This window comes from Ctenocephalides felis, unplaced genomic scaffold (genome assembly GCF_003426905.1).
Source record: "Ctenocephalides felis isolate EL2017-DRISC unplaced genomic scaffold, ASM342690v1 CF-g0.4_SCAFFOLD_03572, whole genome shotgun sequence".
NCBI lineage: Eukaryota > Metazoa > Arthropoda > Insecta > Siphonaptera > Pulicidae > Ctenocephalides > Ctenocephalides felis.
The window spans coordinates 40,014,937-40,077,672 of NW_020539726.1; the positions used below are offsets into that span (position 1 = coordinate 40,014,937).

The 62,736-nt window shown below is 30.0% G+C and overlaps 2 protein-coding genes across 3 annotated transcripts in view; both read right to left on the reverse strand.

Annotated features, from left to right (window-relative positions):
- Window positions 1–5,505: 5,505 nt before the first annotated feature.
- On the reverse strand, window positions 5,506–44,691 carry LOC113387673 (putative helicase mov-10-B.2). 2 transcript variants are annotated; one of them, XM_026625031.1, is made up of 20 exons: window positions 44,491–44,691; window positions 44,257–44,416; window positions 38,285–38,384; window positions 37,508–37,700; window positions 37,280–37,404; window positions 35,221–35,336; window positions 30,961–31,080; window positions 28,150–28,255; window positions 24,789–25,021; window positions 21,469–21,636; window positions 20,954–21,028; window positions 20,531–20,656; window positions 17,252–17,536; window positions 15,307–15,465; window positions 14,945–15,141; window positions 12,604–12,764; window positions 12,416–12,546; window positions 9,511–9,646; window positions 9,063–9,245; window positions 5,506–5,802 (listed from the first exon to the last, which is right to left on the reverse strand). In XM_026625031.1, exons 2-20 carry the CDS (start codon window positions 44,382–44,384, stop codon window positions 5,527–5,529), a joined length of 3,018 nt encoding a protein of 1,005 aa, XP_026480816.1. In that variant the 5' UTR covers window positions 44,385–44,416; window positions 44,491–44,691; the 3' UTR covers window positions 5,506–5,526. The 2 variants fall into 2 exon arrangements, with proteins under 2 accessions (XP_026480816.1, XP_026480817.1); XM_026625032.1 differs by having other exon boundaries at window positions 44,487–44,691.
- Window positions 44,692–53,226: 8,535 nt separating this feature from the next.
- Window positions 53,227–62,736, reverse strand: part of LOC113388476 (dynein heavy chain 8, axonemal) — a 291,892-nt gene continuing 282,382 nt past the window's right edge. Inside the window, 6 exon segments of the mRNA XM_026625851.1 lie at window positions 53,227–53,352; window positions 55,152–55,313; window positions 56,952–57,073; window positions 57,190–57,379; window positions 58,625–58,766; window positions 59,746–59,906. Of these exon segments, the coding sequence (XP_026481636.1) occupies window positions 53,227–53,352; window positions 55,152–55,313; window positions 56,952–57,073; window positions 57,190–57,379; window positions 58,625–58,766; window positions 59,746–59,906 (903 nt within the window).

Below are 62,736 nucleotides of genomic sequence, written 5' to 3' on the forward strand. Positions count from 1 at the left end.
ATTAAGACAAATTGCTGGAACTTTCCGTATTGTAATGAAATATTTGAGGAATTTTAAATGTTTTCAAATAGATTTTTATAAAACCTGTAACTTTTACTATTCTTATTAATTTACTTATCTATGATTCTTATTTTATAGACGAAACATAAGAGCTTATAAATGAGATGATAACAATAAGTTGACATTAAAGGTAAATAAACAGAACTTAATCAATCAGAGTTAGAATGAAGGACCTTATCTCATATTTCTAATAATTATATAAAATGATTCTTTAAAGCCAGCAAGGGTAATAGACTGAGAGCTGTCAACTGCAAAGGCGTGAAGTTAGACGCAGCAAGGGGTAGATTTGTGCCGCAATTTTCAAATTTGAAATATTGACTTACAAAATATTTGATGCAAATATTACTTTTAATTACTAAAATTTATTAAAAAAACTAGTGGTGCTTTAGGGCAAATTGCTGGAACTTCCTGTACTTTAATGAAATATTCGAGAAATCTCAAATGTTTTCAAATATATTATTATAAATACTGTAACTTTCATTATGAGTATTTTATAGATGAAATATAAGAGATTGTAAATTAGGCGACGACGTTTATATATGTTTACATAAAAAGTGAATAAACAAAACCTAATCAAGCGGAGTTAGAATGAAGGACCTTATCTCATATTTCTAAGATTATATAAAATGATTCGTTAAAGACAGCGAGGGTAATGGACTCAGAGCTGTCAAGTGGATAGACGTGAAGTTAGATGAAAAAAGGGATGGATGTTCAAAGGATTCAAGGATTTTCAAATTTTAAATATTGGGTTATAAGAATATTTAAAGCAAATATTACTTTTGATTACTAAATTTATAAAATAAAACTAGTGGTGTATTGCATCGTGCATTAAGGCAAATTTCTGGAACTTCCCGTACCTTATTATACGAGGAATATTAAATGTTTTCAAATACTTGATTATTCGTATTTATTAGACAAAATATAATAGCTTATAAATTGTACGACGACGTTTATATATGTTATATTCGAAAAAGTAAATAAACAAAACTTAATCAAGCGGAGTTTGAATAAAGGACCTTATCTCATATTTCTAAGAATTATATAAAATGATTCTTTAAATACAGAGCGCGTAATGGACTGAATGCTGTCAACTGGATAGGCGTGAAGTTAGACGGAGAAGGAATTGATGTATGACGCCATTTTCAAATTTAAAATTACAAAATATTGCGAATATTGCTTTTGATTACTAAATTTATAAATGAACTAGTGGCGTATGGCATCGTGCCTCAAGGCAAATTGCTGGAAATTCCCGTATCGCAATGAAATATTCGAGAAATTTTAAACGTTTTCAATTATATTATTACAAATACTATAACTTTCATTATTTTTGCTATATTGTTATATCTGAGCATATCAAATGTAAATCATGAATCATAAATCAATTTATCTCCAGAACATTAACAATCGTCATTTCATTTCGAATTCAATTTAAAAAAAAAAATAGTTGCCTAAGTTACACAAAATTGAAAACTCATTTGCAAATAATTCTGTGCGACATTCTCACTTATACTGTGCTTAGATTGGCGGCATTTTCACATTTTTCAATAGTTTTCTTCTTTCACAAAATTGGAAGAGTACTCCAGTACATAAACAGTCTAAACGCACTTGGCTAAACATTTGTACCAGAGTGGCACTTAGACTGTGCTTAGCCTGGGTAATTTTTTGATTCCAAATTACAAAAATATTTTATGGAAAATAAAAAAAATATGTAATCATTTTTTATCCTCAAAAGCAATTGTTTTGTCAATACAAGCAGAAAGTTTTTTAGATCATTCAAATCCGATACTCCGTTCTCTCAAAAACTTGATTTGTATTTTTTGCACTCTTTGCTCCGTATCTCCGAAACGGCTGGACCTGCCTTTGCCAAAAACTAATCACCACTTCTTCCATCATTACAAATTAAATGTTTTTTGAATCATACAAATCGGTTCATCCATGCTCTCGGAATAGTGAACGAAAAATTGTATCTACACATACACATACACACACGTATATCTATTTTTTCTAGGGTATGCCAAAATGTTCAGAAACCTTTGAAACTTGAAGATATAAAAAAAGTTATCCTACAGGAACGTAAGTTAATTAAATTAAATTAAATTAATACAATCTTGCATTCACAATTCATAAAATATATTTCAACTCATTAACACAACATTTTAATAATAATAAAACATCATATTTCCTTTCTCATATTTTACACAACTTAATTTCAAATAATAACCAAAAATTCTAATCTCAAATTTCAAATACTTTATAATAATTATATAATAGTATCAATCAATCAATCAATGTAAAAGAAAACCAGAATTTTCATTACCATACTCTTCCTGTTTAATTATTTGTTTTTAACAAAATCAGCTCCAAAATTAAATGTTTCCTGATTTTTACCTGATGTTTCTAGAATCACAAGATAACTTATATACTGTACTTATACTTATACTTATAGTATAAAAATATCACTTCTTACAAAAGGTTACGTATAAATTGAAAAACCAATTCTCTGATAAAATAGAAATGTTACGGCAACTGGATAGTGAAAAGCTATGTATTTGTTATGCAATCAGGCTTTTTACACATAAAACCTAACCTACACTAGATTACACATATGTGAAGTTAGGTTTTGTGACAGTTTTTACTACCAATCCATACATTTCGTATTCATTATTAGTATCAGAGAATTGTTCCCTGAATAATGCTACGATATCACTTATAAAATTTCCAAAAATATATATCACACAACCTCTGGAATTGAAATACTATTTAATTGTCATGTATTCTATCTCAAAATTATTAATTGCTTATAGTTACATATTTATAGTTAATATATATATATATATATATATATATATATATATATTGTATGATTCTGAATTTGATGTTGACATATGTATTAACAAAGTCTATTAATCGGGCATAACATCAATAAAAAACATGAATTTCTTTCAAAAAATTATTTTAAATCCATACGTTTCGGCTATAATCCTAGCCTTCGTTCAGTGGAGACTAAAAATAAAATTACAAACTAAAACAATTGAATTGGAGTGAAAAGAAAAAATAAAAAGAGTAAATAGTACTTACAATTAGTTAATCTTAGTGTTAAATTGGAAAATTTTAATAATCCGTGGTATCAGGATATGGTAATGCACTACACTATGTATTATAAACGTTAAACTTGCAATTACACAATATTTTCACAAAATATTAATTTAAAAAATCACAATTGGATAATGTGTTGTTCGTAGACTGGTTGAAGATATAATGGAGAAAGGACTTTTTTAAAAACTATTTTTTACCAAGATTCTACACAATGACTAGTACTATTTTTACCAAAACAAAAACCCCTTTTAATATCGAACGACTTAGAAATTTCGTCTATCAAATTAATTGTCTAGATTGTTTTTTAATTTACATAGGAAAAACAAACCAGAACTTAATGAAACGTTTACAACAACATAAAAACAATTAAAAAAATCCGAGATAATTTAAAACTATGATTGCACAGCATATTTTTACTTTAAAACACAATATGGACTTTTATAACCCGACTGTACTACAATTCGAACAAAATTTATTCAAACGAATAATTATAGAAGGATCTTTTTTAACTATTTACAACAATAAAACAATAAATAAACGGAATGAACTTAACACGCTGTGCGAACAAATCTCTTTTATTTAGATAGTATTTCCAAATTTCTCACGAAATAATAAAAACGACGCGCAAAGGATTCGCAATTCGTTCCACACATGTGTAGAATCTTGGTAAAAAATATTTTTTAAAAAGTCTTTTCTCCATTATATCTTCACATCAACCAGTCTACGAACAACACATTATCCAATTGTGATTTTTTAAATTAATATTTTGTGAAAATATTGTGTAATTGCAAGTTTAACGTTTATAATACATAGTGTAGTGCATTACCATATCCTGATACCACGGATTATTAAAATTTTCCAATTTAACACTAAGATTAACTAATTGTAAGTACTATTTACTCTTTTTATTTTTTTTTTCCCTCCAATTCAATTGTTTTAGTTTTTAATTTTATTTTTAGTTTACACTGAATGAAGGTTAGGATTATAGCCGAAACGTATGGATTTAAAATAAATTTTTGAAAGACCTAATTATTTTTATAATTACCACCTGATAGTCCGGAATTTTCGATAGTCCGACACAGGTGTCTTTCTCGAACAAGCCGCACTAAAAGACTTCTACTTAGTGTTAGACATCATTGACCGAATTTTGTTAACGAAATGAATTATAAAAAAAAAACAAACAAATGAGTATAAAAGGTATAAATTTCCTTATTAAATATTTATACAATTTATAACAATTATAAATTTTATAAATTTTATATATATATATATATATATATATATATATATATATACAAAGTATAACTTAGCGACAAATGAATTAAAAGTGAAAATTCGGGTCATTTTTTATTGAAAATTCGACGTTCTGCTAAATTTTTGAAAATGAGTATAAAAGACCGAATTTTGTTAACGAAATGAATTATAAAAAAAAAACAAACAAATGAGTATAAAAGGTATAAATTTCCTTATTAAATATTTATACAATTTATAACAATTATAAATTTTATAAATTTTATATATATATATATATATATATATATACAAAGTATAACTTAGCGACAAATGAATTAAAAGTGAAAATTCGGGTCATTTTTTATTGAAAATTCGACGTTCTGCTAAATTTTTGAAAATGGGTATAAAAGGTATAAATTTCCTATTAAATATTTATATAATTTATAACAATTATAAATTTTTCATATATATATGATTATATATATATATATATATATATATATATATAAAGTATAACTTAGCGATAATTGAATTAAAAGTGAAAATTCGTGTCATTTTTTATTGAAAATTCGACGCTCATTTCCTTACGGAGTTTGATTGAATTGCGCTCTATGTAAAAGTTAATATTAAAAGCTAAAACTTGCAGAAAATTGTTTTTTATCAATTTGGAACGATTTAAGCCCTTGGGGGCAAGGAAATTCGAAAATGTCCATATTAAGGACCACCCTATACACAAGTCTATTATGTTTTTTTCATTTTTTTGCCATTTGACCCCAATTATAAATTTAGATTCGTGCTCAAACAGTAAAAAGTACGAATACAAATAACTTTTGTTTTGTGGACCTTTGTTATTAACCTAATTATTTTTATAATTACTGTCCGATAGTCCGGAATTATCGATAGTCCGACATGGTGATCGATTCTGAGAAATGCGGACTAAAAGACTTCTACTTAGTGTTAGACATCATTGACCGAATTTTGTCAACGAAATAGATTATAGAAAAACAACCAAATGTGTAGTATAAAAAGTATAAATTTCCTTATTAAATATTTATACAGTTTATAATAATTATAAATTTTTTACATATATATATATATATATATATATCTTTTATACTTATCAATCACAATTTTTTATCACTGGCCGTTGACCAAAGTGGCACCACCAGAACCACCAGCACCATCAGCAGCCGGTTGTTCGTGTATTTCTTCCCTGATTTTAATCTTTCGCAGATTCCTTTCAATGTAGTCCATAACAACCGAATTACGTTTTTCGTGTCGATAGCCCAAATATCTTTTCAAACTGTCGCACTCTGCGATGTACGAGAGCCAATATTCGTTGTAGGTTAGACACAGGGGATTACCCACGATTATCAGTTTGCTTTTGGCTCTTGTCAGTGCTACGTTGAATCTCTGAAAGGGTAAAAAGAAGGGTGATATAGATAGACAGATAGAATGGTTAAATTATCAAAGAAAAAGTAAATGTTTTCGTCAAAAAATCCAATTTGCTAATTTTATGTTTTCTCGACGTTCCAAGTCATTGTGAATCGTTTGAGACCGAATTTAAAAAAACAGAGCGTTTAATATTTGCCGCAGGAATTTGTTTTGTGCTCGTTGTATTATGTTTAAATTGCACTTTCTAGCAGTACCCAAAGTTCATATCCGTAGGTCCACACGGGTTTGACTACCGCCTTATATATAAGTAATTTGTTCTAAATTGATAATTCTGACTTTCTGTTCAGAAACCAATAATTATTTTTAAAGATTAGATCTACTTGTTGTCTTAAAAGTATAAAGTGACTCTACTGTCGACGAAACTAAAATACAAAACGTAAAAGGGGCTTTACAGACAGAGCAAACAACTTATGGTACAAAAAGGACTCTACTGATAAGCAAACTAAAGAAGCGTCCATTAATCACGTGATCGATTTGTTAGGGATTTTTGAACTTTTCCACCCCCCCTTTATGATACGTCGTGATGTTCAAAATTACCCCCCAAGCCCCTCTAAATCGTGTATTTTAGTTACGTAACATTTTTCGAACAAATTTTTCGAATTTACTAAAGAATCGTAAAATTTGTATTTTTTTCAAAATTTAGGTAAAAAATAAATACGTTGTATCTTACTAAACCTCTTATATACCTCGTTGTATCAAACTAAACTAAATGGAAGTGATTCCATGGGATTTTATCGTTATTTTTTGTCAAACTCCTCTCTCTCCTGAAGGCTTCACGTAAAAAGAACTCTACTGACGAGCAAACTGTGAATAACAGATATAGGGTATAAAAAGGACTCTGCTGACAAGCAAACTAGAACAAGAGATAAAATAAAAAAGGACTCTACTGACGAACAAACTGCGTATTAAAAAAAAATGGGAAAACAAACTTCTCCTTGGGGAAGTTAAAAAAGTCTACTGATGAGCAACTTAAAGTTACAAGACGAATTAAAAAGAGACTCTACTGACGACCAAATTCAGGTACAAGATAAAGTAGACAAAAGGAACTCTTCTGTTGAGAAAACTACATAATCCGAAAATAAATCAGGAAAAGAACTCTACTGACGAGAAAATTAAAGTACAAGACAAAGAGTTTATCCACTCATGACCAAACTAAAATGAAAAATAATAAAAAGAGACTATACTGTCGAGCAAACTGCGTTTTTCAAACATGTCGTACAAAAAGGACTACTGACGAGCGAAAATTTAATGAAAGATAAAGTGAAAAAGGACTCTACTGACGAGCAAAATCATAAAAAAATTAATATAATTTTAAAATAATAACTATTTAAGAATGCAATAAAAATCTAATTTTATATGAGTAGTTCCTTTAACATCAGAATTACTGATTAAGAACTTTATGATTCAATTATATGCTATAATTCATCTTATATTTTTGGATATATGTTTTTTCAGATTTCAAACTTAAATTTTTTTAAAAATTTCTTCGTAATTATTTAAAAATAATTAACACTTATTCCAGGCAGTCAGAAGTTCATTTTCACAATTTTTGTTAATTTTCATAAAATTGAAAATAAATATTCAAATTATGGATGTGAGAAGCTATTTTAATAGTCTTTTTCATTGTAGTTTCATTGGCAATTAGGGCATCGTGCCTTAAGGCAAATTGCTGGAACTTCCCGTACCAAAAATTATTATTTTTTTTAAAAACGATTAACATTTTTGAAAAAAATTTACTTCGAAAAAATAAGATTTTTGAGAAACTATAAATTGGACAAAAAATTACTTTTTTTTGAAAAAAAAATTTTTTTTTTTTAAATTTTTTTTAAAAAAAAATTTTTTTAATTTTTTTTTTTTGAAAAAAAAAATGTTTTCTTTATTTTGACATATTTTGGAAGATCTGAACTTGTTTTTCAAAGCAATCGTACTGCTTTAACTGCATAGAGACAAAATATAAAGCGCGTAAGCGCCGCGTTGCTGTCTAACGGATAAACATTTGTACGGAACCCATAGGAATGTAAACAAAATTTATACTTATTGTTAAAATCTCTATAAAATATCTGATCATTTGATGTGCATATGTCTAATGATCATTTTTGACCGCCAAATGGCATTTTTTTTTACTTTTTTCGTTAGATCTCCGAAACCGCTAGACCTGCCTTTATGAAAATTTGATCAATTCTTTATCATGTCAATACAAGTAAAATGTTTTTTGAATTATTAAAATCGGACGCTCCGTTCTCTTAAAAACATAGTTACCGTTTTTGGCGCTTTTTGCCCCGTATCTCCATAACGTCTGGACCTGCCTTTGCCAAAAACTATCAACACGTCTCCTTATTAATACGAATCGAATGTTTTTTGAATTATTCAAATCGGTTGAACCGTGTTCCCGAAATCGTCGACACAAATTTGTATCCGCACGCACACACACACGCACACACTCATCCATTACATACATACATAATTTTTTTTCAAGGTATGCCAAAATGTTAAGAAACCTCTGAAACGTAAAGATATATAACAATTTTCATTTTCGATTTTTTTGCGATTACTATAACTTACCCTACGGGAAGTTAATAACATTAGATATTTGATGGATAGTTGTAATTTTATTGTCATGTAAGAGCTACCGAGTCAGTTTAGACCTACCTATTGCTTTTCGAAAATTTCGAAAATCCGGGACAAATATTGTTTCTAGAAAAACCCGGGACAGGGTGGAAATCTGGGACTGTCCCCGCCAAACCGGATACTTATGGTCTCCTTATTATTACCCCTATCAAAAAGTTTTGCAACTTGTCTTAATGCAAAATGCCACTTTTAACTAGTTCTATTTTTAACTTTCCGTGGGGTACGTTATAGTAATCACCAAAAAAAAATCGAAAATGAAAATTTGGCATACTTTAGCAAAAAGTGATGTATGTGTGTGTGTGCGTGTGCGGATACAATTTTTCGTCGACGATTTCGGGAATACCGATCAACTGATTTGGAAAATTCCAATCAAAAATTTGTTCAAAACTTTTAAAATATTTCAAAATAAAAAAAACATTTATTTTTTCCAAAAAAGTTTTTTTAGAAAATTTCAAATTTCTCAAAAATCTGTTTTTTTAAAGTTCTAAAAAAATGTTTTTATCTTTTTTAAAAAATTGATTTTTGGGTACGGAAAGTTCCAGCTACTTGCCTTAAGGCAAAATGCACTTTCAACTAGTTCTATTTCTTACCTTTTCATCAACCAAGAACCCAAGATTGTATCTTTTGTCGTACTCGAGTAATTCGGATCGTCCTCTGACCGTAGATATGATCATGATTCGTTTCTCTCGTCCTTGAAATGCTTCCGTACTGCCAACTTCAATGTCTCTGAATTGGCCTCCCATCCTTTGTAATGAAACTTTGATTTTGTACACCTAGATAAATAAAATATCAATTGGAAAAAGATTTATATAAAAGCACAAATTCATTTCTAAAGGTTTAAAAGTATTGAAGCAACCGACAAAGAGGCTATGAACATTTATCGTGTATCATTTACCATGGATCGGAGACATGGGCTCTATGAAAGTCTGGAAAAATTGGACCGATAACAATTACAGATTTGTGGTTTGTTATGCTCAACGGACTTGCATTTTACTACTTATTATTATATATGATTATAATTAGAAATACATTACCCACCTGTTTAATGTAAGGCGATATGATCCCAATGTCAGTTCCTCTTACTGGGGGATTCATTCTTCTCGTATTTCCAAATTCATTGAGTAATTTCTGTACGTATTTTATGACAACGTCCTTCTCCATCATATTGAAATAACTGGAAAACAATCATTTGATAAATTTTCAATATTATATCATACTAAAACAACAAAGAGAAAAATCGCTGTATAAATGTTGTAATATCTTTATAAAATCTTATAATTAGTTATTAAAACGTTGCAACCAGTTTGAAAATGTTGCAAATTTCCTTAAATCATGATAAATTTCCAAAAAGTTTTAAGTAATCTAAAAACATTCCAAATTGATGATTGTTTATAATGTTGAGAATTTTCTAAAAGTGTTGCAGACTAGTTGAAACCATTGCAAATTGTCCAAAGCCTTTGTAAGATGTCTGAAAACATTCTAAAATTCTTGTAAGTTGAGTGAAAATGTTGCAAGGCGTCTAAAAGTATTGAGAATGGTCTAAAAGTGTTGAGAATGGTCCAAAAAGTGTTGAGAATGGTCCAAAAGGTGTTGAGAATGGTCCAAAAAGTGTTGAGAATGGTCTAAAGAGTGTTGAAAATAGTCTAAAAGCGTTGAAAACAGTCTAAAAGCGAAGGACGATCTAAAAGCAAATTATCTAAAAGTGTTGCAAATTATCTGGAAGTGTTGTAAATTATATAAAAATGTTGCAGGTTGCCCGAAACCTTGTTAGTTGCCCAAAAAACTTCAAAAAGTGTTGCAAGTCGTCTAAAAGTGTTGCAAGACGTCTGAAAATGTTGCAAGTTGTCTGAAAGTGTTGCAAGTTGTCTGAAAATGTTGCAAGTTATCTAAGAATGTTGCAAGTCGTCTAAAAGTGTTGTACACGGTTTGAAAATGTTGCAAATTCGCTCTGAAAATGTTATAAATTGCCTGGAAAAGTCGCAAGTCGTCCAAAAGTGTTTCAAATCATCTGAAAACGTTGCAAGTCGTCTAAAAGTGTTGCAGGTTGGCCAAAAACGTTGTAAGTTGCCCAAAAAATTCAAAAAGTGTTGAAAGTCGTCTGAAAACGTTGGAAGTCGTGTCAAAATGTTGCAACTCGTCTCAAAATATTGCAACTTGTCTCAAAATATTGCAACTCGTCTCAAAACATTGCAACTCGTCTCAATATATTGCAACTCGTCTCAAAATATTGCAACTCGTCTCAAAATATTGCAACTCGTCTCAAAACATTGCAACTCGTCTCAAAATATTGCAACTCGTCTCAAAATATTGCAACTCGTCTCAAAATATTGCAACTCGTCTCAAAATATTGCAACTCGTCTCAAAATATTGCAACTCGTCTCAAAACATTGCAACTCGTCTCAAAATATTGCAACTCGTCTCAAAATATTGCAACTCGTCTCAAAATATTGCAACTCGTCTCAAAATATTGCAACTCGTCTCAAAATATTGCAACTCGTCTCAAAATATTGCAACTCGTCTCAAAATATTGCAACTCGTCTCAAAATATTGCAACTCGTCTCAAAATATTGCAACTCGTCTCAAAATATTGCAACTCGTCTCAAAATATTGCAACTCGTCTCAAAATATTGCAACTCGTCTCAAAATATTGCAACTCGTCTCAAAATATTGCAACTCGTCTCAAAATATTGCAACTCGTCTCAAAATATTGCAACTCGTCTCAAAATATTGCAACTCGTCTCAAAATATTGCAACTCGTCTCAAAACATTGCAACTCGTCTCAAAATATTGCAACTCGTCTCAAAATATTGCAACTCGTCTCAAAATATTGCAACTCGTCTCAAAATATTGCAACTCGTCTCAAAATATTGCAACTCGTCTCAAAATATTGCAACTCGTCTCAAAATATTGCAACTCGTCTCAAAACATTGCAACTCGTCTCAAAACATTGCAACTCGTCTCAATATATTGCAACTCGTCTCAAAACATTGCAACTCGTCTCAAAACATTGCAACTCGTCTCAAAACATTGCAACTCGTCTCAAAATATTGCAACTCGTCTCAAAATATTGCAACTCGTCTCAAAATATTGCAACTCGTCTCAAAATATTGCAACTCGTCTCAAAATATTGCAACTCGTCTCAAAACATTGCAACTCGTCTCAAAATATTGCAACTCGTCTCAAAATATTGCAACTCGTCTCAAAATATTGCAACTCGTCTCAAAATATTGCAACTCGTCTCAAAATATTGCAACTCGTCTCAAAATATTGCAACTCGTCTCAAAATATTGCAACTCGTCTCAAAATATTGCAACTCGTCTCAAAATATTGCAACTCGTCTCAAAATATTGCAACTCGTCTCAAAATATTGCAACTCGTCTCAAAATATTGCAACTCGTCTCAAAATGTTGCAACTCGTCTCAAAATATTGCAACTCGTCTCAAAATATTGCAACTCGTCTCAGAATATTGTAACTCGCCTCAAAATGGTCTAAAAATGTTGAAAATGGTCAATGGAAAAGTGTTAGAAATGAACTAAAAGTGATGCAAGTCATCTAACAAAATAGCAAATTGTCCAACAATGTTGCAAATCTTCACTGAAAATATTTTAATTAATTTATTAACAAAGTCAAAAATTTTGTGTGTGCTCCAACATGTAATCCAATGTAAGTAGTTCAAACAACTGTAAGTGGTTTAAAGATGTTGTTGCAGATTCAAAAATGTTGGAAATTGACAAAAAAAAGTTGTATATTCACAAAAAATGTTCTAAATTCTCAGAAAATATTGTGGATGGTCTTAAAATGTTGTAGATTGCGTGGAAAATTCACTAAAAATCAATTTCTCCCACTCTTTATCTTCATTTCAACATCAACATCAACATCAACAAAGTTGAGTTTCATCTACTTACTATTATTTTGTGCTCCTTTATATATATTTCAACCTACCTCGGTGAGTGTCCTTGTCTACATTCACTAGCCGAGACTCCATAAAATTCGATAGCTTCTCCACCGAATAATAACTCATCCCACACATCACATTTGACAATAGGATCCGATAATGCTTTTTTCGAACAAGGCTGTAAAAAAATATATCTGAAAAATTTATACTTGGGATAATTAGATTTTAATATTACCTGTAGTTCGTTATCATAGAAAAATTTGTTTGGTATTTTAATAATATCAGGATGGGAACGGAAGTTCTTAACCAGTTTTGTGATGTACTTTTCATCTCTGTGTCCGGCTTTGCTTTCGTACAGTTTATTGGTCAACATCAACCTTTCCATCAACGATATACCTAAACAATAATGATAGACAAATTTAAATATAATACATATTAGGGAATGCAATACCGATGGAAAATTTCAATACCGGTATTTCGGTAATTTTTAACAATTTAAAAAAATTATATCCAATATATTTAATTCATTATCACTTCACTATCAGTATATTGAGTACTTTTCACCAAAAACAAACTTATGAGTAAGAAAGACCAAAAACTCAAAAAGATCATATTACATTATTATAATAAACTGTATTTCCTGTATCCGATGTGTTAAATTAGCATAATCACCAAAATTTAAAAAAAATAATTTTTCTACAATAATTTAAGATCGGATTCTTTGTCGAGATAAATAATAAGCTACTATGATTATTGAGGATTGTTATTCAAAACAATGTGATGCTTCTATAGTATTTTCAAACTTTAAAACGTTTTCGAAAAATAATATTTTATAATTGTAATAAGAAGCAAAAATATTTAGTAATTATCATAATTATTATTTTATAATTTTATTTTATAATATTTTTACAAAAACCTTACAATGAATTCTTATAATTACACATACACAAACATAGTTAATCCTTCAATATTTGTTTGCCAATATATAAAGAACATTTTATTTGCGGTGTTATTTTTTGAGACCCTTTGCTTAACTTTATTTTAAATGATGAGATAATAAATCAACAATAATAATTAATCACAAAATTTTAAAAAATTAGAGATTCTTGTTTTTAAAATACATCAGATACAAATGCTTAATTATAGTGAACAATTTTAACTTTAATACTGTATACTTGTTTTCAGTATTTAATTAGTAAAATATTTAGATTATTGAAGTTGGATTCAGTTTTTATAATTATTATGATTATGTTAAAAAAAAAGCTAAAAAAAAAAATAAAAAATACGCAGGAGTAATCTGTATGATATAAAATATTTTGGCGCAAATATCACTTGAAAAAACGTTACATTTTTACATAAGATGAAACAAACATCATTATCTATCAGTCCAATTCTATTTATTGTAACATGATATGAAGCCCTTTGGAAAGCAATAAATATTCAGTTTATTGACGAGTTGAGATAATATTCGACATTTGTTTATCCTATAGAATCACTAGAAGATATAGCTGTTTATGCGATTAGGGAATTTAAAGATGAATTTGTTCCGAGAAATTTAAACTTTAGGGTGTTATGTATCAAATAGACACGCGGATTACCGCAGCCTTTTTGAAGTTTGTGACCTTGCTCATTGTACGGTCAAACGAAAGAGAAAGAAGATTTCATGAAAATGTCAAGAATGTAGGTGTACCAACAACAAAGATCAACAAAAATCACGAACAGTAATATGTAGAATGATGCGGCTATCTAAGTTATATTTAACCTAACATTATATTGACAAATGGTCATATAGTATTTGATTTTGACTTGCATGAAATATATCATGCATATATATAATTCGTATGTATGAATATTTATAAACAGTTTAATTTTTTTCTCAAGTTTGATTGAATATTTTATTAAAATTCAACATAACATAAATTTGTATGACTTGTAAATTTGTCAGTACATTATTGACTTTACTGATATATTATTGATATTTCATATGGGATTTAAACAAAAACAATGAAATGCATAATTGTAATGAAATCTTTATTAAAGGTGAAATAAACAATACACAACCTAACCTATTTAAAAGAAATATTTAACCTATCTTTGACATTTAGCCTAAGCACCTATATCGAAAAAACATAAGATAAAAAAACAAATAATATGATTGATAAACTCCATTCACATAAAAATCTTATAATAAAACTGGTCTAACCTCTATCTACAACACTACTCAAAGAAAAAAAGAAAATTCGTACCGATCGAGAAGGCCATTAAGAACGACATGACAAATTTGATATTCCCATGCGCGAAGCACAATTATGGTCGGCAGACTTGAATTTTACACAGCCAACTTCGCAGTGTTCTTACACACCAATACATGCACAACCGTACAATGAGCTACTGTCAAAAAGACTGCGACTTGATACTCTTATCAAATAGCGCTTATGTAAAAATACCGAAAATACCGGTATTTTTGGAATAAATACCGTTAAAAATACCGCCGAAAAATCGGACGGTTTACCGGTAATCCGGTATACCGGTATTGCATTCCCTAATACATATGAATAGCATAAAATCTCAATTACCCAGTCCAATGTTCTTAACGGTATGACTCTGGCAGATGGGTCCCAGTTGTTTCGGGTCACCAGCCAATATCATTTGACCGTCTTCCTTCAAGAGTCCAGCCAATGGTATCAGAGTTTCTGTTTCCATCGATTGAGCTGCTTCGTCAATGACGAGGTGTGTGAATTTAAGATCTTCGTCTCTCAAAAACTTAGTCGGTCTGAAAGAAAGAAAGTGAGGAAAACTAGATGTGAATGGCATTGTTCCTTAAGGCAAAAGAAATGTAAAAATTTTCAATTTCGATTTTTGGACGATTACAATAACTTACACTACGCAAAGTAAATAATTAACATCATAACACAAATATTTTAAATGTATTACTTACTTTGTGTATTTTCCTGCCAACATCAACGTACAGACGACAACTTTGTAATTGCCACTACACAATGCAGAAGTTTTGACTTGGACAGCCCCGCAAGCTTTTCCATTAATTGGATCTAATTCCAAATTGCTGTACGCATATATCTCTTTGGGTATGGAATCACTGAAAAAATATAAGTATATACATATATATATATACATATATATATATATATATATATATATATATATATATATATATAATCTCGTGTCACGATGTTGGTTCGCGATGGACGCCCAAACTACTGAACCGATTTTAAATTTTATTAGCTCATCGTGTGCATATATATCCAACTTAGGTTATAGGAAATTTTGAAAAGTAAATTTAAAATATAAATATATAATTTTTATAAATTTCTAAAAAATTTGACAGAAAATGGCCAAAAAAACAAAACACTAAAATGACAAATGTCAAAAATTATGGAAAATTCGAGAAAAAAAAATTCATGATTTTTGAAAAAAAAAATTGACAGTTCAAAAAATATAATTCAAAAACATGTACATATATAGATATATCCAACATTTAAATCCAAATTTGATGAAATGCTATATTCAAAATCACTTTATAGTTTTAAATCTAATTAAAAATCAATGCTTAAAAATTTGAATAAATTTTGACATGTAAAAAAATTAAATGTGATTTGTCACTATTTATAAAAATAATTATATAAATAGATTTACGATTTAGATTTAATTGATTAGCTTACCAAATTATTTCGGAAACCAAAACTTCATCAAAACATTATAGATCAGAGATCACAATAAAAAAGCGGCATATTGAATTTAAAATTAATCATAAACAAAATTTTGACATTTCACAAAAAATGTTTAACGACTTACTTCAATAAGAAGGAAATAAATTAATTATTCCAAGTTATGTTATAGGCAATATTGCCAAGCAAATTATAGATACAAAACATTATTGTATAATAAATATTATCATATTATATTAATTTTGGACCAAGAAGGAAATATTTTGACATTTATAAATTTAGTGCATATTGGATATATGAAATTGACATTCACTATTTTTCAATTAAATGCAAATGTAAAGAATCAAATATTTATATAAAAAATTGTATATTTAGATAAAGATACTGCGTTGATTTAGACTAAAATTTAATTTATCCTTTAATTAAAAAGAAAATTGACATAAACAAAATTAAAATAAACAAAACACTATGATTCGTTGGAATTATTTATCGGAGTCTAAAGTAATTTGTGTAATTAAAATATAATATTATTATTAATATATCAGTTAAGATATATTTTGATTGTCATCGCAAATGCTAATCTTACAGGAAATTGTAACCTCTTAAATGGAATAGTACAATCTGAGGGTATCATTGGAATCTGATAAAAACAAACTAGACAAACTAAATATTATATCATATTATATTAAAAATATTTTGACAGTTATAATTAATTTGAAATAAAATGCAAATGTAAAAATCAGATCTTTATGTAAAAAAATATTTATTTCCACAATATTCCTGTGTTGATTTAGTCAAACTTATGAATTTAACAATTATATAATTATTCATTGATGACTTAAAATAATTATTAATTTGTTAACAAATAAATAATATTTGAAAGAAAATTTTATTGACATATATGACATGACAAAAGTATAATGAACAAAAAACTATGATGCGAGTGAATTAATTTTTAAAGTATGAAATGTCAAATAATTCTGAAAATAATAACAAGTTTTAAACTATCTATTAAATATTTGATTTTTGGCACTTTTATTAATTTTTTATCAATTTAGGCATATTTTTTATGGCAAAACAACGTTTGCCGGGTCAGCTAGTATTTATAATATATATATATATATATATATATATATATATACATATATATATATATATACATATATATATATATTAACAATTACAGTTTCCACTTACAATTCTCTGTTAGCCGAATGTATCCGAATCAGTTCCCCTCGATTAAAGTACGGTCTCAATTTACAAGTCAGCATATCGCATGCCATATTTGCAGGTGCACAGACCAATATTTTAGGATTCTCAACGTGTTTGATTATTTGCACAATAGCTTCAACAATCGTTACAGTTTTGCCTGTACCAGGTGGCCCGAATAGAATATAAGGAGCAATGCCTGAGGATTTGTTCACAATGTTCTCGATGGCCACTTTCTGTTCCTTGTTGTCACAAATTAGCTTGTTCATGTAACTGAAATAGAAAAAATATAAACGAAAATTGTAAGTAGTGGAAATTACTGGAACTTTTTGTAACTAAATGATTTTTTTTATTATAATATCTGTTATAATTGTTAAATAATTTAATATCTAGTAACAATTTAACATAAATTTAAATAAAAAAAGAGTAAACTAAAAGAGAGTATTTTCATTGAAATGATATCCGTATTATGATGATTTAATATAAAATAAAAGCAAATAATGATAATAATAAAATTAATAAACTAGCTGTAAGTGGAATTCTGTCTTGAGGCAATTATGGCATCGTGCCTTAAGGCAAATTGCTGAAACTTCCCGTACCGTAACGAAATGTTCGAGGAATACTGAATGTTTTCAAATAGATTATTATAAATATTGTAACATTGTCTAATATTTATACGAATTATATAAACTGAATTGCAGAGTTGAAATTATTTGTAAAGTAATAAAAACTGAAATATTTTTGATATACAAAAAACTAAAAAAAAAAAATGGAACAAAATTTTTTTTTCCAAAATCAATTATTTTGTTAAGACAAGCAGAAAGTTCTTTGAATCATTTAAATCGGACGCTTAGTTCTCTCAAAAATTGCCATTTTTTACATATTTAGCTCCGTATCTTCAAAATGGCTGGGCCTGCCTTTGCCAAAAACTAATAAACACTTCTCCCAATCATTACTAATTGAATGTTTTTTAGATCATTCAAATCGGATACTCTGTTCCCTCAAAAATTCGATTTCTATTTTCTGCACTCTTTGCTCCGTATCTCCGAAACGGCTGGACCTGCCTTTGCCAAAAACTAATCAGCTCTTTTCCCTATCAATAGGAATCGAATGTTTTTTGAACCAATCAAATCGGTTGATCCGTACGCCCGAAAACTTGGGCGAAAATTTGTATCCATACATACATACACACACACACACACACACACATCCATTTTTTCTGAGGTATGCCAAAACGTTCAGAAACCTTCAAAACGTCGAGAAATGTAAAAATTCTCAATTCCGATTTTCGGCCCATTACAATAACTTACCCTACGGGAAGTTAATAAAATAAATAAAATTTCTGAATAATAAAAATAATACTAGAAAAACAATAAAGTGAAATTAAAACAATACTGTGACAGATAATAATAAATATAATATAACAAAATAACAATATCAGAAATAATAAGATAATATAATAATAATAATAGTAATATTAATAAAAGATTATTATATATACTGTAACTTTCATTATTCGTATTTTATAAATAAAATATTTAATATTATCTCATATTTATAAGAATTATATAAACTGAAATGCAAAGTTAAAATTATTTATTTAAAGTATATAAGTGGCGTTAGAAATTTAGTTAAATAAAAATTAAAATCCAAAATTTAAATTCCAAAATAATTGGCATCGTGCCTTAAGGCAAATTGCTGGAACTTCCCGGCAGCGTAATTTAAAATTTTTAAAAGCTTCAAATTTAACCCTCCGTCGGTCGGCGTGGTCTGGCCAGACTTTTTTCGACTTCAATTAAAAAAAAAAATGCTTCTAGTAATCCTATCGACTTGAAATTTCTTGACTTTTCCTAAAATTTCATTGGCTGTCGATCAATGAAAAAATCTGGACGAAAAATTGTACAGAAGGATAATTATAAGGATATTAACTTTTTTATACTTCGAACGGTCGGAAAGGTCTGTCTAGACCACCCATACATTTTGTATGAAATGTACGCTTTTTGATATATGTAAACCAGTATTTTGTCTTTCTTCATGGTATTTTCTATTCAAACTGCGTTGTTTATATTCTTTGCTATGTGTTCTAACATGAATGTTAGTATTTTCATGACGAGAGTTCCTTGAAAACCTACCAAACTTATTGGTAATCGCAAACACTGAGAATCGGATGAGTAATGCACACATTCATTTCAAAGGCGCCGAAAAAGAATAAATATTGTTTTTCATTGATTTAAAACAGAAAAATTAACAAAAAAGCAACGATTTTTTTATATTTCTTGATTTTTTTTATATAATCGTTAATACATAAGACACCAAAAACTCATTTATCCCATATAAATGCATGTAAAATGAATGGTGGTCCAGCCAGACCTTTCCGACCGTTCGAAGGTGAAAAAATATCCGACCGACGGAGGGTTAAAAAAAGAGATGGATTTAATAATTTCGAAATTTTTGAAAAAAAATGTGGATTTACAACTTTTTTTTCAAAGCAGCTGTTTTAGAGACAAAATATCAAAGCGCGTAAATGCCGAGATAATTGCTCCAACTTGTATCAAAAATTAACTTTTTTTAAAAAAAAATTGCCCCGTATCTTCGGAACGGCTGGACCTGCCTTCGCTAGAAACTAATCAGTACGTCTCCTTATCAATAGGAATCGAATTTTTTGAATCATTCAAATCGGATGAACCGTGTTCTCGAAATCGTCGACAAAAATTTCAAAACACTAACAAAATATTTACAAAAAAGTTGTCTGACATAATATATGAATTTTCGAAAGAATAAAAAAGTAGCGTGAGATTTAAAAAAAAATGCCTGAAATTTAAAAGAAAGTTGCCTGAAATTTGAAAAAAAAGTTGCCTAAGCTTCAAAGAATTTTGTATGGAATTCATAAAATCTTTAGAATTAGAAAAGTGCTTGAAAGCGTAAAACGTTGCCCGAGCTTTAATAATAATTGAATTAATTTTAAAAAAGATGCCTGAAAATTAAAAGAAAGGTACCTGAAAATAAAAACAAAATGCTGCCTGAGATTTGAAAATGCCTTAAAGCGATTCAGAATTGCCTGGAAGTTGGAGAAATTGGTAAAAGATGTCTAAAAGTGCAAAAGTTGCCTGGATGATAAATTTAGAAAGTTTTGTGGAATTAGAAAAAAATCGTAAAGTGTAAAAAGTTGCTAATGATTTAAAAAATGTTCAATATGTTTGCAATTACAGTAACTCATCCTACAGGAAGTTAATTACATTACAATTATCAGTTACAAACTTGACTTACTCGAATTCAGTAATCCATTTGCTAGTACTGTTACTTCTGTTTTCCCTGTATATTCTATTTCTTTGCTTTTTCTTCGGTGACGTTGATATTTCCCAATTTTCGCCTTCACCATTTGGGATACCATTACTGCAGATAAATATATAAATAGTTATTAAAAAAGTTTACACTCAATTGAAGCAGAACTTCTTTGCCTGACATTTCAATTTCATCATGACAATAAAACATAACGATTTTCCCGTGCGACCAATCGCGTCAACTCTCTAGATGACGTCATCGGCGAATGACGAATCAGGATTTGCGAAAGTCAGGCGTAACCAACTTCCGTTGCATATCGTAGAATTACCTCCTAGTCGCGCCTAAAGAAGCTCTACTTCGGAAATTATATGATAAATAGGTTATAATTAATGAAGCAAAAACATTTACCATATACTAGTACTCGTGTCATCATAATTTACTGATTTGCTACTATTTGCATCTCCTGAACCATGAGCTCTTGAACTGAAATGTTAATGAAATTAAAATTAAACTAGTGGTGTACGGCATTGTGGCTTAAAGAAAATTGCTGGCACTTCCCGTACCGTAATTAAACATTCGAGGAATGAAAGTAAGAAAATAATAATAAGAGTTTTAAATAAATAACAAACAACTTGTGTGTATGTAACGATTTTTTTGATAATTTAGAATTGCTTCCAAAATTTTGTTAATTTTTTAAAAGTTCAATTTTTTTTAAATTTCTGAAAAAAATTTTTTTTTTTTAATTTCTTGAGAATTTGAAATTTTTTTGAAAATATTCGATTCGAATTTTTTAATTTCTTGAGAATTTGATTTTTTTTGAAAATATTCGATTTTTTTGAAAATTTCGAAATATTCTCAAATTTTTGTAAGAAAACGATTTTTTTAAATTTTCATACTTCTATTTAAAACTTTTTCATAATTACCTAATAAAATTTTCATTCTGAACCTTCTGTCTATCCAAAGCTCGTGGAAATAGCCTGTCGACAAAATTGTTATAATAAGACAGAGCCCTGTGTATCCGTTGATATCTGAGACGAGACATGATGAATCTGACATCCACCAATGTCTTGCTCGTTACTTCATCGAGGAAACTAAAAAATAATATATTCAAATTAAAATTAAAATATATTATCATAGTTGATTCAAAATATCAGGCAAAATAATTAGTCTTTATTACCAAAAAACAAAGTGAGACAAAACAAAAAAATGTGTGTGTGAAGTGAAGTAGTTATACTTTTTTGGCATTGGTGAGTATTTGAAGCCATTATAAATTGCATAAGTTGGTATTTTGTTGTGTAGCACTTACTGAAAACACATTGCACCCAATTTGATACTTTTTTTTAGTAGTTAATTTGATTAGATTTTATCCAAAACTTATAATCCATACTATAACATCATAATTCGCAATTCATGGCGTCTTATAATTACCATTTTAATCAGGTGCTAAACCCAATTTATAAAATAGATTGCTTTAAACACATTCAGACTGCATACAATACATTCAGAAAGCTTACAACACATTCAGATAGCTCAAAATACACTCAGACGACTTGCAAAACACGCTTAGAAACGACTTGCAAAACACGCTTAGAAACGACTTGCAAAACACGCTTGAAAACGACTTGCAAAACACGCTTGGAAACGACTTGCAAAACACGCTTGGAAACGACTTGCAAAACACGCTTGGAAACGACTTGCAAAACACGCCACCCATCGACCTCGGATATCTCAGAAACTAATGAATGTGCCTACTTTAAATTTTGATCACAATCTTGGTAAAGTACAACAACAATGTGTCAAGTTTCATCAAAATCGCAACATGCATTTTTGAGAATATAATATACATACACGTGCAACACTTCCAAACCACTTGTAACACACCCAGACGTTTTGCAACACACCCAGACGTTTTGCAACACACCCAGACGTTTTGCAACACACCCAGACGTTTTGCAACACACCCAGACGACTTGCAAAACACACCCAGACGACTTGCAAAACACACCCAGACGACTTGCAAAACACACCCAGACGACTTGCAAAACACACCCAGACGACTTGCAAAACACACCCAGACGACTTGCAAAACACACCCAGACGACTTGCAAAACACTCTCAGACGACTTGCTTTCACTCTCAGACGACTTGCTTTCACTCTCAGACGACTTGCAACGCTCTCAGACGGCTTGCAACGCTCTCAGACGACTTGCAAAACACTCTCAGACGACTTGCAAAACACTCTCAGACGACTTGCTTTCACTCTCAGACGACTTGCTTTCACTCTCAGACGACTTGCAACGCTCTCAGACGACTTGCAACGCTCTCAGACGACTTGCAGCGCTCTCAGACGACTTGCAACGCTCTCAGACGACTTGCAACGCTCTCAGACGACTTGCAACGCTCTCAGACGACTTGCAACGCTCTCAGACGACTTGCAACGCTCTCAGACGACTTGCAACGCTCTCAGACGACTTGCAAAACACTCTCAGACGACTTGCTTTCACTCTCAGACGACTTGCTTTCACTCTCAGACGACTTGCTTTCACTCTCAGACGACTGCTTTCACTCTCAGACGACTTGCTTTCACTCTCAGACGACTTGCTTTCACTCTCAGACGACTTGCTTTCACTCTCAGACGACTTGCAACGCTCTCAGACGACTTGCAACGCTCTCAGACGACTTGCAAAACACTCTCAGACGACTTGCAAAACACTCTCAGACGACTTGCTTTCACTCTCAGACGACTTGCTTTCACTCTCAGACGACTTGCAACGCTCTCAGACGACTTGCAACGCTCTCAGACGACTTGCAACGCTCTCAGACGACTTGCAACGCTCTCAGACGACTTGCAAAACACTCTCAGACGACTTGCTTTCACTCTCAGACGACTTGCTTTCACTCTCAGACGACTTGCTTTCACTCTCAGACGACTTGCTTTCACTCTCAGACGACTTGCTTTCACTCTCAGACGACTTGCTTTCACTCTCAGACGACTTGCAACGCTCTCAGACGACTTGCAACGCTCTCAGACGACTTGCAAAACACTCTCAGACGACTTGCAAAACACTCTCAGACGACTTGCTTTCACTCTCAGACGACTTGCTTTCACTCTCAGACGACTTGCAACGCTCTCAGACGACTTGCAACGCTCTCAGACGACTTGCAACGCTCTCAGACGACTTGCAACGCTCTCAGACGACTTGCAGCGCTCTCAGACGACTTGCAACGCTCTCAGACGACTTGCAACGCTCTCAGACGACTTGCAACGCTCTCAGACGACTTGCAACGCTCTCAGACGACTTGCAACGCTCTCAGACGACTTGCAACACTCTCAGACGACTTGCAACACTCTCAGACGACTTGCAACACTCTCAGACGACTTGCAACACTCTCAGACGACTCGCATACCATCCATTTAAATGTTAGTATTGAGTGCAGAGCCAGCCAGCCACCCATCGACCTCGCATATCTCAGAAACTATTGAATGTTGCAACTTTAAATTTTAGTCACAATCTTGGTAAAGTATAGTAACAATATGTGTCAAGTTTCATCAAAATCGCAAATTGCATTTTTGAGAACATACATACACATACACTTGCAACGTTTATATACAGTAAAGGTTGAATACAAGATCAAGGTTATATACAGTGTTAGCTCTGTAAAAAATGCACCATAAAATTTTTATTTTTCTTATGTTTTCGCCAAAAAATCCGATTTATGGATTTTTAGACTAATTTGATATTTTCTGGACGTTTCAAGTCATTCTGAAGCGTTTCTTCTGAAGAAACCAAATTTGGAAAAAGTATGTGTGTGTGAACGATTTTTGACTTTGATTTAAAAAAAATTAAAAGCCGAATTCCAGACGACTTGCAACACACCCAGACGACTTGCAACTCACCCAGACAACTTGCAACTCACCCAGACTCTTTTTTTTCACCCTTTCTGAGAGCACGGGGCATTAACACAACCTTGTTAGAAGTTTTTTAAAACTTCCACTTCAAAATAAATTACTAAGTACAAATTAAAAAGAAAACAGGTGCTACAAACGGACTAAATTACTTTTTGCAGTACATATTAGTACATTACTCAAGCAAAGTGTTAATAATTTAAAACAACCAAAATAAAATAATAAATTCCGCAAGCAAATTAACCACCGCACTCAGCTAAAAAACAACAAACATCAATACATACATTTTGCAATTCTTTTTTTCCCCAATGTTGTATGAATAATCTAAAGCCTTACTCTTTATTAAATTCATCGATTTCAATAGCAGTGTCTAGAACTTTACTAATGACTCCTTCGTAGATGCGACAGCCTCTGTATTTAGTCGGATCCTCTTGATGGATTCTGACATGTGCCCGGTCCCCGACCACCAGAGAGGGTCTCTTTTCTGCCAAACCTGGCACTTCGAGAGTGGCATTGGCATTCATGGGACTGGGAGACACGATCATGGTTACCGCTTCCATGTTATATTTCTTTAAGGAATAAAAATTATTGGTAATAGAAGTTATAGGTATAAAACTATATATATATTATATATATATATATATATATATATATATATATATATATACTAGCTGACCCGGCAAACGCTGTTTTGCCATCAAAAATATTTTGCCGCTTTGCAGAAGTTCTTATAATATACATGATGTATTAATAATAATGCTATATTTTTATTACACATTTTTTTTTTACATTTCGATAATTAATTCCAGCGCATCATAGTGTTTTGTTTATTTTCATTTTATTTATGTCAAATAGTGAAATTTTTTTTTGATCAATGAAGAAATTAGTTTTTAGCAGTACCGTTATCTGAATATATAATCTTATATATAAAAATGGATCGCAAAATGTGTTGGTAAGCGCATAACTCAACAACGCCTGGACCAATTTGGCCAATTCTTTTTTTTAAATGTTCGTTGAAGTCCAAGAATGGTTGTTACGGCGAGAAAAAAACGAATTATTGCCGGGAAAACCCTAAAAACAGACCTTTTCTTCTTTAGTCGAGTAGGCAACGCAATTTGTAAAAAAAAAACAATGATCTATGTCATGACATTTTGTGTAGTTTTTGATAATATAATTTTGAATATATTTATATAAACATAGAAATATCTTTCTATTAATTAACGAGCTATATTGGCAGCCAAAAACATTGATGTAAATTAAATAAATTTCAAAATTCAAGAACAAATTACAGGCGAAACAGTTGATTCGGCAACTAACCAAGACAATCGGAGTTTTTAAACTCGCCGGATTTGCTAGGATTGTCACCTCACAATCTTCAATTAAGGGTTGGATCGGCAATTATAATGTTGCAAAAAATCGACCAACTATATTCAAAGGATAGTATAAAGCAGAAGATGTTCTCGCGTGCGTTTATGGTATCATTAAGTGTTTGTGTATTAATTTAGAAAACCCATGTTTCTCACATGGAAAATTGTATGTTGTTTGTTTCCGTTTTAGAAAACCATCAGATTTGTTTGTCTATGCGCCAGGTAATCAAACAAAAAACATCGTTAATCACAAAGCACTACAATGAAAATTGAACTGATTTTTGAATTATGATTTACATTATTAAAAATTACTTACTTTTAAATGCTTATATTGTTTTATTTAATTATTTTTAATTCACACCGAATTAATACCAGGGTGACGGTTCTGTTCAGGATAATTTTTTGCAAAGAATAGAAAAAAGGTAAGCACAAAACACCGCCACATTACAATTTTTTTTGACAGGACGAAGTCTGTCGGGCCGGCTAGTACTTTATATAAATATCAGATTTTTTACTTTTGCATTTAATTTAAATAGTTAATGTCAATTTCATATATCCAATATTCACTAAATTATTAAATGCCAAAATATTTCCTTTTTTGGTCGAAATTTAATATAATATGATACAATTTATATCTATAATTTGATTGCCAATATTGCCTATAACATAACTTGGAATAATTAATTTATTTGTTTCTTATTGAAGTCGTTAAAAATTCATTTTTTTGAACTGTCAAAATTTTGTTTATGTTTAATGTTAAATTCAATACGTCGCTTTTTTATTGTGATCTATAATATTTTAATCACTTATCATATAAATTTTCGACTATAAATTGATATTCATACTCATCATACTATCCTTGAAACTAACATGGATAAAGTTCTGAGAAATCCGAGTCCAAAACTATAAAATGTTTGATTTTTGGCAATTTTATTAATTTTTTATCAATTTTCGTACTGTAAAATAATGGATGATTATTTATCAAAATTGTAATATTTAGACTATAATTTTAGATGAATATACTATCTATTTTGACATAGCAATTAGTTTTTTCTTTATTTGAAATCAAATGAAACATAAATATATTTATTTGATATTTTTCCATAAATATCCGATTTATGACATTGTTTTCAATTATTTGTAATTTATTTTGAATTAGCAAATGTCAAAAAATATAATTAAAATATTCATTAAATATTGTCTATAAATACTATGTCATTTTATAAATAGTATTTATTACTTTGGTGCTTGATATGGGTATGAATTTGTAATAAAATATATTCTTTCTGACAAACAGTTAAAAACTTGTTATAATTTTCAAAATTATTTGACATTTCATACTTCCAAAATTAATTCACTTGCATCATGGATTAGTCTAAATCAACGCAGTATCATTATCTAAATATACAATTTTTAATATAAATATCAGATTATTCACTTTTGCATTTAATTAAATAGTGAATGTCAATTTCATATATCCTTCTTGGTCCAAAATTAATATAATATGATAATATTTATTTTACAATAATGTTTTGTATCTATAATTTGCTTGGCAATATTGCCTATAACATAACTTGGAATAATTAATTTATTTGTTTCCTACTGAAGTCGTTAAACATTTTTTTTGTGAAATGTCAAATTTTTGTTTATGATTAATTTGAAATTAAATATGCCGCTTTTTTATTGTGATCTCTGATCTATAATGTTTTGATGAAGTTTTGGTTTCAGAAATAATTTGGTAAGCTAATCAAATAAATATAAATTATAAAATTATTTATCTAATTATTTTCATAAATATTGACAAATGACATTTCACTTTTTTTCGTGTCTACATTTATTTAAATTTATAAACATTGATTTTTAATTAGATTTAAAACTATAAACAGTGATTTTGAATATAGAATTTCATCAAATTTGGATTTAAATGTTGGATATTTCTATATATGTACATGTTTTAGAATTTTATTTTTTGAAATGTCAAATTTTTTTTCAAAAATTATAAAAATTTCCTTAAATTTTGACATTTGTCATTTTAGTGTTTTGTTTTTTTTTTGGCCATTTTCTGTCAAAATTTTTAGAAATTCATAAAAATTATATATTCATATTTTAAATTTACTTTTCAAAATTTCCTATAACCTAAGTTGGATATATATGCACACGATAAGCCAATAAAATTTAAAATCGGTTCAGTAGTTTGGGCGTCCATCGCGAACCAACATCGTTACACGAGATTTATATATATATATATATATATATATATATATAAATATATATATATATATATATAAATATATATATATATATATATATATATATATATATATTATTACCCGAAGTTCTCTGTCTTCTGTAATTTCTTCCATCCACATCAGGCATGTGCAATAAAAGAGGTAATTATCTCTCGTCATGCCGATTCCATTGACATCATATAATTTCCTGAAAAATTGTTGATTAAACCAGGTGTAAATGAAAATTTGCGTTAAGGCAAGTAGCAATAATTAATATATAGTCATTTACATAAAACTTGCTACTGTTTAATCTAAACCATGACTGGTTTGTCCAATTATTAATGGACCAAGAGCTAGTAAATTTTAAATTGTCAGATTTGATTCTATTTTTTTTTATTTTCATATTTTCTTTCAATAGCTTATCTGATGATAAATATTAATTTAAATATATATATGGGTCATTCTTTTACAAATCGTACGGATTTTGGTAAAAAAAAAATGTGACATTTTAGAATTGGCTGAAATTTTTTTTATAGATATTATACATAAAATCATTTGACACGTATTTCAGGATTTTGCCGGCAAAAATTTTTTTTTGGTTGATATTTACGATTGAAATATTGCCGATTTTCTCAATTTTTATGAACTTCCTCTGCATTATGTTAATTATCTTCAGTTGTGTTGATCAGATCAGTATTGTTTTTTTTTATTATATTCATTATGAACTCAACTTTGAAGTAATTTAAAAAAAAAATGTTTTTGCAATTATTTTAACAATAATAACAATTGATTGTTTACATTGGTTTTACATACGGGCGCCCCGACTTAAATCGATTGCGTAAAAAACCATATTGTTTCTTTTTTTATCTACTTTAATATTATTTTTACTATTCGATGGCATGGCTGTTACATCGGAAGATATTAAATGTTTTCGAGCGCAAGTCGCGCCGCGCGTCCCTTTGAAAGGCGCATCGCGCGTATTAAATGAGTACAAGTACTGTTTTTAACTAAAATATTTTACAATTTCTTTACTGAGAAAAAATAAATATATTGTCTAAAATATGTAGTAGTATTTAATTGTTGTTTTGGAAAGTGCTCCCAGTGTCCTGGCCTAGAAAATTTGATCACAGAATTAGAAAATATTTTTGAGAAAAATTATATTGACGAAATTAGGTACAGAGAATGGACATAGTTGATAGAACTATGTTGCAATTAATGATATCCCCAGTAGACAAATATCTACAAAAATTGCAGGCCACTTTGGAAAAATTATTACATTCATTTCTTGTAAGAAAACAAAATGAATTTATGACAAAAAAGGGAAGAACTATCACAGAATTAATGCATCGTAGTGTGTGATTTTTCAGAAAATAATTCATGCGTTGTCCAAGATGCTGCTCAAGGATTTTATTGGAATAATAATCGGGCTACGGTGCATTTAAAATTTATTACAAAGATAATGACGATAATGTTCGTGTTAAAAGGTTAGTAATTATTTCAGAATGTCTGCAACACGACACTGTAGCGGTTTAAATGTATTTCAAAAACATTTAGTTGAATTCGTTGGTAAAGAATTGAAGTAAATTACAAAAATCATATACTTTTCTGATCGGTCGGGTGCGCAGTATAAAAATAAAAAGAATTTTGTAAATCTTACTTGCCACGAAAAAGATTTTGGTCTGGTTGCAGAGTGGCACTTTTTCCCAACGTCACACGGTAAGGGCGCTTGCGATGGATTGGGTGGAACTTTGAAAAGGCTAGCTGCCAGAGCTAGTCTTCAAAGAGCATCAAATCCAATCCAAACGCTAAAACAATTATTTGAATGGGCAAATGAGTCTCTTTGCAACATTTCTTCGAAATATGTAACCAGTGAATAATATATTGTTGCCGATAAAAAATTGAAGACAAGATTTTAAAATGCAGTCACAGTGAAAGGCACCTTGAAATATCATTGTGTTATACCTTGAAAAAAATAAAGTGCGGGCCTAAAAACTTTTCTTTGCAAAAAGAACGCGATTCAACTGTTTTTCAACTTGTTAACGTTGTGACATGGAATGTACATTATGTAGTACATCAAAAGAAGCTATATTATATAAACTTAATTATAATGCAATAAATGAATTATTTTTTAATCGCATTCTCTTGTATTTATTTTTTAACGAAATCAAACCTACCCAATACAATTAATTTAACTTTCGTTCATATTCCAACGAATAATAAGTTTTAGTTTATCAGTTTCAAAAATATGAGCATTTTGTATAAAATATTTGCTACTTATTTTTTCTCAGTAACGAAATTGTAAAATATTTTAGTTAAAAACAGTACTTGTACTCATTTAATACGCGCGATGCGCCTTTCAAAGAGACGCGCGGCGCGACTTGCGCTCGAAAACATTTAATATCTTCCGATGTAACAGCCATGCCATCGAATAGTAAAAATAATATTAAAGTAGATAAAAAAAGAAACAATATGGTTTTTTACGCAATCGATTTAAGTCGGGGCGCCCGTATGTAAAACCAATGTAAACAATCAATTGTTATTATTGTTAAAATAATTGCAAAAACATTATTTTTTTTAAATTACTTCAAAGTTGAGTTCATAATGAATATAATAAAAAAAAACAATACTGATCTGATCAACACAACTGAAGATAATTAACATAATGCAGAGGAAGTTCATAAAAATTGAGAAAATCGGCAATATTTCAATCGTAAATATCAACAAAAAAAAAATTTTTGCCGGCAAAATCCTGAAATACGTGTCAAATGATTTTATGTATAATATCTATAAAAAAAAATTCAGCCGATTCTAAAATATCAAGGTATGGTTGGTGTACGGTTTGTAAAAGAATGACCCATATATATATATATATATATATATATATCTATTATAAATTGTTAATTCTGTACTTACTCAAACTTTCGCAATTTCATTAAATCTTTTTTACCCAATTTGAGTTCTGCGAACTTAAGAAATTTCAGTATAGGTTTTCGATAAATCTTTGGCACAATATATTCTTTATCCAAGTCACTCCTAAAAACAAAGTGATAATGTTTAGAATATATATATATATATATATATATATATATAATATACATATATATTAGGTTGTTAAATATCTCCCTTCCGCTTTTTTGCTCTTCGTTTATAATACAAAAAGGCGGAAGGGAGATATTTTACAACCTATTATATATATATATATATATATATATATATATATATGATAAATGAATACTTTATGTTGCAATAATCTAAATATTAATCTAAATTAATCCAATAAATAAATAAAAAACATGAAGTGTTTTGTAGATATTTAATTACGACGTTTCAGATCTAGATACATTCCATCATCAGATTTTTCTGACAAAACCATTTTTTAACGAATTTTTTTCGAAAATTGCATTTTTTGCATATCTTTACGTTTCAGAGGTTTCTGAACACTTTGCAACGTGTTGCAAGTCATTTAAGCGTGTTGCAAAAAAATTTATTTAAGCGTGTTGCAAAAAAAAATTATTTAAGTGTGTTGCAAAGAAATTCAAGTGTGTTGCAAAGAAATTCAAGTGTGTTGCAAAGAAATTCAAGTGTGTTGCAAAGAAATTCAAGTGTGTTGCAAAGAAATTCAAGTGTGTTGCAAAGAAATTCAAGTGTGTTGCAAAGAAATTCAAGTGTGTTGCAAAGAAATTCAAGTGTGTTGCAAAGAAATTCAAGTGTGTTGCAAAGAAATTCAAGTGTGTTGCAAAGAAATTCAAGTGTGTTGCAAAGAAATTCAAGTGTGTTGCAAAAGAAATTCAAGTGTGTTGCAAAAGAAATTCAAGTGTATTGCAAAGAGATTCAAGTGTGTTGCAAAGAGATTCAAGTGTGTTGCAAAGAGATTCAAGTATGTTGCAAAGAGATTCAAGTATGTTGCAAAGAGATTCAAGTATGTTGCAAAGAGATTCAAGTATGTTGCAAAGAGATTCAAGTATGTTGCAACTCGTCTCAGAGTGTTGCAACTCGTCTCAGAGTGTTGCAACTCGCCTAAGTGTGTTGCAAGTCGCCTAAGTGTGTTGCAAGTCGCCTCAGAGTGTTGCAAGTCGCCTCAGAGTGTTGCAAGTCGCCTCAGAGTGTTGCAAGTCGCCTCAGAGTGTTGCAAGTCGCCTCAGAGTGTTGCAAGTCGCCTCAGAGTGTTGCAAGTCGCCTCAGAGTGTTGCAAGTCGCCTCAGAGTGTTGCAAGTCGCCTCAGAGTGTTGCAAGTCGCCTCAGAGTGTTGCAAGTCGCCTCAGAGTGTTGCAAGTCGCCTCAGAGTGTTGCAAGTCGCCTCAGAGTGTTGCAAGTCGCCTCAGAGTGTTGCAAGTCGCCTCAGAGTGTTGCAAGTCGCCTCAGAGTGTTGCAAGTCGCCTCAGAGTGTTGCAAGTCGCCTCAGAGTGTTGCAAGTCGCCTCAGAGTGTTGCAAGTCGCCTCAGAGTGTTGCAAGTCGCCTCAGAGTGTTGCAAGTCGCCTCAGAGTGTTGCAACTCGCCTCAGAGTGTTGCAACTCGCCTCAGAGTGTTGCAACTCGCCTCAGAGTGTTGCAACTCGCCTCAGAGTGTTGCAACTCGCCTCAGAGTGTTGCAACTCGCCTCAGAGTGTTGCAACTCGCCTCAGAGTGTTGCAACTCGCCTCAGAGTGTTGCAACTCGCCTCAGAGTGTTGCAACTCGCCTCAGAGTGTTGCAACTCGCCTCAGAGTGTTGCAACTCGCCTCAGAGTGTTGCAACTCGCCTCAGAGTGTTGCAACTCGCCTCAGAGTGTTGCAACTCGCCTCAGAGTGTTGCAACTCGTCTCAGAGTGTTGCAACTCGTCTCAGAGTGTTGCAAGTAGTCTCAGAGTGTTGCAAGTAGTCTCAGAGTGTTGCAAGTAGTCTCAGAGTGTTGCAAGTAGTCTCAGAGTGTTGCAAGACGTCTCAGAGTGTTGCAAGACGTCTCAGAGTGTTGCAAGACGTCTCAGAGTGTTGCAAGATGTCTCAGAGTGTTGCAAGTAGTCTCAGAGTGTTGCAAGTAGTCTCAGAGTATTGCAAGACGTCTCAGAGTGTTGCAAGACGTCTCAGAGTGTTGCAAGACGTCTCAGAGTGTTGCAAGACGTCTCAGAGTGTTGCAAGACGTCTCAGAGTGTTGCATGACCTCTCAGAGTGTTGCAACTCGTCTCAGAGTGTTGCAACTCGTCTCAGAGTGTTGCAACTCGTCTCAGAGTGTTGCAAGTCGTCTCAGAGTGTTGCAAGTCGTCTCAGAGTGTTGCAAGTCGTCTCAGAGTGTTGCAAGTCGTCTCAGAGTGTTGCAAGTCGTCTCAGAGTGTTGCAAGTCGTCTCAGAGTGTTGCAAGACGTCTCAGAGTGTTGCAAGACGTCTCAGAGTGTTGCAAGACGTCTCAGAGTGTTGCAAGACGTCTCAGAGTGTCGCAAGACGTCTCAGAGTGTCGCAAGTCGTCTCAGAGTGTTGCAAAGAAAATCAAGTGTGTTGCAAAGAAAATCAAGTGTGTTGCAACTCGTCTAAGTGTGTTGCAACTCGTCTAAGTGTGTTGCAACTCGTCTAAGTGTGTTGCAACTCGTCTAAGTGTGTTGCAACTCGTCTAAGTGTGTTGCAACTCGTCTCAGAGTGTTGCAACTCGTCTCAGAGTGTTGCAACTCGTCTCAGAGTGTTGCAACTCGTCTCAGAGTGTTGCAACTCGTCTCAGAGTGTTGCAACTCGTCTCAGAGTGTTGCAACTCGTCTCAGAGTGTTGCAACTCGTCTCAGAGTGTTGCAACTCGTCTCAGAGTGTTGCAACTCGTCTCAGAGTGTTGCAACTCGTCTCAGAGTGTTGCAACTCGTCTCAGAGTGTTGCAACTCGTCTCAGAGTGTTGCAACTCGTCTCAGAGTGTTGCAACTCGTCTCAGAGTGTTGCAACTCGTCTCAGAGTGTTGCAACTCGTCTCAGAGTGTTGCAACTCGTCTCAGAGTGTTGCAACTCGTCTCAGAGTGTTGCAACTCGTCTCAGAGTGTTGCAACTCGTCTCAGAGTGTTGCAACTCGTCTCAGAGTGTTGCAACTCGTCTCAGAGTGTTGCAACTCGTCTCAGAGTGTTGCAACTCGTCTCAGAGTGTTGCAACTCGTCTCAGAGTGTTGCAACTCGTCTCAGAGTGTTGCAACTCGTCTCAGAGTGTTGCAACTCGTCTCAGAGTGTTGCAACTCGTCTCAGAGTGTTGCAACTCGTCTCAGAGTGTCGCAAGTAGTCTCAGAGTGTTGCAACTCGTCTCAGAGTGTCGCAAGTAGTCTCAGAGTGTTGCAAGTAGTCTCAGAGTGTTGCAAGTAGTCTAAGTGTGTTGCAAGTAGTCTCAGAGTGTTGCAAGTAGTCTCAGAGTGTTGCAAGTAGTCTCAGAGTGTTGCAAGTAGTCTCAGAGTGTTGCAAGTAGTCTCAGAGTGTTGCAACTCGTCTCAGAGTGTTGCAAGACGTCTCAGAGTGTTGCAAGACGTCTCAGAGTGTTGCAAGACGTCTCAGAGTGTTGCAAGTAGTCTCAGAGTGTTGCAAGACGTCTCAGAGTGTTGCAAGACGTCTCAGAGTGTTGCAAGTAGTCTCAGAGTGTTGCAAGTAGTCTCAGAGTGTTGCAAGTAGTCTCAGAGTGTTGCAAGACGTCTCAGAGTGTTGCAAGACGTCTCAGAGTGTTGCAAGACGTCTCAGAGTGTTGCAAGACGTCTCAGAGTGTTGCAAGACGTCTCAGAGTGTTGCAACTCGTCTCAGAGTGTTGCAACTCGTCTCAGAGTGTTGCAACTCGTCTCAGAGTGTTGCAAGTCGTCTAAGTGTGTTGCAAGTAGTCTCAGAGTGTTGCAAGTAGTCTCAGAGTGTTGCAAGTAGTCTCAGAGTGTTGCAAGTAGTCTCAGAGTGTTGCAAGTAGTCTCAGAGTGTTGCAAGTAGTCTCAGAGTGTTGCAAGTAGTCTCAGAGTGTTGCAAGTAGTCTCAGAGTGTTGCAAGTAGTCTCAGAGTGTTGCAAGTAGTCTCAGAGTGTTGCAAGTAGTCTCAGAGTGTTGCAAGTCATCTGAGATCAAAAATATCCATATCGAAGATAAATATCTATAAATGATACCACTGCTACTCGATATCAAGCTGGTTGCAAGACCAAGTTTTTACAACAAAACCACAGTAAGCTTCAAAGAATATAAATATAACATTTTTTGATTATAATTACTTACGTAAGGTTAGCAGGAACAATTTCTGAACTAATCCAAGACTTTCCTGTGTATATCTTTCTAATATTATTTCTCTGTTCAGCAGTTTCGTCTTTGGATACATCTTCGATGACGACAACCTGTAGATGTCACCAGTATTAAATTACATATTTCAAACGATATTTATACATCGAATTTGCGTATCATAAAGTTCGTTGGCGTACTCCTCCGAAACGGCTTTACCGATTATTATAATTTTTTTTGAAATATGCGTATTCAGTAGATCTGAGAATCGGTAACTATTGTTCATATCCTTAAGTGATAAGAGTTGTTCACTCTTAATTTCTTTGTGATTTTTGGACTGATTTTTTTGTTATTTTTTTATAATGTGGCATTAAAATACATGCAACCCTAAGATTTTACTTTTTTACAATCATTTTTTATACCGCGAGTCATTGAATATTTTTGACATAATTTTATTTCAGATTTTTGAGAGCTTGGAGAAAAAGCTTGAATCTTACTTGAAAATTCAATTTATTATTATTAAGGGTTAACCCTAATACGTTTATTAATTTTGGGGTCAATTTTGTTCATTTTATTTTTTTAAATTCAAAATATATGAAATTCTTTTTACTTCAAAATACTCTTTATTTTTATCAATGATTTTCCACCCCTGCCTTTTTTTTAAATTTTGAAATCAATTTTCTTTTAACTTTAATTTGACCTATTATTTGACATAATTTCAGTTAAGATTTTTTTGAGTTTACAAAAATGCTTAAATATTACTTTGAAAAACAATTAATTTTTAATAAGGGCTGACTTATTATTATTTTTTTAATACGGAATTGAATAATACATGCAACTCTTTTTACTTCAAAATGCTATTTATTTTTAGCAAGAATTGTCAACCCCTGCCTTTTTTAAAAATTTTGGAATCAATTTTCTTTTAATTTTAATTTGAACTGTTATTTGACATAATTTTTGTTGAAAGTTTTTTGAATATATAAAAATGCTTGAAGGTTACTTTGAAAAACAATATATTTTTAATAAGGGTTGTCCAATAACTTTTTTTCCATTTTGAGCTCAATTTTCTTTACTGTAATTTTTTTAATGTGGGGTTGAAAAATACTTATAACTGTTATTATGATGTCCACCCCTACTTTTTTTAAAAATTTTGAAATCAATTTAGTTCTAATTTTAATTTTCATAATGCGGGATTTAGAAACCCTTCTTCCACAAATCTCTATTCCATACTAGCCATTTTAGTAATCGAATAATTTTTCACCACGTTTTCAGCCAGTGAGTGTTTTTTTATTAAATTTTGATACATATTTTCTTGACCTTATCATAAAGCATGAATTTTACTTAAAAATTAAATTATTTTTATCAAGGGTTGTCCACCCTCACCATTTTCCCATTGTACAAATATTTCCGATGCGCAAACAGTATTAGTTGATAAATGGTTTGCATAAAGAGCAATTTATGCAAAAAAAATAAAGATATTGAATATTGGAATCTGAAGATCCAACAGTTTTTGATAGAAAACTATAGGTATAGGATTTAAAAATGAATTATCGGATTTTGCTTCGGAATTCAAAAATTAATGAATTAATGCAAAAGCGCGGTAATAATATACGAAAATCTAGAAATTTTAAATGTGCCACCAATTTCAATTTAAACTAAATCAATTGCAAAGACTATTAATATGACCCTGGAACATTTATATGTGGCATGCTTTGCAGTGGGTAAACTATTCATATATTTTGTTACACCACATTTGCAATCAGTTAGTTATTTTCGTACTAAACATTTTTCACTAGAAATATTTTTTATGGCAAAACAACGTTTGCCGGGTTAGCTAGTATAATATAAAAATATAAATTAAGTTCATAGATATAAATCTACTAATTTGTTAGTATATTTCGTGACACACGCGATAAATGATCAGCTAGTTACCTATGAATTACCTATAAGTGGCAAGGTATGATTATATTTATAATTATACCTTCAATATATATAATTTATATAATTATAATATGATATATAATATAAAATATTATAATAGCGTATAATTTATATTTACCATTTCACGAATCAAAGTAAATGTTCTTTCTGTTTCAATTTGGAATACAAAAGCCAGCGGCATTCTGTACGTACTAATGTGTTTCACAGGTCCAGAAAATGTTAATCTGACAATATATTCCCTTTCTATAAAAATATACAATGTATAAATTATAGAATCATATATATATATATATATATATATATATATATATATATGTTTATATGTATATATATTTCAAATACTTACTGGGACGGATCTTTATAATATTATCATCCCAATTCTTTTCCATGTGTTCTTGACGTTTATGAAACATTTTAAAATTTGGCTGTGGATGAAGTTGCAGGACATTTCTTAAATAAACAATTCCTTTCGATCGATAATTTACTATTCTATATTCTAGCTCGATCGTGGTGCTCAAATTTATATCATTCCTTCCCAACTGAAATAAATTAAATGATAAATTAAAATATATACTAGTGATGTATGGCATAGTGCCTTAACGCAAATTGCTAGAACTTCCCGTACCGTAACAAAATATTAGAGAAGTATTAAATGTTTTCAAATAGATTATTATAAATGCTGTAACTTTAATTATTCGTATTTTATAGATGAAATAGGAGAGCTTATAAAAAGGATGATGACCAAAAAACAAAACTTAATCAAGCGGACTTAAGAAGAAGGACCTTATCTCATATTTCTAAGTATTATAAAAATTCAATTGCAAAGTTTAAATAATTTATGTGAAGTATACAAGTGAGCTTTGGAATTTTAGCTAACATTAAAATCAAAATCAGATTTATTTTCGACATTAAAATCCGATTTATTTTCGATATTGAGTCTGACATACCCAGGCAAAAGACCTAGTCTGAGAAAAATAAAAACATTTCCTTCGCTAACAAAAAACAAAACACACACACATCAATTTTTTCTAAGGTATGATAGAAGATAATAAATAGAATGAAATTTAAAAAAATAATCAATTGAAATTGAAATTATTAAATTTAATTAAAAGTATTAACTTACAGTAATGGTATTTGTTCCCAGATTATCCATGTGTGAAACATTTTGATTGCAACAAACTGTCTCGATGATGACTCCATGACGATTTTTGACTATAGATGATCTAAATTTTAATATATAAATACAATTATTATAAATATTTTCATTATTAGAAACTATTGCTGGATTTATTCGAAGTAAATGTAAAAGAAAACTAAATTTCTAATAGACGAAATGAATGAAATCGTTTGATCAAAAAAAAAAAAAAAAAAAAATTAGAAAAGGAACTCTACTGACGAGCAAAATTAAATATCTAGATAGATAATTAAAAAAGGGACTCTACTGACGAGCAAAATTAAATATTTAGATAAAGAATTAGAAAAAGGACTCTACTGACGAGCAAAATTAAGTATCTAGATAGACAACTAGAAAAGGGACTCTGCTGACGAGTAAAATTAAATATCTAGATAAAGAATTAAAAAAGTCACTCTACTGACGAGCAAAATTAAGTATCTAGATAAAGAACTAAAAAAGGGACTCTACTGACTAGCAAAATTAAGTATCTAGATAAAAAGAAAATAGAAAAGGCACTCTACTGACAAGCAAAATAAATATTTAGATAGATAATTAGAAAAGAGAATCTACTGAGGAGCAAAATTAAATATCTAGATAAAAAAATAGAAAAAGGGACTCTACTGACGAGCAAAATAAATATTTAAATAAAGAATTAGAAAAAGGAGTCTACTGACGTGCAAAATTAAATATCTAGATAAAAAAATAGAAAATGACTATCAAAAGAGCTAATTAAAAATGTAAAGAAAATTAGAAAAGGGACTCTACTGACGAGCAAAATAAATATTTAGATAGATAATTAGAAAAGGGACTCTACTGACGAGCAAAATAAATATTTAGATAGATAATTAGAAAAGAGAATCTACTGACGAGCAAAATTAAGTATCTAGATAAAAAAAATAGGAAAGGGACTCTACTGACGAGCAAATTAAATATATGAATATGATATTATAAAAAGACTCTACTGACGAGCAAATTAAATTAAAAGTTAAAACAAAAAAGCAAAAGAAATTCAGATTTTAAATTCATATAAAATTCTCTCGTCAGTAAGGTTAGGTTGATATAAAACTCTCTCATCAGTGAGGTTATTGATTTATATAAACTTAATGATTTATATTTATTTATATACAATAAAATATTTCATTAATTATTATATTAATATTATTCATTCTTTTATTTTTTTCTAGTAATTTATATTAATATTGTTCAATTAAGTAATATACTCGTATTTATATCAAATCTTAGTACTCTGTAAAATAATTCTTTTTTAATTATATATTAACAGACTTAATAAATATATATATATATATATATATATATAATAATTATTATTAATTATTCCAGTCATTTAATTATATATAAACTATTTAATTACCAATAAATTGTTATCTGTAGATTTAATGATTTATATATATTTATATACAATGAAATATTCCTTTAATTATCATATTAATATTATTCATTCTTTTATTTTTTTTCTGGTAATTTATATCAATATTGTTTAATTAAGTAATATATTTATATACAAATCTCTCTCGTCAGTAAGGTTGGGTTCATATAAAATTCTCTCGTCAGCAAGGTTAGGTTTATAAAGTTAAAAATAGTTTGAAATAATGTTAAAAATAGTTTAAAATAGTATTAAAAATAGATCAATCGTGTATAAAAGATTTGAGAATTAAATTAAGTTGAATAGAAGTAATAAAGTAAAATAATATTACTTATATATTATTATTATATGGAAGTAACAATAGAAGTAATAACAAATATTCTGGTCAGTAAGGTTGGGTTCACACTAAATTCCAAAATATATAATAAATTTATAGTAATCACATATCAATATCAATGAACATACTAAGTTTGTACTAATTTTACTAATTTATCATAGCATCGTGTATACTTCCCCAAATATGGGGAATTGGACAAGTTTGATACATTATTTTATAATATAATGCAAGTCCTAAGAGTTTAATTTAAAAAAAATAATGTATCATGTTAATGTTTGTAATCTAAATTCACAAATCATAATAACAATTATAATAGATATTATATTAATGAAATAGTCAAATGAAATGTATATATAAAATATGAAAACTATTTTTCATAATAAAATAATGTATATATATATATATATATTATATATATATATAAATAATAAAAAATAATTGTACTTGTACAAATAACTTAGCTAGTAAATCAAACAATCTTATGTTCATTTTTACTTTTAGATATTACAATTTCCATAAGTGTATGAAGAATTTTATATGAACCCAACCTTGCTGACAAGAGGATTTATATATAAATATATTACTTAATTGAACAATATTAATATAAATTACTAGAAAAAGAATAAATGAATGTATAATATTAACATAATGATTAATAAAATATTTTATTTTATACAAATAAATATAAATCATTAAGTATATATAAATCATTACTTTTACTGACGAGAGAGTTTTATATGAACCCAACCTTACTGACGAGAGAATTTTATATGAACCCAACCTTACTGACAAGAGAATTTATATATAAATATATTACTTAATTGAACAATATTAATATAAATTACTAGAAAAAGAATAAATGAATGTATAATATTTAACATAATGATTAATAAAATATTTTATTCTATACAAATAAATATAAATCATCATGTATATATAAATCATTAACTTTACTGACGATAGAATTTTATATGAACCCAACCTTACTGACGACAGAGTTTTATATGAACCCAACCTTACTGACAAGAGAATTTATATATAAATATATTACTTAATTGAACAATATTAATATAAATTACTAGAAAAAGAATAAATGAATGTATAATATTAACATAATGATTAATAAAATATTTTATTTTATACAAATAAATATAAATCATCAAGTATATATAAATCATTAACCTTACTGACGAGAGAGTTTTATATGAACCCAACCTTACTTACAACAGAATTTCATTAGAACCTAACCTTACTGACGAGATAATTTATATTTAAATGTAATATAATATTTAAATATAAATTACTAGAAAAAAATACAAGAATGAATAATATTAATATAATAATTAATAAAATATTTTATTGTATATAAATAAATATAAATCATTCAGTTTATATAAATCATTAACCTTACTGATGAGAGAGTTTTATATGAACTCAACCTAATTGTGTAAGCTCTGCTTATAATGATAATATCAATATAGTAATATAAATACAACTTTCAAAAGTGATTTGGTTTACTGATTGTGGATAATAATCAAGCGATACCAAAGTTTCAAACAAACGACACAAACTATGTTACAATATTGATATTATCATTATAAGCAGAAGTTCTAATAAAATTCTCTCGTCAATAAGGTTAGGTTCATATACAATTCTGTCGTCAGTAAGGTTGGGTTACACTAAATTCCAAAATATATAATAAATTTGTAGTATAGTATTGTGTAGCATACTAAGTTTGTATCAATTTTATCAATTGTGTATACTTCCTCAAATATTGGAAAAGTTTGATACAGTATTTTATAATATAATGCAAGTCCTAAGAGTTTAAATTAAACTAAATAATGTATCATGTTAAATCTTTGTTATCTAAATCTACAAATCATATTTGCACTTGTACAAATAACTTAGCTAGTAAATCAAACAATCTTACATTAACCTTTACTTTTAGATATTACAATTTCCAAAAGTGTAGTTAATTGTGTAAGCTTTGTGTAAGGTCGGGTTCGTATAAAACTCTCTCGTCAGTAAGGTTGGGTTTATATAAAATATTCTCGTCAGTAAAGTTAGGTTCATATAAAATTCTCTTGTCAATAAGGTTAGGTTACACTAAATTCTAAAATATATAATAAATTTATAGTAATCACACATCAAATGAACATACTAAGTTTGTATTAATTTTATAAATAGTGTATACTTCATCAAATATTGGACAAGTTCAACACATGATTTTTTGATATAATAAAAGTTGTAATAGTTCAAATTAAAATAGATATTGTATTGTGTTTATTCTTGTAATCTAATCGACAAATCATTTTTGCACTTGCACAAATAACTTAGTAAATTAAACGATCTTACGTTAACCTTTACTTTTCGATATTACAATTTCTAAAAATGTAGTTAATTGTGTAAGCTTTGTGTAAGGTTGGGTTCGTATAAAACTCTCTCGTCAGTAAGGTTGGGATTATATAAATATTCTCGTCAGTAAGGTTAGGTTCATATACAATTATGTTGTCAGTAAGGTTGGGTTCATATAAAATTCCAAAATATATAATAAATTTATAGTAATCACATATCAATATCAATGAACATACTAAGTTTGTATTAATTTTATCAATCGTGTATACTTGCTCAAATATTGGACAAGTTCAACACATGATTTTTTGATATGATGAAAGTTGTAATAGTTAAAATCAAAAAAGATAATGTATCATGTTAATTTTTGTAATCTAAATCTACAAATCATATTTGCAATTGCACAAATAACTTAGCTAGTGAATCAAACAATCTTACGTTAACCTTTACTTTTAGATATTACAATTTCCATAAGTGTACAAAGAATTTTATATGAAGTCAACATAATATTATATAAACCCAATCTAATTGTGTAAGCTCTGCTTATAATGATGAAATCAATATTATGATATAAATACAAGTTTCAAAAGTGATTTGTTTTCCTAGCAAGGCTGCGTGTGGATATAAATTGATCGATATCAAAGTTTCAAACACAATACAAGTTATAACCGGTACATCTTTAATAATAACACTTATGAGTTTTTGAATAATACTAAATTTCTTGGTATAAATATTAGTAACAATATGAAATGGGATCATCACATAATTAACACTCTGAATTCTAAATTATCAAAAACCTGCTTTATGCTTCGTAATTTAAAAATGAAAGTAAGCAAAGAGAGCCTTTTCACTATTTATTACTCATATTTTTATTCTAATGTAATTTACGGCATTTAATTTTGGGGGTTTTTCACCTAACTGACTAACATCAGTAATTCAATTACAGAAAAAAGCATTCAGAGTTATGTTTTCCCTTTCGTCCACTACATCTTGTCGACCTTTCTTCCATGATCACAAGAATCTACCCGTTCCATGCATTTTTCTCCTAATCACCCTCTGTTTTATAAAAAAAAATGGCAACCTGTTTAATTTAAGCCCAAATCCCGAATGTGTTTATTATGACACAAGACATAAACTTGTAAAAGGTCCCACATTGAAAATTGTCTCTACATTTAATACCTTAGATGGGCATAATGCTTTACAACAAGCTGTCACTAGATATTAGAGAAGTTGAAAATAGAAAATTTTATAAATTACTCAACACATTTTCTAAAAAGCAAGTTTTTTACTCTATTGATAAGTATTCGAGTTATAACTTTTAGTAAATTATTCTGTGAAAATTAGAATAAGATTTTGAGTGAACATTTGTTTTTTGTAAATTATATTTCATTTAATATAAAATGTATTATTATCTATTAATTTAAGTTATGTAGCATTAATATCTATAATTGTATAATTGTGTTGTATAAATATAAATATAAATATAGTCACAAATAACTTAGGTAGTAAATCAAACCATCTTACGTTGACCTTTACTTTTAGATATTACAATTTCCATAAGTGTACGAAGAATTTTATATGAACCCAACCTTCCTGACGAGATAATTTTATATGAACCCAACCTTACTGACAACAGAATGTTATATGAACCCAACCTAATTATGTAAGCTTTGCTTATAATGATATCAATATTGTAATATAAATATAAGTTTCAAAAGTGATTTGGTTTACTAGCAAGGCTGAGTGTGTTGATCGATACCAAAGTTTCAAGCTATACAATACAAGTTGTATCCGATAAATGCAATAAAAAATTGACTAGAATTACCAAATTAGTTCCTTTCCCCTCACCTTTTATCCGAGAAGTACTTCAATATAAAGTTAAACCCATGCAAAGCACAAGTTTTATGTGCCTCGTACTCCTGCTCAGTCCCAGTAAAATAGCAAAGACTACAAGCAACTTGCTGATCATATTCCATCTTGCTTAAGAATTTAACACAACATACAGATTCTGTAACAAAATAACAAACTTGTCAAAGAAGAGTCATTTATTAACAAAAGACTATCAATTATCAACATACATACTTTTGAGGTTATGTCTTCTGATTTGATTGCAACGATATTTTAGAATTTCAATAATCACTAAAGATTGATTTTGATGAGGGTGTAAAGAATTGAAAAAGGTGTGATTTTAAATAAACTAGAAGCCTCACATGACACCGGCGTCGATGTGTGCTTTAAGAATAATAAATGCGAACTCAGAAAGAACAAATCATAATTTAACCGAATGGCGATTGACAGATAAGAAACAGAATGTGCATTTTGGAGGGACAGGGCTTGCAACGTGAAGTTAATCACAAAATATAAATTAAAAAAAATATAAATATAAATATATAAATATATAAATAAATTTATATATTTATATATTTAATAATAATTATTTATTTATTATTATTTATTTATTTTAGTCCAAGATTTATATTTATTTAAAATTATTCTTCAAACTTTTACAACTGCAACCCACTTCATGTCAATGTATTTTTTTTTAAAAAAATTCGTTATTTTCAAATTATTTTATAAACTAGTGGTGTATGGCACCGTGTCTTAAGGCAAATTGCTGGAACCTACCTATACCGTAATAAAATTATGATTAAATGAAAAATTCGAGGAATTTAAAATGCTTTCAAAAAGATTATTATAAATACTGTAACTTTCATTATTCGTATTTTATAGACGAAATATAAGAGCTTATAAATTGGACGCTTAATATATATGTTTACATGAAAAGTTAATAAACAAACCTTGATCAAGCAAAGTTAGAATGAAGGACCTTATCTTATATTTTTAAGAATTATATAAACTGAATTGCAAAGTTAAAATTATTTATTTGAAGTATATATATATATATTTATTTGAGAACTTTAGCAAGAAATAGAATTATAATTCGAATTATTTTTTGTATTCAAATATAATATTTTTTAGAAATCAACATTTTTTTTAAGTTAAGAAAGTTTTCTAAATATTCGGATGCTTAGTTCTCTCAAAAACTGCCAGTTTTAACTCCGTATCTCCGAAACGGCAGGACCTGCCTTTGCCAAAAACTAATCACTACTTCTCCCCATCATTACGAATCGAATGTTTTTTGAATCATTCAAATCGGATGCTCCGTTTATTCAAAAACTCGATTTCTATTTTCTGCACTCTTTGCGCCGTATCTCCGTAGCGGCTGAACATGCCTTTACCAAAAACTAATCATCACTTCTTTCTATTATTACGAATTGAATATCTTTTGAATCATTCAAATCGGATGCTCCGTCCTCTCAAAAACTCGATTTCTATTTTCTGCACTCTTTTCTCCGTATCTCCGAATCGGCTAGACCTGCCTTTGCCAAAAACTAATCACCACTCCTCCCCATCATTACAAATTGAATGTTTTTTGAATCATTCAAATCGGATGCTCCTTTCTCTCAAAAACTCGATTTATATTCCGAATTATATTAATTTATATTACCTGCATTCTTTGCTCCGTATTTCCGAAACGGCTGGACCTGCCTTTACCAAAAACTAATCAGCACATCTACCTATCAATAGGAATCGAATGTTTTTTGAACCATTCAAATCGGTTGATCCGTGCTTCTAGAAACGTTGACGAACCATTGTATCCGCACATACATATATACATTCTAGATCCTCCCCCCATGAGGCAAGGGCAAAGCGGAGGTTATAGTCGGTATTATGCCCGGGCGGTATCGAGTCCTACATATCCAGACAAAGGACCTAGTCTGGGATGCATAAAGGCATTTCTTCACTATACAAAAAAACATATATAACAATTATAATTGTAACAAAAAACCTATAAATTTTGTGTAAAATATTAAGTCAATTTCTCATTTTGTTTTAATTTATATTTAAAATTAGGCTTGTGGCGGGAATAGCTCAGTCAGTATCTTACCTGACCCGCACGCCAGAGACACTCGGTTCGAGTCCCGGGACTGACATAAGAATTGTCATTTGATTTGTTGGATTAAAATCAAGTAAAATTTGAATTGGTGATTTGAGATAGAATAGAATTAAAAGTAAGAAAAAGAAGGAAATAGCTCAGTCAGTAACACGTCCGACTCACACCACACGCCGGGGATACTCAGTTCGAGTCCTGGCACTGACATTAGAATTGTCATTTGATTTGCTGCATTGAAATTAAGTGGAATTTGAATTGTTGATTTGAAGAAGAATAGAATTAGAATCAAAGAAAAGAAGAGAATAGCTCAGTCAGTAGCTTGTCCGACTAACACGCCAGGGGTACTCAGTTCGAGTCCTGGCACTGACATTAAAATTGTCATTTTATTTGTTGAATTGAAATTAATTATTATTCTTATACTTATACTCTTCTTTTATCTATGGTATTATTGATTTGAGATAGAATAGTGTTAGAAGTATTAAAAAGAAGAAAATAGCTCAGTCAGTAGCATGTCCGGCAAGGAATTCTCGGTTCGAGTCCCGGCACTGACAATAGAATTGACATTTGATTTGTTGGATTAAAATTAGGTAGAATTTGAATTGTTGATTTGAGATTGAATAGAATTAGAAGTAAAAACACAAACGAAAAATAGCTTAGTCAGTAGCACGTCCGACTAGGAATACTCGGTTCGAGCCCTGGCACTGACATTAAAATTGCCATTTGATTTGCTGGATTGAATCACAAGTTAGAATAAAAAGAATAATAAGGAAGTCACCTAATTTATTTACTAAACCCTAAGTTCTAAAAATATTATTTTTATCTTTTCCTTGTTTATATTTCTTGGAATTTGAAGAACTTGAGAACTTGACAAATATATATTATGTAATTGACAGAGGGCTCGTGGAACATGATACTATAATGAAAGAGAGCGACTTATAGAAAAGAAAGATATATGAAGAGATAAAATGTCAAGTCAACTAGGTTTGAGTGGCATTTAGCCTTAAGTGAGGTGACCATATTTTTAACATCAAAACCGGGACGGTAATTTTTAGTTATGCTAATACAGGTAATATGGTATATATGATTTTGAAATAACAAATACAATGAAAATCTAAATGAATCTTTTTTTTCCTCATAAATATTGACTTTGAAGTAAGACCTTTATTATTTTATATATCAGTATGATTTTAGAAAGATGTTAGTAATTTTTAGTTGTAATAAATTCAGAATATAGTTAAAAGCAAACTATGATCAAGTTAGAGTCTTATAAGAAGATAGTAATAATATAGTAAACTAATAAGAATCTGGTCAGAATCTTATGTAATATCAAAAATGAAATATAAGAATCTGGTAAGAATCTCATTAGATTGTAGTAAGAATTCACTCGAAACCTAGAATGTGAAAATCTAGTAAGAAATTCTAGTAAAATTTTATAAAAATGTAGTAAGAATTTTATGAGAATATTATATAACTAATAAGAATCCATCTTAAAAGTTTCTGGCAAGAATCTAATGGGAATCTAATACGAATAGTTAGAATGTAATGAGTATACGAATCTAATAAGATTATTATATGAAGGAGAAATAACTTTAAGGATCCAGTTAGCATCGAATAAGATTGTGAAAAGGTATATTCAAATTTTGCTGAGAATCCACTAATTTAGGGAAAATCTAGTGAAAATCTTGCGATAAACTAGTGCGAGTATAACAGACATCTAATAAGAATCCAACCGTTAATAAGAATCTTAGGAGTTTCATTACACTTACAATTTTGTATCCATGGTATGAGTATGTGCACATTGATAAAATATATATTTTTTAACTTCGCAGATAGTAAAACACACAAATAAACATGATAACTGAACAAGTTGTCGAAACTATGTATTTATTGTTCGGAGTTTGAGATAGAAATGTCACATTTTTTTTTAAAGCAGTTTTTAGCATGTATTCAAATTTTATGAGTAATTTAAAAAACGATGGGTTCTTTTCATTTTTTAAGAAATTTTGACACGCTATTAAGAAACCACGTGTTTGTTTCGTTCAGGGCCGTATTGTCGAAGCGTTTGTTTATGACTCTGTTGTTATGCAATTGCAAAAACAACCCCTCAGCGAATCTTCTTTTAATTTCGTTCTCTTCAAAATGTAAAATATTAGGGTTGAAAAAATCTATATTATGGTTTCAATTAATAATATGCTCGGTTAACATCGTCTTAAATTGCTTTGGATTTTTTGAGTTATTTTTATGTTGGTAAAGGCGTTTACTCAGGTTTTGGCTAGTTTCTCCGATATAAAAAAGATATTATATATATATATATATATATATATATATATATCTTACCCAGCCCTGTATAAATGTTTAATTGTTTCAAAACCAAATAATTACGGGAAGTCCGTGACTAAAAAAGGTAAATGTTTGTTAATTTTTCACTGTGACAGTTTATCAATTTTGTCGAAGATATCGCATTTTTGCTTATCTCTATAACTCTGCCTATATATTTATAAACAACTTTGTTATTTATTGCAAATCGTTATTTGCATAAACATACATTTAGAATTCCGCAAATCAGCAAAGACGATAATTGGATAAAATATAATTAGAAAATTCAAAGACTATGAATAGTACAATACATTTATAAATGTCTAATATTTATGTTTATATTGATTGGAAGAATCTTGGAATTTTTTAATTATAGATTTATTTATCAATTATTCCGAATGCCTATTATCTTATTATTTATTTATATATAATAGGTATTTTGCCTGATTGTAAAAAAAAACTTTCAGGAGTCTTTATCGAGTTTTATCAAAGGTATTTCAAATTTTTGAATCGGTACAGTTTTGAGAAAATAACGAGGAAAGATCAAATTCAAGCTCACATTCACGTTTTCTTCTAATTTTGGTCTCAAACGAATCAGAATGACTTGAAACGTATATTGATATTTATTAAAATATTTAACAAGTTTCTTTGTTTGTTACTTTAATTACTTTGAACAATCTACAAAGACGTACTCAAATTTAATTTTATGTATTTTAATTGATTTTAATTTGAATTATGTATTTGATTGATTAAAATGATTTTTGTGCTTATCAAAAAATAAATCTAATCTTTAAGATATCAAATTGCAATTCAAAATATTCTCTTATCAATGTCTGAATCATCACAATTATGATATAACTAATTTAATTTTTTTGATGAAGATAACATGACTAATAGATGTATAATTTCAATAAAAAAAATCTTGATATTATCAGTAATTACACGCATTTTATAGGCTTAAATAGATTTAAATATTTTAATTCTAATTTAGATTTTAAAATTTTGTATCTTTAAACCAATTGAATTTTTTTATAAAATCACTCAAAAAATATAATTGCATTATTGCCATTTATATCCGAAATAGTTTATACTCTTGTACAAAATTTCAATAAATTTTTAATGTAACATCAAAGTGACGTCTGTGTTACTTCCAGGTTACGTAACTGCCACGTGCAAGTTTATACGCGCTACGTGATAGTAATGGTTTTGTCGCTTCGTGTGGATTATTTTCATTTTTATATTATATTAAGATTTTAAATATTTAGAAATAAAATATTTAAATTTGAAAATAATTACTATACTAAATAATAATGTTTTCTTCAATTTAAGCATAGAACTTTTAAGTTCCTTAATATCATTTATTATAATTAACAAAAGTACGATTTAAACTATCAAAAATAGTTTATAAAAATACTCAATAAAATAATTGCATTATTATCATTTATATCCAAAGTGTATATTTTTGGACAAAATTTTATTAAAACTTCAATGTAATATCAAAATCACGTTCACGTTTATTCAAAAAGTTTTCATCGAAAGAGTGGCGTCTGTGTTACGTCCAATTTACGTAGCCGCCACGTACCTGGTACCCAGAAAGTGTGTACGATTTTTTATCTTTTGTCGACATTTTCTCAAAAAATCGATTTCAATAATTCGATGTAAGGGCTAGCTTTGATTATGATGAAAATAGTGCAAAAATGTTTGTCCAAGTTTTTGCAAAAAATCCTGAACCGATTTCAAAAATTAAAAAGTTTAGTTTAGAGTTCTTACAATAAATTTACAAGTTTGCAAAAAAATTCTTATTTTTATCTGACTTGAATCTAACTTGAAAAATGTTTAGATTCTGATTTGATTCTAAACTGATCTCACTATTTTAAATAAATTTTAAATAAATGCTAATTAGATTCTAACTTGTATCTTGCAGAGTCCAACTAGATACTAACTAAATTCTTAATAGATCAGAAATACTAGATTCTAATTTGAATCTTGCTAGATCCCAACCATATACTAACTAAATTCTTAATAGATTTTATCAGAATCGTTTCAGATTCTGTGTAGATTCTTATTTACAATTAGATTTCACAAGATTCTTAGCTGAATCTCACTAGATGCTTATAAGATTCTCTAAATTCATCAAAATCTGGTTGTATTTTTCGCAATCTTATTAGAATCTAACTGTATCCCTATAGTTATTTACTATATTAGTATAATAATCTCATTGGAATCATATTAAATCGCTAATTATTTGGTTTACTAGTTTCACATAAGATTTTCACGAGATTCTCATAAAATTCCTACTAGATTTTTATTATATGTATAATTCTACTTTCTAGATTTTCAGATTATCATTCTTTTCTAGATATTCATATTATTCAGATCAGGTTGCTACTAGATTTTACTACAATCTTATCAAGTTTTTAATCTTGTTAGATTCTTTCCAGAGTCTCGTTTTGCATTTTATGGGATTCTGACTAGATTTTTATTAGTTCTTTTGCTAAACTTCTTGTTAGACTCAAACTTGATTTGCATTTAACTTTATTCTGAATTTATGACAACTAAAATATAAAACATTACTAACATATTTCTAAAATCATACTAAAATAAGATTCAGCTAGGAATTATATAAATAAATTAAAATTTGGAATAATAAGCTACAATTTTAAGACATACAATTGGCAATAGTAATGTTTTGAATTAGGTGACAGTGAAAACTTTATTTTCGAAATAAACCGTTGAACTAATTTTATCTAAATACCTAAATCTCAATTTCGATTGCAATTATTACAGCTATCGAGAAGTTCATGCAACTTGCCTTGAGGCAAAATGCCACTTACGCCTAATTAACTTCCCGTAGGGCAAGTTATAGTAATCGCAAAAAACTTGAAAATGAAAATTTTTATATATCTTTACGTTTCAGAGATTTCTGAACATTTTGTCATACCTTAGAAAAAATAGATGTATGTGTGTGTGTGGATACAAATTATCGTCGACGAAGCGATTTGAATAATTCAAAAAACATTCGATTCGTACTGATAAGGGGCTTATTAGTTTTTGGTATAGGCAGGTTTAGCCATTTGGGAGATATGGGGCAAAAAGTGCCAAAAACGGTAATTCAGTTTTTAAGGGAACGGATCGTCCGATTTGAGTAATTCAAAAAACATTTTACATATATTAACAATATGAAAAACTGATCAAATTTTCATGAAGGCAGGTCTAGCCGTTTCGGAGACTCAAAAGTCATTTGGAGATTAAAAATGATCATTATAGATATATGCACATCAAATTATCAGATATTTTATAAAGATTTTAACAATAAGTATAAATTTTGTTTATATTCCTATGAGTTCCGTACGCGGCGCTTACGCGCTTCGATATTTCGTCTGTGTGCAGTTAAAGCAGTACGATTGGCTTTGGAAAAAAAGTTCAGAATTTCCAAAATATTTCAAAATAAATTTTTCTTCAAAAAGTCTTTTTTTTTAAATGAAAAAGTGAATTTTTGGTCAAAAATTTATAGTTTCTCAAAAATCTAATTTTTTCAGAGTAAAAATGTTAATCTGTTTGAAAAAATATATTTGTTGGTACGGGAAGTTCCAGCAATTTGCCTTAAAGCACGATGCCATGCGCCCCACTAGTTGTAATTTTGGATTAAAAATTCAAAAAATGTCCCAGGCTAAGCACAGTCTAAGCGCCACTCTGGTACAAATGTTTATCGAAGTGCGTTTAGACTGTTGGAGCACTTTTCGAATTTTGTGAGAAAACAATTGAAAAATGTGAAAATGCCGCCAAGCTAAGCGCAGTATAGGTGAAAATGTCGCACAGAATTACTTGCAAATGCGTTTAGACTGTGACTATACGGGAACACTTTTTCAATTTTGTGTAAATTAGCTAGGCAACTATTTTTTTGAAATTGAATTCGAGATGGAATGACGATTGTTAATGTTCTGGAGATAAATTGATTTATTTATAATTTACGTTTGATTTGCTCAGATATAACAAGATGGCAAAAATAATGAAAGCTACTACAGTATTTGTAATAATATATTTGAAAACGTTTAAAATTTCCCTGAATATTTTATTACGGTATGGGAAGTTCAGCAAATTGCCTTAAGGCACGATGCCATGCGCCCCACTAGTTTTTGAAACAAACCGTCGAAAATTTTAACTAAATATCTAAATCTAAATTTCGGTTGATTAAGTCAATTATTACATCTATCGGAAAGTTTGTGCAATTTGCCTTAAGGCGAAATGCCACTTACGCCTAATTTTGTGTTTTTTAGATATAAAATATTTAGAAAATCTCGATTTTTTTGAATTTTGAAATTTGGTAAAAAATATTATTCTTTTTAGAACTGTGGGGGCACATGAATAAATTCATTATCTCAGCGTTATCCGACTAGAACCGTGTAAAACCACTTCTCATAAGCCTATAATATTTTACCAACTACATTATGACTATCACCTACCCCCGCCCTTTAAAAAAACACACTCAAAAAACAATCATATATTTTCTCTTTCCATTCGTACAACAAAAAAAAACACAATTATGATTATTTGACATCGCACAAAAGTGCTACGCCCCTCATGATCCAGTGCTCCGGTGGTTTGGCCGAAGGCAACCACAATGGACAGATGTAAGTTAAATCCGTACGTTGTTTCTTCTTGTAAACAGGACACTAGAAATATTTTAAAGAATTGAGAAATATGATTTTAAATATAAGTGCCATATTTGTGCCCTGAACGTAATCTCCACTAGTATCTTAAAGTTACATAACAGTTGTGTATCTATAAAACAAACTATAGAGGTCTATTCTGCCGTAAAATAGACCAATGTTACGTAGCACTTCTCATACCAAATAGTGTCTTAAATGAATACTATGTGATTGCTGCGCGATCAGACGCAATTTCACTTATCTTATATATAAAAATGGGGCTCTCGATCAAATGATCCGCTAACACTCGAAAACGGCTAAACCGATTTGGCCAGTCACGGAAAATTCGTGCTAGTCAGTAGGTTGTCGCAAAGGTGAGATATTATTTCAAAATCGCGTACAAACTTTACATTTTTAATTTGAACATTTTTGCAAAAGCGTATTTTGAATAAAACAATGGACGGTGGCTAATACGTCAAATGTCAAACCGTGTTTTTGATAGATGATGTTCAATTACGTTTAATACAAAGTTTTACGTGAATATTATTTAATTATGATTAAATTGCAGTAAGTAGTTTTGTTTGTAGTTTTATTTATACACAAGAACGTTAGTAAACAGGCCGCAAGTGTTACTATAAACTCAAAATATCAACTTTTTTGAAATGTTAATATGAAAATGCACTTTTTGGCATATTTTTCTCAAGCACGGTTCTCTGAAATATCTCATTTGTATAATAATATACTCATTGCTATTTATAAAACATTGTCTAAGTTATATTATTTTTTATTTATGTAATTTAAATTCAGAACCTAAATTTGGTATCGATCAAAGGGGCATTTTGTCGAATAACATTTTCGCAGTTATAATTTCCTAGAATTTATCGAAGAATAAATAGTAATATATGAAAGTCTGGGGTTAAAAAGGTTCACCACCGATGTGTCAAAAACCAGTAAAGTTTAGCATCGTTCAACAACAATATTTGAAAGTAGAGGGAAAAAGATGTATAACCAGCTATAACCTTGATTCTCATGACTTTGCTATCGGGAGACAAAAACGGTATTTTTTGAAAATCTATAATGAAAGTATATTCTTCGTTGGTAGTTGGTAGCATTATTTAAAAGTGTAATTATTTTGTAAAATACCTTTAAAATTAAAAAAAACATTAAACCTGTTTGCCACCTGGCCGTTCCAAATTACCCCGCCTATAGGGTAAAAAGGTCTAGATAACAAATTTTTGAAAAACATCAAAAAAGCACATTTCTACAATGATGAAGTAGCTGGGAGTTTTACTAAACGTAGTCAGATAATTGTTCGTTTGAAATGTGTCATTTGTTGTGCAGAAATTTGAAAATTTTGTATAATCTCAGTAGTATTTTTTACAATTATACACAAAATTTAGAATCCAAAAAGAATCTGAAAAAGTTGAAACTAAAAAAACTTGGATTGGATTATACCATGTTTTCTATAGAAAGTGTATAAAACTTCCAGACAAAATATAGACAAACTAATGGGGTTTATTGTTTTTATAATACCTCATTGTATATAGCATTCAAATAACACGTCCTTATACACTAAAAGTATTAATATTTTTGATTATCTATAAATTGTTTAGAATATACCTTACTTAGCAAAACAGCGTTTGCCGGGTTATCTGGTATGATACAGATTCACAAAGATGCAGATTGTGCGTTTTCTAGGTTAGGTTGTCTATCTAAAACGCTTGACTAAACTACATAGCATATGATAGTTTTAAGTACAACATAGCCTTGCCATAACATTGGTCTATTTTAAGACAGAATCGGCCAATATGTCTATCACTTACCATGTACAGTTTAGGGTCCTTCGGAGCCACAGAGTTGATGGCATAGATATGCACCACTGGCATGACACAGTACAAAATTTTGCTGATGGGTTCGCACATACGACCAAGACGTCTTTCCCAACCACCGCCTTCCATGTAGAGACCATAGACGTAGACACCCTCCTGAAAAAAAAGAGTGCGCGTAAGGATCACACGCGATTGAAGTAAAACTTATTTGCAATTATATTGTAGCAAATTTAAGTTGAGTAAAAATAAATACATCATATAAACATTTTGAATAATGTTTATTAGTAAAATATGGTAACACTCGTGATGCACACATTTATTAGTGTCGTCAATCATTATACACATTTATATAATGATAAATTATAAATTTTATAATTATGATTGCATTAAAAATATGTATAATATTTACAAACAATAATGTAATCAAAGTCGTACTTGAAATATGACATGATCGTTTTAAAGTAATTGCCGATTCATAAATTCTATAATATTCATTCACACAGTGGATTATATTAAACAACGCCTATTTTGCCTAAACAAATATTGTTTTTGAAAATGAACTCATCCTGTAACAATTGTGTTTGAAGAACTTCATGTAATTAAAATTAACATACATTCATTTACTGTTTGTATTTTTTTACTTTTTCGCTGACGATATAATCTCATTCTTTGAACAGCTGTAATATCCGTCTTGCCTAACAAATTGAAGCCATACTTTTATATTTGTTTTATTTATCAAGCCCTGCACATGACTTGATCTATGAATCATTTGTTTTTTTATGTGAACGTTAATGCAATGATCATCATCAATATTACGAGGTAATAAATTAATCATATTATTAATGTCAACAGGCACATTTATAATTTGGCCAAACATTCCAAATTGTCCATATGCATGTCGCAATCGTCTAATTTGCATGAAACACAACCTAGGTGAAATTAACCTTTCAGATACGGTATCTAGTTTAGGTAGATAATTTGGTATAGGTGGAAATACAAACCCGTTAAACTTACACAAAGTGGGAATTTTACCCGAATTTAATATCTTTCGACAAGTATGACATCCAACCTGATTATTTAAATCAATATTCAAAAAACATTATTAAGAATTTGTTTTTGAGCATCATTCGATATTTCTAAGTCACTTTGAAGCCAAAGTCAATCACACACAAAACATACATAGCCGAAGCTATCATTTCTTACGCAGCGCAGATTTTTCCTTAGTTTCATTATTTACTTGCGATCATTTGCACTACAATTATTTATGGGGAACGGGATAAAATATTCTTCCGATCCTGACATTTTTATTAACTCACGAATTATACTGCTAACCCATGTCGCGCCTAAAGAAGTTTTACTTCAAAAAATGTTTAGAGACTACGAGCTAAATACAAAACTCAAGTGAAAGTCGACACATTTTGTTTCGTTTTTGACATATGATTTGACATTTGATGTATTTTTTGTTTTGCTCGCAGACTAGATCGAATAATTGCGATTGCTGCGCTTACGGCGTCGTAGTGTTCAACTTCACGTTGGCGTTTTCGTTGCATTTGTACGGATTTACACCCGTGTCGCGCCTAAAGAAGTTTTTACACCCATGTCGCGCCTAAAGAAGTTTTACTTCAAAAATTAGGATCATTATGTATAATTCAATTGACAATTATAGTTGATCAAAAATGTGTGTGACTCAGGAGGATGTTCATTGTTGGAGTAGAGGTAGTCAAGGTTTGAACAAAAAATCAGTTAGATATTAGTAAGGTTGATCAATCGTTTCAATTTATTAGAATAACTTACCGCCGGTGGCACAGCAACCTCCTCCTGCATTTGTTTCAGAACATCATTGTGCAAAGACACCATGTCCAAGGCCCAACCTTTGTGTGCACGTGCAACCTCCTGCTTCATAGCAGTTAGAAAACCTAATGAACAAATAAAACAATCAGCAAGACATCCAGGAAAACAAATAAATCACCAGCAATCCTACTTCATTTGGTAGTTTTTAAAATTCAAATAAGTTATCGATCTTTTTTCTTACCTTGGGGGTTGAAGAACCCAGTCATCCAAAACTGCACGGGGCGTCCCTTGAAGCACCAGGTCGAAAACTGGGCGTTTCTTTCCAACAATTCGGTGTACCAGAAACCTAAAGAGCTGGACTTCCAGCTGCCACGAAGCCAGGCGTTGGGTATACGGGCATCGTAGATATTATCTAGGGCATCCCGAAGGGCCTGAGTAGAAAACAATTTGGAAATAAATTTGTGGTAGAGGGACAGTGTGAAGACACATACCCTGAGTACATTATAGTTAAGTACATTAAGTATAAGAAAAATTGGAAAATCTTGAGAAATTCATATGAACACACTTAACGATTTATATATCATTTTATTCGTAATTTTATTCTGCATCTTTCGTCCGAACAAAGTTTTTCAGTATGTTTGACGGTTTGGTTTGTAGAGAGCAATCTGTGTGAATATTCAATTGTTGCAAAATGCAAAGTACGGTTAGGCTCCAGCAACTAGCCACACTATCCGATATTTCTCTAAAGAAAACATATAAAGTATGATACATCGTTAGAAAGGTCTCAAAATTCTTAGTTTTTTTTCCATATATTGCAACTTTGAATTCCTAACGGTGTGGCCTACAGGCGAGTTGCAGTTGAAAAATTCAAGGAAAACTGGAAAATCTCGAGAAAATTATATGAACACACTTAACGATTTATATATAATTTTATTCGTAATTTTATTCTGCATCTTTCTTACGAACAAAGTTTTTCCGTATCTTTCACGGTTTTGGCTTGTAGAGGACAATCTGTATGAGTATGCACTTGTTGAAATGCAAAGTGCGCGGTTAGGTTCCAACAACTATTCGATATTTCTTTAGAAAATATATAAAGCATTATACATCGTTAGAAAGGTCTCAAAATTCTTAGTTCTTTTCCCATATATCGCAACTTAGAATTCCGCACGGTGTGGCCTACAGGCAAGTTGCAGTTGTAAAATCTAAGGAAAATTGAAAAATCTCGAGAAAATTATATGAACACACTTAACGATTTATATATCATTTTATTCGTAATTTTATTCTGCATCTTTCGTCCGAATAAAGTTTTATCGTATCTTTTACACTTTGGTTTGTAAAGAGCAATCTGTGTGAATATTCAATTGTTGAAAGGCAAAGTGCGCGGTTAGGTTCCAGCAACTAGCCACACTATCCGATATTTCTCTATAGAAAACATATAAAGTATTATACATCGTTAGAAAGGTCTCAAAATTCTTAGTTCTTTTCCCATATATCGCAATTTCGAATTCCTAACGGTGTGGCCTGCAGGCGAGTAGCAATCATAAAATTCAAGAAAATTCAATTCGAGAAAATTATATGAACACACCAAAGGTCAATGACCTCAAACAATCATTCGAAATGCTTTTAGATTGGATTTTGCGAAAATTATTTTCTTGTTTTTAACTGCTATTTTTTACCTCATTCATAATGATGGTTCCTTCAATGGCCAACAATAAATCTTTGAGCGTAATCCGAACCAACTTGATGACCCTTTGCATCTGATCAATTTCTTGCCGAAGGAAAATGTTCATCGAAGATAAAATACCCATTATTCTCAATCTGAAAATATAAAAATATTTAAAATTAACTACTTGATATCAAGTTATTCTTAAAACTTGTGGTTGCAAGGCCAATGCTTTGACTACTTAGCCATGGCAAGGTTGTAAATATCTGAACATAATTTTAAGTTTATAGCATAAATAGGGGATAATTCTGCCTTATACCTTAGCGTTGCCATGACATCTAGAATTCTGTTATCATAAGATTATTCTTTGCTTGTTTATATGTAAAATACGCCTGATCGCACGGCAAATAGATAGATATTTTCATAATGTTCAATACCAAGAAGAAGCATAAGAGAGCGTTGCCATGACAAAGCTATTTTATAAGCTCTATTACGGCAGAATTGCCCCATCCCATAAATCGCAATTTCGATTGATTAAGTCAATTAACATGCCACTTTCAACTATCTTTAGATGAACTTTATCTCTTAAGATAACACTTTTATATGAAACAAACTGATCCTAGAAACAGTAAGTCTACTAAATTGATGTCGATATCAGTTTCCTTACCTCTCTTTGACTTCGAATGAATCGTATAAAACTTTAAAAATAATTGAAAATTAAAGGGGCAAATCTGCCCCATAAAATAGCTTTGTCATGGCAACGCTGTCTTATGCTTGTTACTTGTAAGTGAACTAGTTAAAATGTCAATCTATTTGCCGTGCAATCAGGCGTAATTTATATATAAACAAGTAAGGGAGAATGTTATGATAACAGAAGTCTAGATGGTGCAGTTACCATAGGATTTTTTTATTCCTGTTTATATGACGGAAAATAGATAGACATCTTCACAATTTACACAACCAAACGCATAAGATGAGCTCTGTTACGATAGAATTGCCCCATAAATCTCAATTTCGATTGATTAGATCAATTAAAATGCCACTTACAACTATTTTCAGATGAGCTTACTCTCTTAACGTACTTAAGATAAAAATTTGGGTCTATTAAATTGATCTCGATATCAATTCACATACCTCTCTTTGACTTCGAACGGGTCGTAATCAGGCGGCAACTTGGACTGCATCTCAAGCACCTGCCTGGTGACTGCTGCTTCTCTGCTCTCGCCGCCTCCGCCGCCAGATTCCTTCGGCTGGATAGATATTATGGTGTCCAACATCGCCTGAGTGGTATTGGTCTGATAACTGAAAAAAAATAATTATATAATAATAAATCAAAATTATGAAAGTAAAATTTTGAATTTAAAAAAGAACATTGATTTGTAGATATCATAATGAGTGTCTTTTCTCATAATACTGGTTTGTTTACTAAATTCTTGTTCAATAATGTTTTTTTTACCTCATTTTTAATACTTATATCATAATTATCTTATTTATTTCGGAATTTTTGGCAAAAGTAATCTTCTTTCCTTGGTTGGAAAACAAATTTGATATGATGCAAGTAAATTTGTGGAAGAGGGACAGTGTAAAGACACATGCCCTGAGTACGCTATAGTAATCGCATAAAAATCAAAAAAAAAAAAAATTGTAAAATCTCGAGAAAATTATATGAACACACTTAGCGATTTATGTATCATTTTATTCGTAATTTTATTCTGCATCTTTCGTCCGAACAAAGTTTTTTAGTATCTTTCACAGTTTAGCTTGTAGAGGGCAATCTTCTTTCCTTTACAAAGTTAAAAAAAAGCAGAAATATAAATGACTGAGAAAGAAACAGAAAGCAAGAAAAAGAAAGAATGAAAATGAGAGAGATCTAGAATGAAAGTAAGAGTGAGAGAGAGCGAGACAGAGTGAAAAAGACAATGTGAGGAGAGAGAGTGACAAAGGATAGTTTTCTCTATATATTAATATAAAATTTAATAAATCAAATTATTACTATACAAAATGTTATATATTTTATATATCAATAACTTTTAGCAACCTATTTTATTTGTTAACTCCTATATAAATATTGACAGAGTCTAATAATCGGGGTAACACTTCAAATTATGAATTCTTTTATAGAATTATACAAATGACTCTTATACAAGTTCTTTATGTATTATTTATTGCGTTTATGCACTGAAGATTATAGTCAAATGCGGGCTCGAAACGTATGCAAGATTTAAAATTTAGTTGGATTTGCTTTTTAATAATTGATTAATGCCCGAGTAAAAATGATTTTGTTAACTGTTATATGTTTTATATGTTTTATATCGTACCTTAATGCAAATTGCTGAAACTTCCCGTACCGTAATGAAATATTCAAGGAATATTGAATGTTTTCAAATAAATTATTATAAATACTGTGCCTTTAATTATTCGAATTTTATAGACAAAATATAAGAGCATATGAGTTGGACGACGACGTTTATATATGTTTACATAAAAAGTAAATAAACAAAATTCAATCAAGCGGTGCTAGAATGAAGGACCTTATCTCATACTTCTAAGAATTATATATAAACTGAATTGCAAAGTTAAAATCATATATTTGAAGTTTATAAGAGAGTTTTAGCTATTTTAGCTAGAATTAAAATTAAAACAGTATTTTTAAAATTGTTTATGTTTTAAGCATTAAAGGAAATGGGATCCTTATATATAATTCTAAAGAAGTCGTTAGTTTAATTTTTGTGGTTCTTCAGTTTTTCTTTAATTTTTTATATACGTATAAATAGAAGATGAACCAAATAGGAATCCAAAATGTAAGAAATGTAAAACTATTATGTAATGAGCAATGAATAAGATGTTAGTTAGTTAGCTAACTATATCAGATACGATATTAAAATAAGTTTAGTTAATCAAATCTCTTATCAATGTCAAAAATCTTATATATCGACTCTTATCAGTAACTCCAAATACATACAGTAATTAAAAATTGTATATTTATCTTTGCATGTATGTATGTATGTGCGGATACAATTTTTCGTCCACGATTTCGAGAACACGGATCAACCGATTTGAATAATTAAGAAAATATAAATATTTGATGGAGAGACATGCATGATTAGTTTTTGGCAAAGGCAGGTCCAGCCTTTTCGAAGATACAAATAAAAAAAGGGCCAAAAATGATAATTCAGTTTTTGAGGGAACAGACTATTTTATATTTTATTAACGAAATGAAGAAGTGAACAAATTTTTGGAAAGGCAGGTCTGCAGCTTCGGAGATCTAGTAAAAAAAAAGTAAAAAAGAAACATTTAGCGGTGAAAAATGCTCATAGACAAATGCACATCAAATTATTAGTTATTTTATAGAAATTTTAATAATAAGAATAAATTTTGTTTATATTTCTTTGATATTTTATCTCTAAAAGTTCAAAATTTCCTGGAAATTTCAAAAATGAAGAAAAAAAAATCAAATTTTTCAAAAATTTCATAATTCTCAAAAATGAATTTACTACAAGTTTATCAATCAAACTACAGCAGGGGAAATTCTAGCAATTTGCCTTATAGCACGATGCCACTTGATACTATAACCTCTTATAAAAACGTGTCGCATGATGACTTCACTATACATGCCGTGTTTATTCACTAGTCTCCCAACTCCCATATGGTCTAGTGGCTAGGATACCTGGCTTTCACCCAGGAGGCTCGGGTTCGATTCCCGGTATGGGAAATATTTTTTTTATTAATTTTTAAAACTTTTTCATATAATTTATAATATTAATTATTTATAAACTTATTTATTACTGATTATTGTTATTAATTCACTAATGTTATTATTAATTATTATAAATGCATACTGTAAATTTATTTGTGCTTATTAAATTGGGCGACAAACGTATTCTACAAACAATTTTTTATTGATTGATTTTTAAATGATTTTTTGATAATTTTGATAATTTTGATATTTTTTAAAATTTTGTTGATTTTTTGAAACTTTTGAAAAAATAGTATTTTTGGAAAAAATAGATTTTCTTAAATTTTTTAAAAGTTTTTGAGAATTTGGAAATTTTTGATATATTCGATTTTTTTTTTAAATTTCGAAATACTCTCAAATTTTTGTAAGAAGTTTGTAAGAAGCTAAAA

What these genes read in the sequence shown, in the direction of transcription:
- LOC113387673 (XM_026625031.1), bottom strand. Translation starts at nt 44,384, where the DNA reads ATGGAATATGATCAGCAAGTTGCTTGTAGTCTTTGCTATTTTACTGGG. An exon ending in ATTGTTCCTGCTAACCTTAC is followed by an intron (nt 31,081 to 35,220) that starts GTAAGTAATTAT and finishes CTTTGTTTTTAG; the next exon opens with GAGTGACTTGGATAAAGAAT. An exon ending in CAGAATGAAAATTTTATTAG is followed by an intron (nt 21,029 to 21,468) that starts GTAATTATGAAA and finishes TTAACATTTCAG; the next exon opens with TTCAAGAGCTCATGGTTCAG.